Source organism: Silene latifolia, chromosome 4, assembly GCF_048544455.1.
Source record: "Silene latifolia isolate original U9 population chromosome 4, ASM4854445v1, whole genome shotgun sequence".
Lineage (NCBI taxonomy): Eukaryota > Viridiplantae > Streptophyta > Magnoliopsida > Caryophyllales > Caryophyllaceae > Silene > Silene latifolia.
Window position 1 is genome coordinate 37677710 of NC_133529.1, and position 72089 is coordinate 37749798.

Consider the following 72089-nt stretch of genomic DNA (forward strand, 5'->3'; position numbering starts at 1 on the left):
AAATGTTAATGTAATATTATCGACCAAGAGTTCTAAAAGTAGAATCGATTAAAACGTTAATCCACCGAGTTATATTAATGAGGGTTTCATCGGCCACACCGTTCCCAAATTGATATGAATTTGGGTCTTGGAATCATTTATCTAGTTGGGTAGAGGTCACTAGAAAAATGCATAAAACTTGTTTAAATCTTACATTTTTACGAGTATTATTAAAAACGACAATTGTTTTACTCCTTATATTTTGTTTTGTAGACCACTTCTTTTTCATAACAAATGGCAACATCAACACCAACTCCTAATGCTACACCACTTGCTACTTCATCATGGCTCCGATCCTTTATGGATCGATGTAAACTTGAAAATAATGGGTCAAATTTCTCCGATTGGGATGCCCAACTCAAATTAGCCGCCGAAGGTGACGACAAGCTTCGTTACCTTACCGAGGCCTCTCCACCCGAACCCTCCACTAGGTCCACCGCGGCCACTAGGGAAGCATATGAGGCTTACCAAAAGGAGTCCGCCGCAATGAAAAATGTCTTGATATTTGCGATGGAGGCGGACCTCCAAAGGAGAGCCTTTAAAATGGGCAATGCTAATGAGATTTACTCCAAACTTGTGACCATGTTTTCACAAACTCCGCGGATCGTCCAATATGAGGCGGCCGCGGCATTCTTTGATCTCGACTTCAAAGAGGGCCAAAAGGTTAGCCCTCATGTGCTCAAACTCATGGAGCTTGTCGAGACCTTGAAAATTCAAAAGGTTGAAATCCCCAAAGAACTCATCGTAGATAGGATTCTACACTCCTTGTCCAAAGTCAAGGCATATGTGCAATTCCGGGTGAATTTCAACATGCAAGACAAGGATGTGTCTCTTGAAGAATTGCACAAGTTACTTGTGCAAGCCGAGAGGGACATGGGGTTAAATGTGAACCCTCCCAAAGATGTGCTTAACATAAGCACAAAGAGTAAGGGGAAATTCAAGAAGAGTGGAAAGAAGGGTAAAAAGCAAGCTCCCACATTCACCAAAGCTAAGTCTTGTGAAGCTAGCACATCCAAAGTCAAGAAGGGTCCTCTTGATAAATGCCATTATTGTAATGGCATGGGACATTGGAAAAGAAATTGTTCCAAATACCTTGGTGATATCAAAGCTGGAAAGATCACTCCAGTAGGTAAATGACTAACCTTCTTTTATGTTTCTAATTCAACTATGGTATTATGATGTAAAGTTGTGATAATGTATCTCCCTTTTTATTGTAAATAGGGCCTCCACCAAGCAAAGACAAGGGAAAAGAAAAACAAGCATGAGAAACCATGGAGAAGCTAAGGATAGCTTTTGTGGAGCTTTGTTTTTCATTGTCTTATTTTAAGTTATGTTTTGAATTTTTAGAACTTTAAGTTTCCGTGTTCGACATGGAAAAGTATTTTGGATAATGGTTTGTATTTTGGATGATGGTGACTTGGTTTGCAACCCAAGTCACCCGTTTTTATCATTTATCCTTTATGTTCTAAAATTTCATCTTTAAATGCTTGCGTTTTGAAACATAAGATTATTCACTTAAAGGTGATCTAATAGACAATTATAATGACGGGTTTCATTATATGTCCACACGCTTAAGGCTTGTGTATGATCATTTATAAAGTGATTCTGAGTCTATGAACTCTCTTAAAGGTATGTCAATCACCAAGTACACATATGAATTCAATAACAATTAGTCTACCTATGAGATAGTTCTCCTTATAATTCAACATCATTAATTTGTGTCTCATATGCTATCTTTGAATGTTTAGTGTATTTATTCTAAAGATAGAGTGGGAGAAAAATGAGGACACAACACACGAGACAAAGATCAAATTGTGTTTTTGTGTATATAAAGATCTACGCAAGAGAGAATGATTTGAATAAAGGTATATCTATTTACATAGTATGCCGAATAGATGAGATCTATGGTCTCAAGTTAGTTCTATATGACTAAAGAGACCAAGTGTAATAATCATAAGAGTATATTCTCAAGATAACTACACGAGGAGACCAAAAGAAGTTTTGGAATAAAATGACTAATGTAAAGTCTTAACAAGTTTTTGACTAAGTTTATGAAACATTTGACCAATAGTTTCAACCATGAGATTTACTTAAGAGCCTAAATGAATCAAAGTAACATACTAGTTATGATCGAGTTGCAAAATTGATATACCGATATCTTCAATGACCAAAATTTTAACCACGCAAATGTCATTGCTTAACCTCACTATGAAATGGTTAAACCTCCTTCCAAAAGGGTATTTGCGAACGACGTATTCTAGATATTGTTTATATTTGAATAATGACATTACTACACATCATTATGACATGAGTGTGTTGGGGATTTAAAATCCCTTTCCGTAAGGTTGAGATGAGACCACTTCAAAATAGGTATTTTGAAAGGATATGATGGGAACATATATGGTTTTATCCTAGTAACTTGGCAAAGCAATTTATATTTAAATTCTTGAATGAAAATTTCAATTGAGAAGTCAATTTCGAAATGTGTTGAATTGAGTGGGAGTTAGGAAAATCTCATGTGAAGACATGGAATTTAGTGGGAGCTGTCATCCTTGAATGTTTAAAACTCATCACTCATTAAAGAATGACGAGCAAATACCTTCTTTCATAAAGAAGCTTTTGAGTTTTCAATTCTGGATGAAAATGGACAATGATGAATCCAATTACATCAAGGGATGTCGGATTAGTATTAAGAGATACACATCGTATCAACATTCACATAGGTTGTTCATGTGGATGAAAATATAATTGCCATTAGCAGTCATGGTTGTTCATTGAACCTATGAACGGTTGATCTCATGATTATTAGTAACTAATGTTTCCGCCATTAGAATAATCATGTACATGTCCAATTATGAATCATATGCATAAGAGCATGATGATTGAATTGGTGAGCCATAATGGAAACGTCATGAATTCTCAAGAAGAATCCGATGAGCGATTTCGGTGTTTAATGGAATACTCCATTATGTGATAAGAGGTTGCACATATTGTAGAAAATCCGAGCACATATGAGGATTTATGAGAATCCCAATTCTTTCAAGCCTTGAAAGAGAAATGAGAAGTTTTGAAAGATGCTTGGTTGAATAAGAGGTTATTCAAAAATAATCTTTCCTAGTTAAGCTAGGACTTGTGAGAAGTGCTAAGCTAAATAATCTTGTCAATTGTTACAAGATTCTACAAAACATATACCTAGTGCATTGTGTGTGGATGGAGTACTTGATCAGTACAAGTTATATCATTCATCACAAATTCGTTCGTTATGAGATAATCGATAAGAAAGTTCTTTCAAGTTAAAGAACCGAAACCAAGGTCGGGAACCTTGATGTGTACTTGGTAAGATTCATGTTATGAGAGAGAACATGAATGTAAAGGAAATTGCAAGTGTAAGAAGTTTGAACAAATGGACACATGGGATGTTAAACTTCTATTGCAATCAATAAGTGTTTACACTGACGATATACATCACAAGGTTGTAATATGATATTGACTACCCGAGTGTGATGTCGACATTTGTCGTTTGAGTTATTATTAACTCACCTTGTACATTGTTATATCCAAACGGGTTGTAGAGACAATTGAACCCCGTTAAAGTGAACATGGATTAACATTGTTTTTGCCCATAGTTACTTATATGAGGTGACGTCTCGAAGTGACTAGAGTGTGATGCGATTGATGGCAAGTTCAAGTGCCATAGAGTCATGAGAGATGACTAGTCGATCACATAGGCAGACTGTTAGGAACATTTTGTCGGGCCTAATGACCGCTTATAGAGTTCTGGCAAATTTATATAGCCTGGTCGTGGCGAGAGCTGCTATAGTATTCAAATGAGTCGATTCTTTTGACTAAAGACTATTCACCTAAGATGGCACAGTTTCAGATTAACTTTGATTTGTGTTACTACGACCTTCGTAAATAGGGTCAAATGGGCATATTTTGGGTTATGATGGCTGTGGCTAGTCGAAGGGAATGAGTGCGATAGGAATTGTCCACCCCTAGTCAGGGTTATAACAATATCTCAGGGCCACTCGAGGAGAAATGAACTAGAAATGCGTGGGCACGCTCGGAAAGTATCTATGATAGATAAGTCCGGTCAATCAGTTATTCTCCAGATCGAGGAAACCACTCTCGATATGATCACTTGCAAGTACGACCTGAAAGACACCTTGCATTGAGTGGGAGATAGTAATAGGACAAGAGAATTGGTGACGCACACTTGTCGAGGACAAGTGGGAGATTGTTGGAATATGTGTCCTCCGACAATAATGCGATCACGACTGTTGATCATGATGATCACATGTTTAAGTCTCATTAAAATGAATACAATTGGGAAGTAATATATTATTCTTGTCAACTAGTCAACATATATCGGTAATGATTGGTGACTAGAGTTTGACATTCTTGTCGTGTGTGACGGTGGTGATCAGTTGACCCCCTTGGTCATACCTATAGGGCAACACTCTTAATTGTTTATTTAATTAATCGTATAATGTTGCGAGTTAATTAAATTACTTGAAAATTGACGGACGATTTTGGAAGTAAAATTTACGTATCATATTGAAATGTGATTAAATAAGATACGGTCTGAGTAATTGAATTGTATCATTACTCGGATGAAATAATTGTTTAATGTAACAATTAAATTGAATGAATTGTTATAAATACAATCAGTTGTAATTTATAAATGGTAAAATTTTTTTGGCACAAGTAATTATAAAATTACTAAGTCGATTTTTGTATGTGACGTATTTTTATTAATACGTTGATTTTTAATATGTTAAAAAAATACATAACAAATTTATATCACATATGACATGTGACATATTGTCAATTGACAAAAATAATATGGAATCCATATTATTAAGTGGTCCGAAAAATTAGAGGGTTGTGAGCTAATTATATGTTGATTGTAATTAGTGGAAGGCATGATGATTGCACTAGTCACTAGCCATGCAAGCCTATTGTTCATTGTGAAGAACAATTTTTCCATGCATTGGCTCCCCTAAAGCTCTCCTCTTACACGGTTTTGGGGAAGAAAAACCATCATTGTTTTTCTATAATTTTTACCTAATAATATACTAAGTGTAGTGTATTATTCATTCATTCCATCCATCATCCAAAATACAATTTTAGAGAGAATAAAAATCCTCCTCTCTTTCTCTCTAAAACCGAAATATTAAAAGTGTTAAAAATATTTTGGTTCAATTTTCTTCTAGATTAATATTATACTAGTATTTGTAATATTAATTAAAATTAAGAGAAAGCCCTGGGTATAAAGCTTAGGGAGAGATCTTATACTTAGATCTTGTTCATCCATAAGGGAAAGCTCAAGATCAAAAGAGAAAGGTGATCTCTTTTGTGCCCTAATGACCGAAAATCACCAATGTAAGGACATGATTTCTCCTCTATTTTATTATTGTTTGCATGCATAAAATCCGTTTTAATTTTATGACAAATTAATTTAGACATATATGAGTATGTTAGTATGTATATGAATCTACATTTCCTTCAAGAGGTCATGTCAATTTATTATCTATCACGTTTTAAGTGAACTAAAGCGGTGAACTACGATAATTCTAATTGACACGGTCGATAAACTCGATTAAAATGACAATGCATGTTTTAGTTATGGCGATTTAGCGATGCATGCAACATATAAATAAAATGCAAAGCATAAATTAAATCCTAGTATGGCCTTCCTAAAATAGAAAATCTAATTAACTATTACATATTCGGAAACCAACTCCATTGGTCCCTTGAACTTCGATTTTGGCACGCATCTCGAGGTAACACCGTCTTTATGTATCGTCTTCCTGAGCGACACCGTCTTCAAGGAACTCCTAAATAAATAAATTACATAACAAATTACATAATTTCCTATTATACATTTGTAATTAAAATAAAATAAATCTATTAAATTACAAAACGGTGATACGAGATCACAATAAATTACAACCGAATCGATATTCCCATACATTTCGGGTAATACCAATTAAAAAACTAAGGCCATACTAAGTAAAATTACATAATTCAAAAATTACATAAAATAAAATTATGACAATCATAAATAAAATGCAGCATTATAATATGTATGAACATGCCCAATTTTATGCTAAATCGCCTTTAAGGAGCCAATATCGTATATTAATCGGTTTTTACGGATTTGCGTGATTCAACCTTTTAAAATCACAATAAATTACATAAAATCATATTTATGCACAAGTTAATTACCCTAACCAACTTAGGACTCAAAATTAGTCTCCACTAACATATTGACAATAATTAACTTTTATTTCTTAAAATTTGTTCATTAATGGACCCAAAATTACAATAAAATGCCATAAACTCTAAATAAATCATAAAATTTCAAATAAATTCAAAATTTGAAATTTAAACTCATGAACATTCTGAAAAAATACCATGACACTCATAATGTTCAAAAAACTTAGGTTAAAATTTCAAAAATTTATGGGGAAAAACATTGTTGCGGTTTATCGGATTTATCAAATATAATCATAAAAACATGAGAAAAATTATATTTATCAACTTTTCAATTTTAGATCTGAAATAGGTAACAAAATGCAACATGTGACGTTTTTCTTTAGTCATGAAGTATATTTTAGCAATTATTCACTAATTAAGTCACTATTTATGTTATTTTTCATCAAAAATTCATAAATCATGCATAAAGACTTCATTATAGCCAATTATTTTACACACATCTTGTAAAATTTCATTTGACAACATACTAAATTTCTATGACCAGATTCGAAATTTATCTCATATTAACCCATTTTTCATTTAAATTCGATTCTTATCATGAAAAATCCATATTTCGAGCATAAGAACTTCAAAAATTATGAACATTTACAGGTCATCTAAAAATAATATATGTAAAAACATATCCAAAAACCACTGGAAAATTCGAAGTTTAGCTAATTTTAGTCCGAAAATGACATTTTTATCATAAAATCACATTTTAATGCCATTATAAAATAAAATGAACAATAAAAATCCATAAATTATCCAAAATATCCTAAATACATTTTAGGATCATAAACTTGAACATGCATAATTGATTTCATGATATATCATAATAAACACAAATTTATAAGTTTTATTTGTTAATCGTATAACTCGGAAAAACTATAACCGATTTGCATGCAAACAACCTAAGGCTCTTGATACCACTTGTTATAAATCTATATCTCATTATAACGACATATTCATATATGTTTCAAAATTAACTTAGTCATAAAATTAATTAGATCTTATGCATGCAAACATAAGTAAATATTAAGGAGAAATCATCATTCTTACATTGATATTTCGGTTTATTGGGCACAAGTAAGATCTCCTTCTTACTTGTTCTTGAGCACTCCTTAAATGTAAGAACAAAGGATTCAAGTATAGAATCCCTCCCAAGGAATAATACCCAAGGTAATCTCTTAATAAAATTAATATTATTGATACTAGAACAATATTAATTTGAACAATATTAATTTGAATAAAATTGACCCAAAAATAATTATTTAGGTCTCTTAATTTCGGTTAAGAGAAGGAGAAGGAAGAAGAATTTTTATCTCTCTAAAAACTCTATTTTGATGTGTGTATGAATAATTATTACACTAGTATTCAAGTAGTGTATATGGTAAAAATTATAGAGAAAAACCCATGGTTTTCTCTTGATAAAACCGGGTATGGGGAGGGGTGGTGATGGCCAATGCATGAGCAAGGTGTTCTTCACAAGAGCAAGTAGGTTTGCATGGCTAGGTTTAGGTAAAAATGATTATGTTTTCCACTTAATTAATCAACATAATATTTTCCTAATACTCCCACTAATTCGGTCCATTTTAAGATAAAATGGACTCCATTTTATCTTTGTCAATTTGTCACATGTCACATGTCATGTAAAATTGTTATGCATTTTTAACATATTAAAAATCAATGCATTAATAAAAATACGTCATATACAAAATCGACTTAGTAATTCATAATTACTTGTACCAAAATAATTTACCAATTATAAATCACAACATCTTGTATTTATAATGAATTATTCATTCAGTTCAATTGTTTTCGTAAACAATAATTTCATCTAAGCAATAAAGCAATTCGATTACTTAGACCGTATCTTATTTAGTCAAATTACAATGAGACACGTAAATATTACTTCCAAAATCGTCCGTCAATTTTAAGTAATTTAATTAACCCGTATTGTCATACGATTAATTAAATATTCAATTAAGAGTGTTACCCTTTAGGTATGACCTAAGGGAATCAACTGATCACCACCGTCGCACGACAGTAATGTCAAACTCTAGTCAGCCAATCATTACCGATATGTGTGGACCAATTTGACAAGAAATATTACTTCCCAAATGTATTCTTTAAAATGAGATTTAAACATGTGATCATCATGATCGACAGTTGTGATCGCATTATTGTCGGAGGACACATATTCCAACATTAAGTCCTTAAGAAAAGTTGAGGAAATGCTCCTCTCGAAGAAAGATGCGAGTCTCCGTTTTGCTAGTCTTCCGAAAATATGCGCATCCCGAGTAGAACAAGAAGAAGCCGGGCTGCACTGGAGAACAAACCGAGCGTCCAAAAGGTCGGGACGAGCGGATTGTGCAGGCGGTGGATGAGCGGCTTGGTAGGTGGGACGCTCGGATTGTGGCTCTTGGACGAGCGTCCCGATGCTGGGACGAGCGGATTCCAGTCCAGTGAGCTTTTTCTTCTTTCCTTCTTTTCTTCTTCCAACAATCCTCCAGGATCTTGTCGGAGATGCAAGGATCTTCTTCATCATTGCCCATCTACTTCATTATTTACAAAGGCCTTCTAGTCTTGTCTTCACTTTGATGCTTGGTCATTAGATTCGATCAATTTAGCTCTATTTTGCCATGAAAATGCTAGGTTTGCACTCCTCTCCTACCAAGAAAACAAAACTGATGCGTGTCCTAAATATGATGTTTTACACCCCATTTTACACGCATTTCAGAGCTCATTTGTGTAGTTTATGCTACTATTTGCCCCATTTCGTCTACTTTCGTATTTTTATGTAATATTGCAGATTTATGCGGAAATGAGTAGATATCGAGCTAAATCCGTCCCCGAGTACCTTGCATTGCATTTGACATGGAGTAGAGACTCGAGAAATGAACTTGGTGCGCGTTTCGAAGCCTAAAAGACGACTTTATGAAGAATTAGAAGCGGACTACCAGCTATGGTGGTCGATCGACTGCCCCATATGGTCGATCGACCAATGCACGAGTTCCAGAGGGTACTGTACACTGAAGTCCAGTCGGTCGACCGGTCACAGTGGTCGATCGACCATGCCGCTAATCTGCGTGAATTAATAGAACGAGGAATAGAAAGCCCATTGTGTTTTAGGTTTTGAGAATAAAGTTACGATATATTCCTATATAACATAACCTGTCATTCATCTAGTTTTCATCAAGCTTTAGTCCAGTTTTATCATTAGTAATTTAGGGTTCTAAAGATTGTTCTGTATTCAATACAATTTACTTTTGCATTCGGTTTTTGGATCTTCGTTTTGCGATTCCTCTACACGGTATTCATCTGTTTTCATATTCAGTTTGATTGCTTTCATTCGTAGCATATAATTGCTAGATTAGTTTCCCGAAGCCGAAATTATTGTTTTATGTTAATTGTTTGTTTAATTATTTCAAGCATGAATTCAGTAGTTTTATTAGTCAATTTTATTGTTGTTGATATTTCCAGTATGAGTAGCTAAACCCCTTGTGCTAGGATGTAGGGAATCTGTAGGAGTAGGCGGCATTAGAATAGTAGACCTAGATCACGCCATGGTCGATCGACTGGGCTCCCTGGTCGATCGACTGGCCACGCTGAGATTACCTTCGTTTTAATTAATTAAATTGTTATGTTTGACGAATCGAGTGCACGCGACCAGTTGAATGTTTAGGAATTGACCGGCCCAATAAAGATCGAAAGATAGGGAAGGGAGATAGCCTACCTAATTAAGACGACTAGATGAATGAGATCGAAAGATAAGTTAATTTAGACCTTTTAGTCACTTTTCAGGACGAAAGTTAGTATTAGTGATATTAGGGACTTGTAGCGAGATCGAAAGATGATACCTGTGAGAGTGGACCGAGAGGACCTCTTATTTTCCCGTCTCACATGATTGTTTTAGATCTACCTAGTATGCTGCCGCCGAAACTATAGTGAACCGACCATCTTAGCACCTTTTTAATATCTGTTTTCATCAATTAGCTTAGTCTACTTTTCATTTATTGTCATTAGTATAGAACAAATCAAATCAAATCCCCCTCACACTTGTTACCTTAGACTAGAATTAGACAACTAATAATTGCATGCCTCTCTGTGGTTCGACCCTGACTGCCACTATCTATAGTTGTAGTTTGGACTTATAAATATTATCTTTGGTGCACAACGAAAGGCATCAAATTTTGGCGCCGTTGCCTGGGAGGCAATTGTTTAAAATTATTAGTTGTTTTATTTTTAGTCTTTCTCTTAGTTTAAGGGACTTCTGTTCCTTAAACTATTCTCATATTCTACTTGTAGTTTCTTCTTATGCGCAGGTCACAGGGTGGTGAATTACTACCGTACAATCCTGAGATTGAGAAGACTTTGCGCGAGTTGAGGCGATCATCTAGAGTATTGCCGACAGAGGAAGAGCTAAGTACTCTGTCTAGTTACTACGAGAACGCTTTATTTGAGGAGGATCCACCTTCATCACCTATTTCTACTTCATCAGCTGAGACCGTCACATCTCCAGACATGGCTGAAGAAGCAAGTATAGCCAGTCACTCTGAGCCGACGGCTGAGAATCTCTACAAGGGATTTGCACTACCAGGGACGGATAGAAAATTCGAGCCGAAACCGTCTTATATCAATTTGGTTGAGAGGAACCAATTCGGGGGAGCTGCAAATGAAGATGCAGCCAAGCATATGGAGACATTCATTGATTATTGTTGTTCCATACCCCCACCAAACGATGTGACCCAGGACCAGGTGAAGGAAACTATGTTCATATTCTCTCTTCGTGATGCTGCAAGGGAATGGTACAGAGATCTGGATCGAGTGGCTAACGAGATCACTGATTGGAAGTCGTTGGCCCTGGCATTTTACAAGAAATATTTCTCTGCCTCGAAGACCAATGCCATTAGAGCTCAGATCACGAGCTTTAAACAGGGTCCTGATGAGAACTTTCATGAGGCATGGGTCCGTTTCAAGAAGCTGGTACGAACCATTCCGCACCATGGGTTTGAGAAGTGGAGCCTATGCAATCAGTTTTATAATGGGCTCTATGACGATCAGAGAGCTATCCTGGACGCGGCAGCTAATGGAAGATTCCAGGAGAATGTTGGAGAGACTAAGGAGTGGAAGATCATTGATGATTTGGCCACCCATAAAGCTGAGTATGGAAACTCTAGGGGAAATCAAAGGAGAAGTGATGAATCTCCTTCTGTAGCTACATTAGAGGCTCTTACGGCGAGATTTGATAAGTACGAGTTTGGAGGAGCTTCAAAAGGAGGGATCTATCATGTGAATGCTGTTTTAGACGGTCCTTTCGTCTGCAAGAGATGTGGAGGAGAAGGACATGTTTCAGACAACTGTCCTAATCCCTTTGAGTCCTGTGCTGCCTTTCAACATTATAGGTAGACAAACACTTATTATGAGCCGAATGTCCATCCGAACTTGAGGTGGAGTAGCCAAAATGTCTTAAATCCGACTCCACCTCCACAACAGCAGCAACAGCAGAATTATGTGCCTTCTCATAAGCAGCAGCAGCCATATCAAAAGCCTCCGTATGTTCCTCAGCAGCAGCAACAATCCCAAAGTTCTGATTTCAATGAGTTGAAAAACTTGTTGCTGAAAGATTCTCAAGCTAGAGAGGCCGGGATGAAGATGTTGGAGCGCCAAATTGCTCAATTGGCAAGTAAGAATACAACTCGAGCTCCGGGACATTTACCGACGCAGACGGAGCAAAAAGAGACCCTTAATGCTATCACCTTGAGGAGTGGGTCTACCCTTGATGGGCCCGCTATGGTTGAGGATGTTACTGAAAAAGATGAGGCGGAACCAAGCAAGAAGAAGGCAGTGACGAACAATAACAAGAAAAAGACGATCGTAGGGTATGTCGATCGATCGATCGACGACATACCGATCGATCGACGATCCGCGACAAACAAAGTAGCTTCTCGGTCTCAGAAGAAGTCGATCGATCGACCAACCTGGTCGATCGATCGACAAAGATCATTGGCGATAATGAATCCTTTCGTCCTCCAATGCCTAATAACTTGAGGGATCACTTGTTTCGGGGTACGACAACTCCGAAAACACTGAGGCAAGACCCAAATGCTGATGGGTCAGTTCCGGTGCCGAAATATGACCCGATGACGATTAATGGCTCATTTTTGAGACGGTCTGAAGAGGGTTCGAGCTTCAACAAGGAAAAGGTTGTGGATTTTCAGCCTAAATCCACCGATGCCGGCATGAGAGATTTAGAAGAGAGGGCTAAGTTACTCCTTTCAGCCCCTTATCCAGAAAGACTAGTGCCGATGAAGGAACAGGTATCATTTAATAAATTTGAGAATGTTATCCGTAGCTTAAATGTACAAGTTTTTTTTCTTGAGTTAGTTAATCAAGTGCCTGCTTACATGAAATTTATGAAGCAACTTTTGTCTAAGAAGAAGTCACTTGAAACTGTGCATTCTGTCGCACTAACTGAGGAGTCATGTTCTTATCTGACCCATACTGCACCCCATAAGCTAGAAGACCCAGGTAGCTTTTCCGTTCCCTGTAATATTGGTACCTTCTCAATTGAGAAGGCATTATGTGACCTAGGAGCTAGCATTAACGTCATGCCTTTGAGTCTTGCTAGGAAGTTGAAACTGACTAGGTTTGCAGTCACGAACATGACAGTACAGATGGCTGATCGTTCTGCGGTCCAGCCTATAGGAGTCTTATAGGACATTCCTGTGCAGATAGGAAAGTTTTTCTTCCCTGTCGACTTCGTTGTGTTGGATATGCCCGAGGATGCTCATATTCCTATTATTTTGGGTAGACCATTTCTGCACACTGCTGGTGCAGTTATAGATGTTGGCTCAGGTACCTTGACCTTCAAATTAGGGAAGCATTCCATTGTCTTTGCCCAGACAACTAAGAAGAAAGACCTCATGTGGCCAGTGACTTGTAATACGGTTTCTGAAAAGAAATCTTATTTTATACTTCCTGATATGCCTATCTCTGTTCCTATTCCTGTTGTAACACCTCCGCCCCAGATTGGGAGCAAATTGGAGGAAGATTCTTCTGTTTTGGATATTGAAGGAGCTGGTTTGGGGAAGGAAGAGCCGCGTGTTGCTCCAGCTGTGGAGGAGCCAATCGTTCAAAGAGGCGGTCTAGGATGTCTTAGCTATGGCACAGATGAGGAGCCCGATGATGAGCCAAACAAAGTGACGGAGTCCGATTTGGATTCTGACGAGCTAGAGGAGGTCATTGAGTGGGAAGATGTCCGACATGTTGATCCGTTGAGTTCTGCGGATGATGGAGCTAAGAAGAGTGCAGCTGAGAAGATGGGCACTGTGGAGGCTACCTCTTGCAGCCAGGAGCCAAGCAAGTGGGCCATTCCGTGGCCATTCTTGATCAACTATTAGTTGATTAAGACTTTTTCAAAAACATTCCTTTTATTGCTTTTGAACCTTTTTAGTGCTTTTGTGTGTGCGAGACTTCGCATTTTAATAATTTTGCTTATGATTTTATACACTTTAGTCGGTTACTTTAGGTTTTGCGCAATTTTGGGCGCGTTATTATGTATGTTTGCAGGTCTATAGACCATATTAGCTCAAGTTATCGAGCTAATTCGAAGAAATCAGAAAGTTACAGCAGGTTTTCTAGTCGATCGACTGGCCAGTATGGTCGATCGACTGAGCTGCGATTTCCAGGAGCTTCTGTTCCTGTTCACCCTGGTCGATCGACTGGGTAACTTGGTCGATCGACCAAGTTCGCTGCTGTACCTGTTTTCGATCATTCCTCTGCTGTGTTTGGTCGTTTTGCGGAATTGAGGGAGTCTTCTTTCCTCTTTATTTTCCGATATATTTCTGTTTTCTTCCGTTTTAAACTTTTGCACATAATTACCGCCTCAAAAATTGTTTTCTCGGTTTTACGCGCGGTACTTGTTTGTCTTTTTAGGTACTTCTTGGTAGCACTGCTGGCTACTGAAACCTCCTAGCTCACGCTGGTTTGGGGAGGTTTCCTTTTGCTGCGCTTAAAGTCTTGTGAGTTTCCATGTCCTTACTTCATGTCTTATTTACTTATTTTCTCGCAAATTCCCGTTTCCTTTTATTTCATTATATGATTTTGCACAATGGGGACATTGTGTGATTTGATTTGGGGAAGGGTTTTGCGTTGCATTCATTTGCTTGCATTCACGTTTACATTTTTGTCTTGCATTGTTGTTTATTTTTCTCTTATATATTCAGAAAATTCCAAAAAAAAATTGAAAAATTTCAAAATTCAAAAATTGCACGTTTATTTTAGCATATAGGTTGAGTCGGAACGGTAGTATTTCAATGATGACATTGCATTTGCATCTGTTTACGCCTAAGCCTTGCTAACTGACATGTTATTAGTAAGAATCATATATGCATGTCTACGAGTTTTCGTTAATTTACTTGCTGAACCTGGAGACTTGACTTAGATTTTTGGCAAGCTACTTTATATTCTGAGGTTTAGAGCCTATAACTGGTGTCATTCATGACCAGTTTATCTAGGATGTGAGTAGTTACCCCTTATAAGACATGTTATATAAATATGCATAAATATGAACTTAATCTGCTTAATACCTGTATGCATTCGGTTTGTGGTTAGTTGACACATGTGGTAGAGGTTTTCCTTTATTCATTTTGCCCATAAGCTCCACACTGCCAAAAATAGCCTTTTTGTCCCGTTAACTACATCCTACATATAGCCTACCCTTGTCAAGGTAGTAGTCTATGTGTTCGGGATTGTTACTTCGTTTTTGGTGGCATATGCTCATTTTGAGATGATGTTGGGAAGATGAAAAAGGAAGGAAAGAAAGAAACAAGAAAGAAAGAAAAATGATTCGAAAAAGAGAAAAGAGAAACGCATGTGTACTGTAGAATCCGGTCGATCGACTGCCCATCTTGGTCGATCGACTGTAGCCCGAGAAGAAAGAAAATTAATCAATTCGCATAATTCAAGTCTTTATTAAATGGCGATTTTTGCTCCCATGTTGCATTTGTATCTTATGGGGAGTTGATTGATTATTATGGAGATTGCGAGATTTGTGCTTGTTATTAGCACCGGGTTTATTGTTGATTTTGAGCAAGAAATGGATGTTGTCATATGGTTTTGTTTAGGTACTAGCTTGATCACCTATACCTCCTCATGCCCATAATTGTTTTGCCTCTTCTTACCCATTACCTCACATATCCATATTTACCTCGGCATGTGTCATGGTCATTTGTTTGGTTGGAATGCATATGTATGGTTGTAGAGATTACTTTTATATTAGACTGCAGGCATGTTCTTATAGGTCGTAGTTAGGTGAGTGTCACTACAAAATGAATTCTTTCTATCTTTCATATTTTCACCTTGTGCTTATATGAGTGATTTGAGCGACCCGTGAGAGTCCATAATGATAAGTCTCTACAGTTGATGGTTCAGCAATTTTTAATGACTTCATAACTCGTTTGCATGATTCGCATTGCTAATTGATTTTTAGTTGTTGCATTAATCTGTTTTAGGCTATTCGGTTTGCATTTCGCCCTGAGATTGAACTCGTTCCATTAGGTTTTAGGATCGAGTCTAGTTCTTTCTTGGGGACAAGCAAGGGTTTGGTTTGGGGAAGTTTGATGCGTGTCCTAAATATGATGTTTTACACCCCATTTTACACGCATTTCAGAGCTCATTTGTGTAATTTATGCTACTATTTGCCCCATTTCGTCTACTTTCGTATTTTTATGTAATATTGCAGATTTATGTGGAAATGAGTAGATATCGAGCTAAATCCGTCCCCGAGTACCTTGCATTGCATTTGACATGGAGTAGAGACTCGAGAAATGAACTTGGTGCGCGTTTCAAAGCCTAAAAGACGACTTTATGAAGAATTAGAAGCGGACTACCAGCTATGGTGGTCGATCGACTGCCCCATATGGTCGATCGACCAATGCACGAGTTCCAGAGGGTACTGTACACTGCAGTCCAGTCGGTCGACCGGTCACAGTGGTCGATCGACTATGCCGCTAATCTGCGTGAATTAATAGAACGAGGAATAGGAAGCCCATTGTGTTTTAGGTTTTGAGAATAAAGTTACGATATATTCCTATATAACGTAACCTGTCATTCATCTAGTTTTCATCAAGCTTTAGTCCAGTTTTATCATTAGTAATTTAGGGTTCTAAAGATTATTATGTATTCAATACAATTTACTTTTGCATTCGGTTTTTGGATCTTCGTTCTGCGATTCCTCTACACGGTATTCATCTGTTTTCATATTCAGTTTGATTGCTTTCATTCGTAGCATAGAATTGCTAGATTAGTTTCCCGAAACCGAAATTATTGTTTTATGTTAATTGTTTGTTTAATTATTTCAAGCATGAATTCAGTAGTTTTATTAGTCAATTTTATTGTTGTTGATATTTCCAGTATGAGTAGCTTGGACTTTTCATTTATTGTCATTAGTATAGAACAAATCAAATCAAATCCCCCTCACACTTGTTACCTTAGACTAGAATTAGACAACTAATAATTGCATGCCTCTCTGTAGTTCGACCCTGACTGCCACTATCTATAGTTGTAGTTTGGACTTATAAAAGTTATCTTTGGTGCAAAACGAAAGGCATCAAAAACCTTAAAGAATATACAAAACAAAGGACTAAAGATAGTAAATGACCCAAATATGCACTAAAAAGCATAGGAACGAGGCTAATTCGGGGACTAAATATGCTCAAATATTGGTCACATCAATCTCCTAATTTTCTTGGCCGGGTAAGAAAGGGGTGTTATAATTTATTTATTTCCTAATCTACTGATAGAATATGTTAGGAGAGCAGCATATTGTAAAATAGTATATTTATGCTGTTTACAAAACACTCAAAACAACATATTGATTTGTCAAATCTGCTAAAAATCCTGAATATGCTGAAATTTATACAATCTGGCGTGTGCCAAACACCTCCTAAAACAATTCCATACCTATTGATATAATTGCTTATAGGAAATATCTAATAATATAATCTTATATCGCTAAAATAATCTAATATAAATATGGTGTGTAACACCGCCATTTATCTAAGAGCCTTTAGCAAGATATTCCTAGATAAATATGTGGACAGCGGGCCGCCCACGGAGGCGCTTGGTGAAAACGAGACAAGCGTTTGCATTTTTGTATGGAGTCGCCACCATTTTTTATGGGAAATTGGAACCGTTCGAATACCTCGCATCATGTCAAGACACAAAGTAGTGACATGAACACTAAGCAATCGTTACCCTTAGCATTCTATGTCTAGAATGACTCTCGTGGATGCCAATGAACACGGGTGTTCACAGATATCTGGAGTAAGGGGTGAGGGTACGTATTAGGAAGCTCTTTTGATCGAACACCTAATCCCGCCCGCCTCGATAGCGGCCTCTACTAATGATTAGGGAAGTTATTCGTACCTGATATATCGTCGGCTATAATGCATGCAATGCAACATCCAAGTTTTAATCCTAACATGTGAGAATTTAACTAAGTCGGTTGACAATTAGTTAGCAAACAATTGGGTCGAAGTAGGATTTAATGCTCATTTACATGTGAGAACATACAAACAATAAAAGAAATACAATAATTATGAATTACAATAATGAAAATTACAATAATTACAATGGAATAGGCGATTTATGTCGAAAATACCTTTAAAACGGATAATTTGAGAAAAAGGGATAAAGGAATGAAATAAATAAATGAACAGAAATTAGCGTGATATTATGGATAATAGTTAATTAATACGTAAACTAATTAAACTATGTCAAGACGAGAAAGGCGTAAACGGAGTTCGTGAGAATTCGGCCGAACAGTGCAGCGTTAATGTTAATTGGTGATTTTAATGATCGATTTGATGATATTTCCTTTGAAAGGAATAGGTTATTTACATATGATTGATGGTCATGAAAGCAATAAACATGGATGAGACGGAATTATGATGGATCAAGATTGAATGATTAATTAGTGACATCGTTGTGAAAGCGTAATTGAATTAATGCCGTTAATGTTAATTGGTGATTTTAATGATCGATTTGATGATATTTACTCGGATGAAAGTGATTAATAGGTTATTTACATATGATTGATGGTCATGAAAGCAATAAACATGGATGAGACGGAATTATGATGGATTAATTACAAGATTGAATGATTAATTAGTGACATCGGTGAATGAAACAAACTAAACATGATGAATTAATGACAAATTAATGACGAACATGTGAATGAACAGATGAAAACTATATCAAAGACGAATTACAGAAACTCAATATGAACAAATTGAATCTCTACAACCCGGATTGAACTTAATGACAAACAAAAACAAAAACCGCAAATATTGGATTATTAGGGATTTAAGTCGGATTTATGACAAATTAAACATAAGAATGATGGTGATTATAACACATGTGAATTATTATGATATTAAGACGAAGAATTAACGTGACTCCAAGAAACGAAGCAAGCAAAAGAAAGAATTTGAACACGAATTACGCCGCAACAGAGAGGACAAACGAAGAAGAAAGGAAGCGAGGCTCCGGCGTGGTGACCCCTCGGTGATTATGTCCTAGACACCGCCTCACGAAGAGGCGCAAGAAGAATCACGCGCTCCGAAGAGGCGCGCGATTGCTTGCGTCCTTTCTCAACGGTTATCTACTGGAAATCCGTAAAAAGATTTTTTAAAACATGGTTTTAGAAATCGGTTTTAATGGTATTTTCGACATAAACCTTACAAGTGATGATACAATAAATAAATACAATAAATAAAAGAGAGAATATACACCCTCAGACTTACATGTTGACAAAACGAGAAGGACTAAGATATCGATTAGTGATGCTCGACGCGAATGCAAAGAAAGTGCCCTCGTAAGAGGAAAACGATTAATTAATTAAGTTGATTATTGTGTAGTTGGTCAAATTGGTCGGTCATGCAACGGAGAGGCTGGTACCCGGAAAGATCCGAGCTTACGTGGTCGAAAGTTCAAGCACGTAGGCGCAAATATTATGTACGGGGAATAAGTAAGAACAAAGTCTAGAATGCAAAGGGAGAAGAGAAGGGCGGACACTCGCGTGAGAAATATGAGGAGCGAAGGCTCCTATTTATACTAAACACGTGAAGGAATTAGGGTTTCGGAGCCTCTTTGGAAGTGAATCTCGGAAAGATATGAAAAAGATACGAGAAACACGAGAAAAGGGCAGGGGAGAGAGCGCGCGATCGGTGTCGACCACTGCGTCTCTTGGAAGAGCGCGCGAGACTGCTGCGTCTATTCCCGAGAAAGATGACGGAGGTTTCCTCCTGGTTGAAGAAAGATCTCCGCGTTTGAGTTATGGTAGGACGGAAATAATTCGATCTTCCTTAATATTTTATATGAATATTACGGGATTTTATTTGCCAAAAGATAAAATTTGTGAAATATGGAATAGAAATATCTGGAACATTCCAGAACATTCCGACTCGGGATTCAACGGTTATCAGAAAATGGAGACGGTTTTAGGCGGACTCGAATGTACTCTAATTCGCCAAAACGACCGTATCGGGACGTAGATGACAACCATGAGGTAGACATTAATATTTGAGCAATCACTTGACGATAATCTTACGTACAAACCAACTGTCACAAATCATTCCGCGTATTAAACATGCGGCCCAATCATCACCGGGTGGTTTGCGGGAGGTGAGAAATGAGGTATCTCTGAGCCTCCACTTTGACCGAGGCTTGGACAAGGCGAAAGTCAAAGTATAACCATCAGGTCAATCGAAGATTACAACTTGGAAAGGGTAAAAACCGACATAGACGACTATGGCGACGCGAGGCGCTCAAGAGGTCGAACCAAGGACATCGGCATGGTAGGGGGTCGTCGGGAACATTTTAGAGTCTCGCCGACTATCGGGAGGGTCGTTTAAAGTCCATTAGACTACGTAAGGAGGCTCGCCAGCCATAAGAAGAGACCATACCTGGGACTTCTTCCTCGAGATGCTTCGTTGGGGATGGAGTTGCGTAGGAGCTAAGGTTGAGCATGGGAGCTAAAGGTAAGACCTAAAGGATATATAAGGATTGTGCTAGGGTATGGGGCCCTAAAGGAAAGCATTGACGGGAAGGAGGTCAAATAGTAAGTTCGACTAAGGATAGCTAAGGTTTGGATACTTCCATTTAGGAGAACGACATCTTCGTCGAACTCCGCGAAAATGAGGAAGGCCTTCCGGGGAAACACGAAATATTGCGAGTAGAGAAGGACACAAGAGGGACTTAAAAGTAGGAGATCTAGTCCTAAGAAAGTCAACCGCCACCAACAAAGGGAACCTGGAGGGAAAACTGTTTGGATAATCTTGGGAAAATATTGCAAGTAGCAGGACACGGATCTTAAATGAAGGAACCAAGTGCTGGAGGGAAAGATCTGCTTGGGTAGATGTTAATCCTCACGTCTTGAGAGAGACAATACGTCCGCTTACTCTCATTTGGAGACATCATGGGGAATTATTTTTCTTGTCATGAGAGGGAAAGTATATCCGCTTACTCTCGCTTGAGACATAATGAATGTGTGTCGAATTCTTGTGAATAAGTAAATGCTCGTTGCGACAAGCGGTACGCAGAAAAAAAAACGGGTCTTGGAAGGAATAAAGAAGAATCTACCGAGCCTGCTTTGGCTTGGAAATGCGAGCCGGAACGAAAGAAACTCGTCGAACGGACCAAAAGAGTAAAATAGCATCGGGGAAGAGGCGCACCAAAGATGGGCCCACAAATAACGAACTTATAACGAATTTTTGAAAATCCGTATGGAGGGAACTAAAGCAAGAGGCGCAGCAAGAGCTGCGTCTCTTGGAAGAGGCGCAGCGCTTGCTGCGTCTATTCCCCAATTTGGCTTTCCTGTGTAAAAACGCGAAAATCAGAGGGATTGTATTCATTTGCATTCGAAACACAAATCACTCATTTCTCTCTCAAATCTTCACCATTTCCGCCAAGGTTTGATTCAAAAGCTTGCTTTAAACATGACTAATCGAGGTATGTATCTCAATCTTGCATTAATCCTCTACATTTGTTGAATTTTGAGCCGCCAAATCTAGGGTTTTCGACCCTTTTGATCGAAAATTTGGGGCTTTTTCCCCAAACACATTTGCCTTGTCAAATTGACATTAGAAATGGATTGTAGGTAGCATTAGGAACATAACCATGTATTTGTTTCGAATTTTTGTCGAGTTTTGAGCCTTTGAGTGAAATTTTGAGACGGTTTTTCAACTAAACCGTAAATTGCTTCGAAAATAGCCTTAGGATTGCCCATTTGCGATGAAATTTGATATTTGGGATCCCTGAGTGATGGGCAAACTTTCTACCATCTCGGAATTTTGGTTTGTGATAACTTTTTCAGGACACCTTTCCAGGGCATAATCGTCGTTATAGCGAAATCTTTCATCCGCTTCTCATCCGAAATTTCGACTTGAACCCGGAACTAGGCTTCGAATTGGACTTGACTTGACCCAATTTATCACATGAGTGATCGGGTTGATGGGAATATGGCCAAGGATGGCAAGGAAAGGGCGATTTCAGGGCTTTGAAGGCTCGAAAACTCCTTAACAAAGGCTCGTCGTCATATGACGCGGCCTGAATTTTCTTTAACGTTGCAGGTGATGAGGCTTCTACTTGACCCGGGGGGAGAGCTCCCATGGAGATAGACGCCGCTCACGAAGGTTGAGGAGGCTTTAGAGCGGGGCCTTCACCGCCGCGGTGATGGTCCACCGCCGAGTTTCACGAGGAGGAGGCCGTCGAGGAGGAGGAGATCCCGAGACGGGCCAACGTCGGACGAGGAGGTCGTCACCGAGGGGAGCTCTGCGAATTTGGGCTGAAGAGACGGGAGAGTAGGCACCTCGTGTGGGGAATTTTTGAAAATTTGAGGAAAGAGGGTCACCCGTCCTAAGAAGACGGTGAAGAGTTTGGTAAATAGGAATTCACTACTCACTACTCATCCCCTATTCATCCTTTTGTCCAAATTTCTTTCAAATTTCATTCAAAACTAAAGATAGCTTTTTTTTCAAATCATAATAGGAGGCCGGGAACATCAGGTCGTTCTTGGGTTACACGACAGCGATGGAGCACTACGAGCGGCTCTCGGCGGAGGAGAGGGCCATGATCGAGCGTGGAGCGTTCGGTCCTTTGGTGCAGGTCCGGAGGGATATCGCGAAGAGGAAGTTGCGGGCTAATCTTAGCCATTGAGGAAAGGTCCGTGCTTTCTTGGACCGATTACAATACACGGGATACGACTTCCACGTTTCACCCGCCTTTTGGTGAGGTGGGAGTCACCTTGGAGGATTATGGCATGATTTACATGTGAATTATTATGTCCCGTGCGGGGACCGATTACAGAGGGAGGAGGTGGTGTGGCGGAGATTACCATGAGAGTGGACTCGGCCGAGGCGAGGAGATTGATCGTTTTAATGGAACTTGTCGCAATAAATAAAAGAGAAGGCTGTTGCGATCTGCGGGTTTGGTACCCGTTCTTACGTTCGAGACTACTAGGGTTTCCGGAGCCTCTTTAAAGAAGTGAATCTTCGGAAAGATATGAAAGCAAACACGTGGGGGAAGACCCCGAAGGCTAAACACGTGAAGGAATTAGGGTGACGATTGACGGGAGGGAGACGGCTCCTCCTCCTCCCAAGAAAGATCTCGCGTTTGAGGGGTAGGGAGGGCTTCTTAATATTTTATATGAATATTACGAGATTTTATTTGCCCGTGGCTTTGGTGGTTTCGTCTTCGATTTACCTCGGAGACAAGGGCGAGAGGTCATTAATATTTGAGCAATCGACGAAGCTTCTTCCCTTTCTTTCGACCGAGTTCCCTAGGGTAAATGGGACCGGGTCACTTTCGAGGCTTGGACAAGGCTTTGGTTTTGTGGTCCTCATCCGCTTCATGAGGGCCATGGTTCGTCCGGAGTTGATGGAGAAGGGGCCTTCTCCGAGTTGCGTAGGAGTCTTGGGAGCTCGGAAGACTGGACTCTTGTTGGAGGTATGAACCTTCCTTTAGACCAAAGTAAATTCCCTTCTTTATCAAATCACGAAAGATCGTTATTGATTATTCTCGCTTTACAGGCGTGGGTGTACTCCTACTTCCCGGGCCTCGCGCCCAAGAGGATGGAGCGCCGGAGAGGGCCTATCTGTGGTGAGGGATTGGGTGATGTGTCGAACTTATAACGAATTTTTGACGAAGAGCAAGCGTTCTTCTCACAACGTCTACCGGTGGGACGTGAACGCTCTTGAGGGATTGATTCATTTGAAACACAAATGAGTATCCCATTTGTATTCATTTATACTTCTTATACTTTGCCTTTAATTGATCATAGGAATGATCTTTGCCTTATCTTGTCATAGTGGGTGCCCATGTATTTGACTTGGGCGGAGTACTTTGAGTGAAATTTTGGAGCGCCTCCTTTCGTGGCCGAGGTCCTTCGATGAAAGGAGCCCGAGTCGACCATCTCGGAATTTTGGTTTGTGTGACACCTTTGAGGACGTCGATGGGTCTGTGTGGTACTTGAATATGGCGAGCGTTTGGCTCGTCGGTGCTCTCGGGACGCGTTGACGGTTCCCGTCGATCCTCCCGGGACGATGTTTAGGAGCCTTCGAGGCCGAGAAGGAGGCGGACTTGGCCGGTGCCGGTGGCGACGCCCTCCTCTCGCTTGGCGAGGACTACTCAAAGATTCCTCTACGGGAGGTTGGCGTACTTGCTCGGTAGTGGTGAGTATTTTTTACTTTTTCTTGATTTGATTTTGAGAATTACGACGAAAGATCATCGATTAATGAGAGCTATTTGTCTTTGCGGGGAGGTCGAGGCGGCGGGCATCGAGCCCCGGTGTACCCCGAGACCCTCGAGTACACGGACGGTGTGGACCATGAGGGAGGACGACGATCTCCGAGTGCGTGACTTTGACGTAGCCGTGACGGATCTTTGGCCTAGACGATCGTGGCTTTGGTGGTTTAGCATCTCGATTCGGAGGGTGAGTCTCTAACTTGTATAACTTTCGTGTAGGAACACGTTTGATTGAGCTTGTTCAATTTCGAGAAATTCCTTTGAAAATGCAGTCACGCCGTCCCGGTTCGTGGCATTATGGAGGGTGGCCAAGAGGGCTGAGAGGGAGCTCGCCGTCGAGGCACTCGTCGGTGGTCGAGGTCGTCGGTATGAACCTTACACCTATTTCTCTTTTTGATTTTTGATTTTTCTATTTTCAATTTTGCTTGAATCGATTGACATGAGCCAATTTTCATTTGTTTACAGGGTGACTGCGAGTGGGCGAGGGAGGTGGCGAGCGAGAGTTGACTTTTTCTTGATTTGATCTCGGGAGGAGACGATTAATGAGAGCTCGCTTGTTGAGGGAGCTCGAGGTTCGGGACGCCGAGATCGCCGTTCTTGTGGCGAGAGTTGCGGAGTTGGAGGGCGCCCTTTCGTGTAGGAACACGTTTGATTGCAGTAGTTTCGTGTAGTTTTGTAGACTTGTACATTTGGACATTTGATTTTGAACATTTTTGGACTTTGTTTGGGGCGCAAGCCCCGACAACTTGTTTGTACATTTGCTTTGTTTGGCGTATATACGACGGCCCGAGTGCCTTTGCTTTGGGTTGTGTTGCTTGTATCTACATTTGAGTTAGTTCGAACAGGTTTTGGTAGATAATAGATAACGGTTTAAGCCGTCATGCTGCCGAAATTTACATAGAAATCACGCAAAACATACATTTTTTTATGTACATATGGCCTTAATTAGCGCAAAATGAGACTCAAAAGAACACAAAAAAAGCAAAATTTTGCCGGAAATGACCGGACGGTAGGGAGGGTTACCCCCTAAAAAAAAAAAAAAATAAATCTATAAGTTAGAGAATGTAGAAATGAAATTAAGAAACTGATGTGAATAAAAATGCTGAAATTTGTTAATAATGGAAACAAATGAAAATTGTTTCCCAAAAAAGAAAATGAATTAAAATGAAAATTACTTCCTAAAAGAGAAAATAAATTAAGATGAAAGTTATTTCCTAAAAAAAGAAAATGAATTAAGTGTGATGAAATGGCGAAGGTGTCGACGTCGCCTCGAAATGCGTGCCCGCGAATTTAGGAAACCTGAAACATGGTAATCTTCCCGTATTTACTAAAATAAAACCCCGTAGGAATAGGAAATCATTCGTTATAGAATTAGGAAAGATCCAACGCGGAAATCACGAAGTGAGATGGGGAAGAGGCGCAGCATGAGCCGCGTCCCTTTGAAGAGGCGCAAAGCAGGCTTGCGCCTTTGTTCCAAGCTGGTCCGTTCTGACGGATTTTTGGAAACAGAGAATAGTATAAATAGAAGCGTCGATGGAGCTTTAATTCACATAAATCTTCCGTCTCTTCTTCGTCTATTCACATAAAACTCTCAAAATAAATCTTCAAAAGAAAATTGTCATTATGAATACTTTGGAGATCCGCATGAAGGAATGGACCAACGAATTTTCGAATATGGAGAAGCATGACATGGGTGCTTATAACCTTGGGTCTTTGTTGAGTTTGAAACTCATCAAGGTTGTAAAACCGTTCTTGGATGCTTGCCTTGACTATTGGGACCCGAATTATCATGTTTTCGCGTTCCCAGGAGGTGACATTTGCCCATTTCCTGAAGAAATTGCTGCTATTGGTGGGTGGGACCCCGAACATTTACCTGCCATTCCTTCCACCTCGCAAGGGTATAAGAGCAAATTTAGAGACTTGCTTGGACTGACCAGACTTGAGGTGGATCGTCTAGTTACCCCGAAAGGCGTGAGAATGTTGGATTTTGTAGACCGATTCATCAACAGGGCCGACCCTACTGTTTCTCATGTTGCTAGGAGGAGGGCATTTGGCTTTTGTTTGTTGCATGTGTATGTCTTCCAAGGACACGTTGATGAAGACTTGAGAAGTGATCCCCGTCTTTTGGGCCTTATTGAGCAAATGGAGCTGCGCAGGAGCCCAGCTTGCTTATGCTTAGGAGAGATTATTTTGGGTTTGGATAATAGGAAATCCAACCGCGATCTGCCGTTCTTGTGGAGTCCCGTCATTTTGCAGGTAAAAGACACTTTTTTGTTTTTTGTTTTTTTTTTTTTTTTTTTTTTTTTTTCGTCTTTTTTTTTTTTTTTTTTTTTTTTTTGATGTCTAATACCTGCTTTTGGTAGGTTTGGCTTATGGAACGGCTCCGATTGATCGAGCCCCCAGTTCATGCACTTTCCTATCATGCTCGTTCGATCGCGTTGAGGACGCGGTTGTACATGGTGGACTTTACTCGGGTCTGCGATTATTGGAAGAACAAGCTAAAGAATGATGATGGTCCGTTGATTAGGTGGGTTGTACCGTGGTGGCACCTCAAGTCCACATCCGGAGTGTCTTCTTTGGATCCCACTAGGTCCGTGCGCATTCTGGGATTGGAGTTTATGGTATGCATCTTTCCGGAAAGATTGATGAGGCAAGTTGGGCTGCGGCAGACGATCCCGAGGCTTGACACCGTCCCCCAGATCGCTATGGCGCTTACTACCGAGAGCCGAAGGGAGTGGGCTATTAAATGGGCCCAAAGAAACATGTGGTTCTTGAACTTCTCCACCAATGCTTTGTGGGTGTCGATTCTTATCCGAGGTGGAGAAAGGCTACTACCGGAAGAGCGCGAGAGAGCGAGGAAACGCGAGCCTGTTGATTACAAGGTGCGAGGGAGAGAAAGAGAAGGAGAAGCATCTGACAGAGGGAGAAGAAGAAGCCGGGTTTCAAGTTGTTCATCCTTCAAAGAAATCAAAGACTACTCCTGTCGCAGAAATGGTGGTTGGCAAGAATGGAAGAGCCAGGCCTCGAGAAAGACCGTTGGTGATTAGGTCTAAAGTGGTGCAAGAGCGTCCGGCTCGAGGCCGTGACAAGAAATATGACAAGAATGACAAGGGCAAGGGGAAGATGGAGGAATAGCCCGAGTCTTTATTTATTATTTGATTATTATTATTATTGTTGTTGTAATAAAAGGGAGGGATTTTTAGAATCCTAGCATATTCTATTTTTATTATGTAACGTGCTATTATTATTTAGGAAATGAATGAAATAAAAAGGTTAGATGGTTATGAAACCGTTGAGATTTTCTACTTATTATTCTTGTCGAATTTCAAATGCAATGCAAATGTCCTTCTATTTACATTTTAGATATAATGGGTTGAATCCTGTGAAGGATTGCCTACGTATTCACTTGAAAAGCGAAATCAAACCCTTGCGCGTAATTCGAGTAAATGTAAAAGAATAATTGTTCGAAGCAAGAGCTTGTGATGAACATAGAAAATAAGCATGAGCTTTTGCTTACTCTGGAGGTGCGAATTTAGTTTATTTGATGATATGAGGATGACAAATTTGTCAAAATGCAAGAGCACAGTGACACTAGCTTATTTCAGTTTGGCCAGGGGCCGTTTATTTAGTGCCACAAGAGCGACACGTGGGTTTACGCGAGGCGCGTCTTTTGTTCCTATTCTAGGCATCGTACCGTTTCAGTTGGTCAAGGTTCGTGGGGTTTGAAAACTCATTCCCGTCTAGTTCTGTGATTCTAACCGCACTCCCTGGGAGTATGGATTTGACTAGAAATGGTCCGGCCCAATTAGGTTTGAATTTTCCCCTTGGGTCGACAGGTAAAAGAGCTCTAACCGATTTGAGTACTAAGTCTCCTTCTTTGATGTTTCTTGGCCTAACCCTTTTGTTGAAAGCTCGTTTGATACGTGCTTGATATGTTTGGACATTATGTAAGGCGCGTAGCCTACGTTCATCCAGGAAGATGAGTTCTTCATATCTATCCTTTTTCCAATCGGCTTCCGGGATTTGACTTTCTAGTAGAATACGCAGGGATGGTATTTCTAGCTCGACTGGTTGTACGGCTTCCATGCCGTAGGTCAAATAGAAAGGAGTAGCCCCGGTGGGCCCCGACAGGATGTACGATACCCCCATAAGGCAAAGGGTATCTTGCTTGGCCAATCTCTATAGTTGTCGATCATTTTCTTGAGAATCGTGACAACATTCTTGTTTGCCGCCTCTACCGCGCCGTTAGTCTGTGGTCTATAGGGCGAAGAGTGGTGATGCTTAATCTTGTATTTGGCTAGCAATTGCTCGGTTTCAGCTTGGAAGTGTGACCCGTTATCGCTAATGATCTCATGTGGGCAACCATATCGACAGATGATGTTGTTTTGTATGAATTTTGCCACATTTTTAGTCGTAAGACCAGTGTAGGAAGCCGCTTCTACCCATTTGGTAAAATAGTCGATTGCCACTAGAATGAAACAGTGACCTCCTGTTCCGGCTGGGGTTATCTTCCCGATTATGTCAATTTCCCATGCAGAAAATGGCCAAGGGGATGTCATTGTATAGAGCAATGAAGGAGGGACATGTTGCACGTTCCCGAAAATTTGGCAATTGTGGCAATGTCTTACGTATTTGATGCAATCGGATTCCATTGTGGTCCAATAATATACCAAACGTGTGATCTTCTTTGCCATCATGGGCCCACTCATGTGAGGACCGCATTCTCCGTCGTGGACTTCTTCCATCACCTTTCGTGCCTGTGAATGATCAAGGCAACGTAGGACTACACCAAGAGGTGTTCTTTTGTATAATTCTCCTTGCATGAGAACGTATTGGGAAGCTAATAGGCGTATAACACGTTGTCCCCTCTTGTCCATATTCGGTGGATAGGTGCCGTTAAGCTTGAAATTCAGGATCGCTTGGAACCAGGGTTCCTGCGCGATTTCCTCTTCATCGGTGATTTGGTGGACATAAGCCGGCTCTAACCGTCGTTCGATGCACAAAGGCATTTCCATCATGTAATCTGGCATATTTATCAAAGATGCAAGTTTCGCAAGAGCGTCTGCAAATTGGTTTTCTTCCCGAGGTAGGTGTAGGTAGGTTACGTGATCGAAGAATTGAGCGACTTGGTCTATCCTAGCCTGATAAAGTGCGAGGCTTTCGCTTCGGATTTTCCAAGATCCTGTAACTTGGTTAATTATCAGTGATGAATCCCCATGTACTCGGAGGTTTTTGATGCCTAAGCTTACTGCCGCTTGTAGCCCAATGAGACAGGCTTCATATTCTGCAGCATTGTTTGTCACCTCGAAGTCGAGTTTGACAGCAATTGGTGTATGCTCACCTTCAGGAGAAATGAGCAACACTCCTATTCTGAATCCTCTTAAGTTTGATGCTCCATCAAAGTATAGGTCCCAGGAGTCTACATCAGTTTGAAGTATATCCTCGTCGGGAAATGACCAAGTATCTATTGTTTGTGCGTCATTGATAGGATTTTCTGCGAAGAATTCGGCGACGGCGCGACCTTTTATAACTTTCAGTGGCACGTATTTGAGGTCGAATTCTGAGAGCATCAGAGTCCATCTTGCCAGACGTCCGTTGAGGACGGGTTTCTCGAAGAGGTATTTGACTGGATCCATTTTGGAGTATATCTTGACGGAGTAGCTAAGCATGTAATGGCGTAGCTTCTTCGTTGCCCACACAAGAGCGAGGCATGTCTTTTCGAGTTGTGAGTATTTGCACTCATACTCCAAGAACTTCTTACTAAGGTAGTAGATAGCTCTTTCTTCACTTCCTACGGTTTGAGCTAGCATGGCACCCATGGCGGTTCCAGTTACTGTGAGATATAAACCAAGAGGTTAATCCTGTTGTGGTGGCATGAGCACTGGTGGTTTAGCCAATATTTCTTTGATTCGGTCAAATGCCTTTTGACAATCATCATCCCACATGGTGTGGTCTATTTTCTTGAGTTTCTTGAAGATAGGCTCACAAATCATCGTAAGTTTCGATATGAATCGACTTATGTACTGTACCTTTCCCAGAATCCTCCTCGACTTCTTTTTTCTGTTTGAGGTTGTGGCATTTCAATCAGGGCTTTGATTTTGGAAGGATCTATTTCTATACCCCGTTAGCTAACAACGTATCCTAGGAGTTTGCCAGATGTTACCCCAAATGTGCATTTCTGAGGATTGAGTCTCATGTTGTACTTTCGTAGCCTTGCGAAGAATTTGCGAAGGTTCGCAATATGTCCCTCTCTTTCCTTGGATTTGACGATCATGTCATCTACGTATACCTCAACTTATTTGTGCATCATGTCATGCAAGAGTGTAGTTGCGGTGCGTTGATACGTGGCTCCGGCGTTGATTAATCCGAACGGCATTACTGTATAGTAATAGGTTCCCCATTGGGTGACAAATGCGGTCTTATGCATATCTTCCATGGCCATCTTGATCTGGTTATAACCCGCATATCCATCCATGAAGGATAGTAATGCATGGTCGGCAGTATTGTCCACTAATATGTCAATGTGAGGTAGAGGAAAGTCATCTTCTGGACTTGCTTTGTTCAAGTCCCTAAAGTCGACGCAAACACGGATTCTCCCATCCTTTTTAGGTACGGGTACTATGTTAGCTACCTAGTCAGAATACTCGGAAACTTTGATGAACCCGGCTTTAAATTGCTTGTCCACTTCTTCCTTGATCTTTAGAGCCCATTCTGTTCTCATTCGTCGAAGCTTCTGTTTCACAGGTTTGAAACCTGGCTTAATCGGAATCCTATGTTCGGCAATATCCCTGTCGATCCCTGGCATGTCTTTGTAGGACCAAGCGAAAACGTCTTTGAATTCATTTAGGAGGTCTATGAAATCGGCCCTTTCGGTAGAGCTCAAGGTAGTCCCTATCCTAAGTTCTTTGGGTTCTAGTTCGGTTCCTACATTGATGGGTTCGGTGTCCTCTATTACTGGTCCCCCTTCCCCTTCCTGTAGTATTTCTTTGGCTACGTAGGGAGGTATTTCGATTGAGTCTGGGTCTTGGTCATCCTCGTATCATCGTAAATGTAATTGCACTCAAGATAACACAAAGAGTAAGCGAGTAACCCGATTTATTCATATTAAGATTTGAGTAAAGTTGAAACAAAGAAGCCAACCGATCCATGGTCGGTGGCGGTCAAGGGACAAAGTGGTTGGGGCATTTCCCGAACTATCGTGACTACTCGAGACTAAGCTAGGAGTAACGAAGGGAGTGGGGATGACGACAGGAGTGGACTCTCTAATGACTTCTCTAGACTCCGACTCTGACTCGAACTCATCGTCTTCTGGTTCTCCTTTAAACATCTCTCCTTCTCCAGTGGTGAGCTTGAAGAGTCTTCCTTGATTGTTGGTCCATTTGATCGATTTTCTCCATCCTTTCTGCTGCTTCGCGTCGGTTTCTGTGATCAACGCGGTGGGGTTGAAGCGATCGTCTTGAAGTATCATAGTAATGATCTCATCCTGGGCGGCCCTTACGAATCGATCTTCTCCAAACAATAGGCTAACAGCTTATTCGTCTAAGCAAGGTGCTTGACGGGTTTTGGCGGTAGGAACCGTTTCTGGAGGGATGAAGTAGCAATCGTGAAAGATCTCGATTCCGGCTAACTTTCTCTCAAGATAATGCCAAGGTTCGGGAAATCCATGAAAGAGCTCTGCACTTCCTTCTTGAACAAAGTACCCATTTAAAGTAGGGAAATATGGCCTCATTTGGATTCCTACGTGCTTGCGGTTTTGGACTTGGGCAAGCATTTCGAGAACTTCCTCTTTTGTAGGTTTGTATCCTAGTCCAAGTGGTATCCTCGTTGAGTTGCCTTCCTTGTAGGGCGAGAAGGTATTCTTCCGAATAGGGTTCAAAGGCATTCCAGGGAAGTATCCCTGGGATTTGAGTATGTGGTTGACCACCAAGTTGGAGTAGGGATTATAGTATAAGGGTGCCAAGTCACTTTCTATAACGCTTACACTTTGGAAGCCCCCAAGTTCGTATACGGGATCCGCAAGGACTTGATTGTTCGACTGTTTTTCGATTATTGCCTTGATGGGTGACGAAGTGATCGTCACTACTTTGCCGTTTAGTGGTATCTTGATCTTTTGATGAAGGGTGGATGTTACCGCTTTGGAAGCGTGAATCCAAGGCCTTCCCAGAAGTATGTTGAATGAAGCTTCAATGTCCACTATTTGGAAGTTAACCTTTCGTTCAATTGGCCCGTGGCGATGGTTAAGTTAGCAAGTCCTACCACTTTTCGTCGTGTACCGTCATATGCACGCACACCTTGATTGGTAGGGGTCCAATCCGACTCTTTCATGCCTAGTTTGTATGCCGTTTTGAGGGGTATGACGTTGACCGCGGAGCCATCATCTACCAAGGTCATTGGCACATTCTTCTTTAGACAAATGACAGTGATGTATAGAGCAAGGTTGTGACTAGCGCCGAAAGGTGGCAAGTCTTCGTCCGAGAAAGTAATAGGATTACTTAGCTTAGGTGATTCTTGGAAGACCAAGTTGACTACATCTTCAGGAGTGGAGTTTTGTGCTACGTTTAGCTTGGCCAAAGCTTGCAGTAAAGCTTGGCGATGTGGGAATGAGCTTGCTACTAGTTGCGGATGAAAGATCAGCCTTTGTTTTTTCGTAATTGCTTGAGCGAATGATCAGTGGGGTCATCTTCGTTTTCATTTGGTGTGATGACGTTGGTTGGACCGTTTTGAGTAGTGCTTTGATATGGGCGACCCGAACGAGTTAGGTGATCCACATCTTGGTCTTCACCATTTTGGACTATTTCCTTGACTAAAGAGTTTTCAATGAGATATTCGTCCTCATCATCATCGGCCCAAACCCCATTGACTGTAGCTAGTTCCCTCATTCTCATGATATCACCTTCTAGTCGTATGATTTGATCGACTAGTTTATCAACCACGGTGATTATTTCTTGCATAGTGGCATTTTGAGAGAAGATCAATGGTACACGTTCTTTGGGTATTGCGTTGGGATTGCGTAAGGTTGTTACCATGTTTTCTAGTTCCCAAACTTGTCTATCTACACTCCTTGCCCATGTGATGAAGTTGGAAATGGTAGGGGAGATAGTAGAGTAGAGCCCTTCATTCTCAATCGCGTGAATTTCATTTTCGATGGGAGAAATGAGGTGTGAGCAATCTAAGGTAGATTCATCACTTGTGATCACTAGAACTCCAAGAGGATTCTGAGTGTTGTTGGGCTTACCTCCCGGCGGTATTGGGAGTCGACCGTCTTCAATCATGTCTTGGAGCACGTTTTTCAACTTGTAGCATTTTTCTGTGTCGTGCCCCTTGCCCCTATGGTATTCACAGTAGGAATTTTCATCCCAAAACTTGGACTTCCTCTCGGGTTCGGGAGTAGGTCCAATGGGTTGGAGTTTACCTTGCTTCATTAACCTTTTTAGAGCGTTGGAGTAAGTGTCCCCAAGGTTTGTGAATTTCCTTGGTGGGGTAGTTTTCTTGGATGGCTCGAGAAGGTTAACTTCATCGGTCTTGCTAGTAGAGCCGTATGAACGGCTTGTGGACCCTTGATATCCTTGACCTACCGTTTTGGACAAGAGTCCTTTACGGATGTCGTCTTCGATCCTTGTTCCTAGTACGGTCAAGTCTTTGAAGGTTTTGATGTTTTGGTATCTCAAATGATTGGCATATATGGGCTTGAGATTATCCACAAACTTCTCCACAAGAGTAGCCTCATCCGGGCGTTCAACTAGTTGAGTGCTAGTCTTCCTCCACCTACTTAGGAAGTCGGTGAATCCTTCTTTGTCATTTTGGGTAAGAACCTCTAGAGTACGCATGTTGACTTGGATCTCGGCATTATCCGCATATTGTTTAGAGAACTCGATTGCGGCATCTTTCCAAGTGGCGACCTTCTTGTGATCTAAAGTGTAGAACCATTGCTTCGGGATGGTGTCAAGAGATGAAGGAAAGATCCTTAATAACATCTCGGGTTTGATGCCTTTGATAGACATGTAATCCTTGAAGGCACGGATGTGGTTTAACGGGTTCTCGTGTCCCTTGATCTTAGGGATATCCGTCATGTTAAAGTTAGTTGGCAATTTGGAATTGACGGCTTCATACTTGCGATTGTTCTCCCTATAAATGTCATCCCCCTTAAGGTACATCAATTGCTCCTCTAGGTATTGGAGTCTTTTCTCAGCTGCAGTCGTCCCCATGAGAGGATTCTCATCCCTAGATTCATCATCGGAGTTACGTAGTACTTCACTCTCAAGAGGAGGCAACCTTCCCTCTACGGCATAGATACGGCCTTCGATGAGCTCAAGGCGGTCATAGGTTTGTTCTTGAGTAGATTGCATTTGGGCTAGCGCGGCTAGGATTCGATCATTACTATTCTGGAGTTGGTTGAAGTTTGCTTCATCACTTGATCCGGGCATCTTGGAAACTGGATAAGAGATCGGCGACGAATCAAAACACGATCGACCATTCTATCACACTTGCTAAAAGAGGAAAAGTTTTGACTCGTGAAGTGGGTGTGTGCCACTTGTGTTGAGTGAGTTTTGAAGAAAGACAAGTTTTTTAAAAATGTGTGTCCTAGTCAACTGTAGTGTAGTTGTAGGAGTGGACTCGAAGTGAGGTTTTGAAATGGGCTTGTGGCCCGAATTTTGACGCGACAAACGGACAGAGTTTTGACCGGGTTTTGCGCTAATTAAGAGCCTATTTCGAAATTTTGTTTGAAAAAAGGGTTTTGATTTTTGAAAATTCGTCATGGTTTTGTTTAGAAATGTTGATCACGTAAGGTTTACACATTTATACAAGCATTATAACGGGATGCTGAGTGCATTTAGAAGGGTTTTGGTTTAAAGGGTGGGTTGCCATACCGAACCATCAAACCCGAAGTCTGTGGAGAGGCTCGTGCCAAACAAGAGTAAGGCCGATTCCTAGTCCATTTCCTCAAGTAGTGAAGGCCCTTGATACAAACAAGAGTAAGCATCATGGTATGGATGACGTCAATCGCTATCCATCCTTAGGCCCAAATAAGAATTAGGACCGTTTAGACGGGACGATTGGTCGAATGAGTTGGGTTGGGCCTAGGAAGGCCGAATTAAACGGTCTAGGAAGACCGAGTTATGAAAACCGACAATTGTCTTGTACAAACTATTCCCTAACCTTGTTCAAGTTTCACCCTTGGCTATACGTAAGTGTATTATCCCCAGCGGAGTCGCCAAACTGTGGACAGCGGGCCGCCCACGGGGGCGCTTGGTGAAAACGAGACAAGCGTTTGCATTTTTGTATGGAGTCGCCACCAATTTTTATGGGAAATTGGAACCATTCGAATACCTCGCGTCATGTCAAGACACAAAGTAGTGACATGAACACTAAGCAATCGTTACCCTTAGCATTCTATGTCTAGAATGACTCTCGTGGATGCCAATGAACACGGGTGTTCACAGATATCTGGAGTAAGGGGTGAGGGTACGTATTAGGAAGCTCTTTTGATCGAACACCTAATCCCGCCCGCCTCGATAGCGGCCTCTACTAATGATTAGGGAAGTTATTCGTACCTGATATATCGTCGGCTATAATGCATGCAATGCAACATCCAAGTTTTAATCCTAACATGTGAGAATTTAACTAAGTCGGTTGACAATTAGTTAGCAAACAATTGGGTCGAAGTAGGATTTAATGCTCATTTACATGTGAGAACATACAAACAATAAAAGAAATACAATAATTATGAATTACAATAATGAAAATTACAATAATTACAATGGAATAGGCGATTTATGTCGAAAATACCTTTAAAACGGATAATTTGAGAAAAAGGGATAAAGGAATGAAATAAATAAACGAACAGAAATTAGCGTGATATTACGGATAATAGTTAATTAATACGTAAACTAATTAAACTATGTCAAGGCAGAAACGGAGTTCAGGGACAGAACTCAGCCAGGAACAGGCGCAGCAGAGCTGCGTCTTTTGGAATAGGCGCAGCAGACGCTGCGTCTGTTCCTTGGCTCAGCTCTGGCTGTGAAGCCGTAATTGCAAGTCGTTAATGTTAATTGGTGATTTTAATGATCGATTTGATGATATTTACTCGGATGAAAGTGATTAATAGGTTATTTACATATGATTGATGGTCATGAAAGCAATAAACATGGATGAGACGGAATTATGATGGATTAATTACAAGATTGAATGATTAATTAGTGACATCGGTGAATGAAACAAACTAAACATGATGAATTAATGACAAATTAATGACGAACATGTGAATGAACAGATGAAAACTATATCAAAGACGAATTCCAGAAACTCAATATGAACAAATTGAATCTCTACAACCCGGATTGAACTTAATGACGAAAACCCGCAAATATTGGATTATTAGGGATTTAAGTCGGATTTATGACAAATTAAACATGAGAATGATGGTGATTATAACACATGTGAATTATTATGATATTAAGACGAAGAATTAACAGACGAAGCAAGCAAAAGAAAGAATTTGAACACGAATTACAGAGGACAAACGAAGAAGAAAGGAAGCAGGAACTGCGGCAGCCTCACGAAGAGGCGCGGCGAGCTGCGCTCCTTCAAGAGGCGCGGCGATTCTGCGTCCTTTCTCGACGGTTATCTACTGGAAATCCGTAAAAAGAGTTTTTAAAACATGGTTTTAGAAATCGGTTTTAATGGTATTTTCGACATAAACCTTACAAGTGATGATACAATAAATAAATACAATAAATAAAAGAGAGATTATACACCCTCAGACTTACATGTTGACGAAACGAGAAGGACTAAGATATCGATTAGTGATGCTCGACGCGAATGCAAAGAAAGTGCCCTCGTAAGAGGAAAACGATTAATTAATTAAGTTGATTATTGTGTAGTTGGTCAAATTGGTCGGTCATGCAACGGAGAGGCTGGTACCCGGAAAGATCCGAGCTTACGTGGTCGAAAGTTCAAGCACGTAGGCGCCAATAAGTAAGAACAAAGTCTAGAATGCAAAGGGAGAAGAGAAGGGCGGACACTCGCGTGAGAAATATGAGGAGCGAAGGCTCCTATTTATACTAAACACGTGAAGGAATTAGGGTTTCGGAGACTCTTTGGAAGTGAATCTCGGAAAGATATGAAAAAGATACGAGAAACACGCAGAAAAGGGCCTGGGAAGAGGCACAGGAGCCACTGCGTCTCTTGGAAGAGGCGCAGCACCTGCTGCGTCTATTCCCAGGAGGTTTCCTCCTGCTGAAGAAAGATCTCCGCGTTTGAGTTATGGTAGGACGGAAATAATTCGATCTTCCTTAATATTTTATATGAATATTACGGGATTTTATTTGCCAAAAGATAAAATTTGTGAAATATGGAATAGAAATATCTGGAACATTCCAGAACATTCCGACTCGGGATTCAACGGTTATCAGAAAATGGAGACGGTTTTAGGCCCGGACTCCGAATGTACTCTAATTACTGCCAAAACAACCGTATCGGGACGTAGATGACAACCATGAGGTAGACATTAATATTTGAGCAATCACTTGACGATAATCTTACGAACTGTCACAAATCATTCCGCGTATTAAACATGCGGCCCAATCATCACCGGGTGGTTTGCGGGAGGTGCAGAAATGAGGTATCTACAAAATAGGACCGTTACCATCTTGGTTTCCCGAGGTAGTGAATAACAAAGTACAACAAACCAAAGTAATTTAATTAAAACTTTAACGATTACATGTTTATTACAATTTAACCAACTAAAACTTAATATAAAATAAGATACAACTCGCAGCGGAAATAAATAAAGTGATTAAATAATCTATGTCGTCTAGACTTCTAAGTAGATTGGCCAAATCCTCACGCATTCCCATAAGCTCCCGAGTCAGCTAATCTTTAGTACCTGTCAAATATGCTCCCCATTATGGTTCATCACAGGTGTTCACGAATACACGGTCAACCACGTGGTTGAGTAGGAATAAACTTAAAACCAATATTAATCCAACAAAAATCGACATCCTTCAAATTCTCATCATTTCATCCATAGAACTCGCTTACGTCACTGGCAGTAGCACAACTCCCTTAACAACGTGCTATGATCAACTCAACTGGCAGTGGTATTCGCATACCATGCTCAACTGGCAATAGTACCCTCCGTACTATGCACAACTGGCAGTAGTAATCACTTACTATGCACAACTATCTCTGGCAGTAGTAATTACTTACTATGCGCAACTGGCAGCAACAATCACTTGTTATGCACAACTGGCAGTAACATCCTCCGTGTTATGCTCAACTGAATAATCAACTCTTTATAGCAATATAACCAACAACAAATACTCAATAACAATCCCGTCATACACCTCAGCCAACATCTTAGCAAACACAAATATTCTATCTCCAATAATAAATCACAATATTAACATTAATCTCATCAACCGTCACAATTAAATATACGTTTATTTAAAAATAAAACCCGAGTTGAGTAGGAAATTACTACCTTAGCAAATACTCCAGACAATGAAATCCAAGTAGTAATGCAATTAATAATAATCTTCAACAAGTCGTCACCTTTTAACGCTAATTGGTTCTTGCGTCTCTTAAATCCTTCTTCTTTCTTTGTGAATTACCTTTTCAGATTTATTATGTATTTATAATCTAGGTTTAGGGAGTATATGAGGCCAATTAGGAAACTATTGCCTTATTCCGATTATTATTAGGAATACCATATTATTATTATACTTACTATATTATTATTAAATTCCGCCCCAAATCGCGATTACTACTCAGACTAGGCCTAATATAATCAACCCATTAATCCATATCACACAGCCCAAGGCTTAATTGACTCTAAGTCCAATTCCCGACTTGCTTACTTGCTTTATTATTTAATTAACGTCTTATTTGAAATTATTATTAGAAATGTCATTAATTAATTATTTAAATTACATAAATTATTATCAAAATATGGGGTATTACAGTCTTCCCCCCTTAAAATGAACTTCGTCCCGAAGTTCGCCCATAACTACTACCACAACACCTATAAACATCCATACAACTGAGCACTATCCATCTTATGATAACACAATTATCCATTTACGATTATCAATCACGCCAATCTTATCACAAGATGTCACAATAATAACTCAAAACATTTGTAGTATTACATTCTTTCCCCCTAAAAATAAACTTCGTCCTCGAAATTCGAGATATCAAACTACAGGAATAAACAAACCATTTATTCTAACATCACAAAACATGTAATACACATTGTAACATAAGACAACTATTATTTTTAACATAATATCGATTGATGATGAAATAAAAGTTACTAAACGGAAATTAAATAACTACAACCTTTGAATTAATTTAGATTTATTACTTGCGCGTTTATTTCTTACTAATGGCATCTAACTTAAACATGGATGCAATATATATATAGGCTTAGGGCAACACATTCCACATATCACTAGACATGGTAATCTACTTCACATACTTTACACATTCAAACATCAATGTGCAAGAGATAAGAAACAAAACTTATATTTTTTTTAAGAACAAGAAAACATGTTACAAATTCCAAAAATCATTAATAAATAATAACATAATTAATTCTTGAGAACTTATACTTTTTAGAAAATACAGAGAGTTAGTAAATCATGAGAGAAAGAACCAAGGCCAAATCTTATAAAGTCAATTAATAATACATTTTACAAATTATTTGGTCGAAATAGAAATTTTACAGCAACCTGTCAGAAACTTAGGTCAACTTGTAAAAATCACTATAAAATGTCAATATATTATCTTGTAACATGGCTTATCAATTTAGAAACATATACAAATATTTTATACAGTGGAGTTAGAATCATACCTAAACAATAAGTAAGTTTTAAATAGCAAATTTTACAAAATCATAGAACGAAAACTTCACTATACAGGAATATTCTGACCACTGTCCACTAAAATATTTATTATTCCTAAACCGTGTATTATTTAGGCATGAGACCATGCTCATATGAAATCTAACTCATAAATCTATCACACATAAACATTTCGTGCAAGAATATTAAACAGGCAGTAAATGGCAGCGAAAGCAATCAAGGGTAAAATTTTCGAGAAATCAACCAAGTCACATTCTTCATAATTCCAAGCAATTTCCGTAATACTTCACATGTTAATCATAATTACACCTCCCACATACATGCCCACATACTTTTCTCCTATCCACATGTTATAACAATGCTTAAAAAAAATCATATCACATCCCTTCACCGTAAAAGTAAGGTTACGTCCTCGTAACCGCAGTCATGAAAACAATATTCAAACAAGGCAAACAAAACTCCCAAGACAAATAAACGATATTCATTTTAAATTACCCCACACTGTAATATCTCTCAAGGTACCCGGTTCAAAACTGGAAGGGCCAAGGTACGAATTAAGGCGCGCTTCTTAACCGCATGAATAGGGGCACCTAACAGTTTCTACCTGGGGTTCATTTTATTTAGACACATCCTAAATTCATTATTATTCATTGGTTAGGCCTGAGGATCGTTTTTCTCTGATACCACTTTGTAACACCCCCATTTATCTAAGAGCCTTTAGCAAGATATTCCTAGATAAATAGGACCGTTACCATCTCGGTTTCCCGAGGTAGTGAATAACAAAGTACAACAAACCAAAGTACTTTAATTAAAACTTTAACGATTACATGTTTATTACAATTTAACCAACTAAAACTTAATATAAAATAAGATACAACTCGCGGCGGAAATAAATAAAGTGATTAAATAATCTATGTGGTCTAGACTTCTAAGTAGATTGGCCAAATCCTCACGCATTCCCATAAGCTCCCAAGTCAGCTAATCTTTAGTACCTGTCAAATATGCTTTCCATTATGGTTCATCACAGGTGTTCACGAATACACGGTCAACCACGAGGTTGAGTAGGAATAAACTAAACAACAATATTAATCCAACAAAAATCGACATCCTTCAAATTCTCATCACTTCATCCGTAGAACTCACTTACGTCACTGGCAGTAGCACAACTCCTTTAACACCGTGCTATGCTCAACTCAACCGGCAGTGGTATTCTCATACCATGCTCAACTGGCAGTAGTAATCACTTACTATGCACAACTATCTCTGGCAGTAGTAATTACTTACTATGCGCAACTGGCAGTAACAATCACTTGTTATGCACAACTGGCAGTAACACCCTCCGTGTTATGCTCAACTGAATAATCAACTCTTTATAGCAATATAACCAACAACAAATACTCAATAACAATCCCGTCATACAGCTCAGCTAATATCTTAGCAAACACAAATATTCTATCTCCAATAATAAATCACAATATTAACATTAATCTCATCAACCGTCACAGTTAAATATACGTTCACTTAAAAATAAAACCCGAGTTGAGTAGGAAATTCCTACCTTAGCAAATACTCCAGACAATGAAATCCAAGTAGTAATGCAATTAATAATAATCTTCAACAAGCCGTCACCTTTTAACGCTAATTGCTTCTTGCGTCTCTTAAATCCTTCTTCTTTCTTTGTGAATTACCTTTTTAGATTTATTATGTATTTATAGTCTAGGTTTAGAGAGTATATGAGGCCAATTAGGAAACTATTGCCTTATTCCGATTATTATTAAGAATTACCATATTATTATTATACTTATTATATTATTATTAAATTCCGCTCCAAATCCCGATTACTACTCATACTAGGCCTAATATAATCAGCCCATTAATCCATATCACACGGCCCAAGGCTTAATTGACTCTAAGTCCAATTCCCGACTTGCTTACTTACTTTATTATTTAATTAACGTCTTATTTGCAATTATTATTAGAAATGTCATTAATTAATTATTTAAATTACAGAAATTATTCTCATAAATTATTATCAAAATACCGGGTATTACATGGTGGTACCAAACTCGGTACTGATGAATGGTGCAGTCTCATTTTCTTTCAAATATCCGGTCTTGCAAAAACAAGTAAATTACGAGTACTAAGGCTCAATAAATAAGGATTTAAATACATAAAATTATGTTTTTTAGTGCAAATATCCTTGTAAAAGTATTTTGTTAGTAACGGTCATATTTTGTGGTATATATGTATGAGCAAGAATGAATAACTTTAGTAAATTATACTTCCTCCATTCCATTCAATTCTATATGTTTGCTTTTCGGGGACTATTTATAAATGGGGAGAATTTTTGATACAAATTCTAATATATAGCATAAAAAATAGTCATGTGGAATCTTGTTTAAATTGTCTTACCGAGTACATTGTGAATATCAAATTTTTATAATTTTTTTTGGATGGAATTATGAGTTGCATTAAAATCAGACCTCATGAATAGAGGTGTCACCCAATACAAACGACCATTTTGTAAGCTCCCTAACAAAGAGGACCTACATACATCGTCAACTTAGCTATTACAAATCTATTTGAACTACATAAACCAACAACATCTACAACACGCCTAAATTAGTACACCAAAGCTTATCAATATGCTTAAGAGGACCTAAAGTAAGCCCTTGAAGTCTCATCTTGCAATCAGCTTTCACTTCTTGAATCATTCGTTCAGGTTTCATCACATAACCATCATGCCTACAAACATTCCTGATATTCCAGATTCTGTACTGAATTATAGAAATCAGAGAGCTAATCAGCAATCTGCCAAATCCAATGAGTTGCCTCATTCTCAGAAATTTACTGGCATTCACCAGTCCAGATACCTGCAACTGAACCCAATCAAACAGTAGAGCATAATATTTTTTGGTATATTCACAGTCTTGAAAAAGGTGACTGTGAGATTCATCAGCCACTCCACAAATGTAACAAACATGTTCATCTGTAATTCCCATTCTATGAAGTCTATCAAGAGTCAACAGCCTGCCTTGTTTAATCAACCAAAGAATAAAATTATGCTTTGGTATGTTGAGCATGTTCCACACCTCAGTGTACCAAGGAACCATGCAAGGGTCTTTTGGTCTCAGCCAATTATAACAACTGCCTATAGTATATTCAGCATCACCTCCCTTCCATTTATCATTGACATAACCAGCTTTTATCTTATCTTTAACTTCACAAATCTTACTCCAAGACCAAGAAATATAACTTGTGGGTGTATAATTCATCAAAGATCTCCCTTTCAGATAAATATTGTCAATCCATTTAATCCACAACAGATCTTTCTTAGACAGAATCCACCATACTAACTTTCCAATAGCAGCAGTGTTCCAGATTTGACTATCCACCAATCCAACTCCACCAGATTTCTTACTTTTGCATAAAACATTCTAAGCAACCAGTGGAGCTTTTGAATAAGAGTCAGTCCCTTCCTATAAGAAGTTCCTATATAAGGCTCTTACTCTATCCATAGCCCCAACAGGCAAAATGAACAATTGGGACCAATAATTATGAATTGTGGATAAAACAGATCTAACCAAAACAAGCCTTCCAGTATAACAAATTTTCCTACAATTCCAACCCCTGATCCTTGCTACCATTTTGTCTACAATGTTATTGCAGTCAAGTTTAGACAATCTCTTGTGTGAAATTTTAACACCCAAATATTTGAAAGGTAGAGAACCTTTTGTGAAGCCAGTATACTCAAGAATGTCAACAGCAAGGGAAGGTTCAATGCCATTAAAAATAATATCAGATTTCTTAGAGCTAATCTGAAGCCTAGAAGCAGCTGAAAAACATTTGAAAACCTCCATAATAGAAACTACCGACCTCAGGTCCCCTTTGCAAAAAATTAGGAGATCATCATTAAAAATTAGGTGGACTAATTTTAGACCCTTGCAAAGAGGGTGAAATTTAAATCCAGGGAGACTACAAACCTCATCAAGCACTCTACTTAGGTATTCCATACAGAGAGTAAAAAGCAAGGGGGAGATAGGGTCCCCTTGCCTTAGCCCTCTTTGCCCTTTAAAATACCCATGAGGTTGACCATTGAGGACAATGGAATAAGAAGGAGTAGTGATACACTGCACAATCAAACCAATTAATTTAGGAGGAAAGTTAAGGCTCATCAACATTTATTCAACAAAATTCCACTCAATGGAATCATAGGCTTTCTTGAGGTCAATCTTCATCATACACCTTGGAGACACACTTTTCCTAGTATACAACCTCACAAGATCCTAACTGATGAGGATGTTCCCCAGGATACTCCTACCTTGAATGAAAGCAGACTGGGCAGGATTGATGATATTTGTAAGGCACTCAGAAATTCTGGAGCATAAAACCTTAGAGATAATTTTATAGACCAGGTTACAGCAAGAAATTGGCCTGAATTGGGTTATATTTACAGGGTTATCAATTTTAGGGATCAAGACCAAGTTAGTAGCATTGATCTACTTCAGAAGCTGGCCATTCTGGAAGAAGTCTTTCACAACTATAACTAGATCACCCTTGACAATCTCCCAGCCCTTCTTAAAAAAACAACTTGTATATCCATCAGGCCCAGGACTCTTTTCATCAGGGATAACAAAAAGAATATGTTTGATTTCATCTTCAGAGGGAATGAGGAACATATTATCCCATTCATCAACAGAGATCTGCTTTCCTTTAGTCACAATGTTCTTATAAAATCCATAGGTAGAGCTATTAGTCCCCTACAGAGAGACATAATATTCCACAAAAGTATTAAGAATATCCTCAGGATCCTTACAAACCTTCCCATGAATATTTTCAATTAAACACTTTATTCTGATATTGTCTTTACTTAATGGCCTGGTGAAACATAGCAGTATTAGCATCACCATCCTTCACCCAAGCACATTTAGCTTTCTACTTTTTTTTTTGGTGAAATGTGAGCTTTTTCATTAATAATATAAACCAGTTACAACACTTTCAACTTACTTGAAGTTTCTCAAAAACTGAGCTAAGTACAAAAATGACAACGAATATTAAGCATACTTAGCCAACTACAATCAGTAGGCATAGAGTTATTACATAATTGCTTCACTAAACGTCCATGCACTTGATGTTGAATCATTGAAGTCAGTATACCAGGCCGCCTGATAGTATAGTCCAGCCTACCAGAATTTCTTTCCATCCAAATAGCATACCAAGTAGCCATTTTGACTACTCTGCACACTCTCCTTTACATCTTAGAATAGGAAGAAGAGTTCCCATTGAGCTTCAGCTGCAGCCAATTCTCCATTCCCAGAATTATCCTGGAGGAATAAGCACAATCCCAAAACAGATGGTCATGTGTTTCCTCCCCCATCTCACAAAGAACACATCTATCAGTAGCACTCAGTCCAAGCTTAAATAATTTAGATCTAGTATTCAGAGCCTGTCTATGAATAAGCCAACCAACAAAAGCATGTTTAGGAAGAATCCATGAGTCCCAGATATCATGATACCAGTGAACAAGTGGGTGTCCTCCCTGTAACCACTGATATCCAGCCCTAATAGAATAGTCACCAGCAGAGGCAATCCAGGAATTACCCTGAAAACCACTAGCCAAGCACTCCTTGACCCTGCATATATTCCTCCAGTTCCAATTTGAATCAGGAGGAGGATGATAAGTAGCCCAATCAGCACCCTTCATATAAATGTGATCAACCCAAAGTACCCAAAGTCTATCTGCTTTTGTATAAATCCAGTTAACTAACTTTCCCACACTAGCTATGTTCCACACCCCAGCATCTTTTATACCCAGTCCACCTTCTTTTTTACTACAACAGACATCATGCCAAGCAACCAAAGGTGCCCTGTTATATTCAGTTCCCCCACACCATAAATAATTCCTACAAATGCCTTCAATTCTTTTAATAACACCCTTAGGAATTAAGAAGATGGAAGCCCAATAATTGTGTAAAGTATTAAAGACAGAGTTGATTAGGACTAACCTACCAGCATAACTCAGCTTCTTAGCCCCTATTCCTCTAACTTTGGACACAATCTTCTCCAAAAGAATATTGCAATCAGCTTTGGTTAATCTGCTAGGTTGAATAGGTATACCAAGATATTTAAATGGCAGCTTACCCTCCTGGAACCCTGAGACCTGAGCGATATCATGTTTCAGATCATCAGACACCCCATTGAAGACAACCTCTGACTTAGAGCATTTACTTTGAGGCCAGAGGAAGCAGAGAATGTAGCAAGAACTCTAAGGATGAGCATGATGGATTGCACATCCCCTTTGCTGAACATAAGGAGGTCATCAGCAAAAAGTAAATGAGTCAATCTTAGGCTCTTACATAAAGGGTGAAATATGAAATACCACTTCCTAGTAGCAAACTCCATTAGCCTAGAAAGATATTCCATGCAAATACAGAATATAAGGGGAGAGATAGGGTCTCCCTGTCTAAGGCCTCTCCTACCCCTGAAGTATCCAAAATGAGCACCATTCAGATTAAGAGTATAGGTAGGAGTAGAAATACATAGCATTATCATCCTCCTAAACTTATTAGGAAACTGAAGAGCCTCCAACATCTGATCTACAAACGCCCATTCAATGGAATCATAAGCTTTCTAAAGGTCAAGCTTAAAAAGGCAACAAGGAGAAGCTTTGCCTCTATGATACTGCCTGATAAGATCCTGGCAAATCAAGATATTTTCTAGGATGCTCCTCCCTTTAACAAATGCTCCTTGTGTCTTGCAGATAAGATCAGGTAGTACAGGAGCCAGTCTAGTGCAAATAATCTTGGATATAACTTTGTAAATAACATTGCAACAAGAGATAGGTCTATAATGCTTCACACTAACAGGCCTATCTACCTTTGGGATTAAGGTAATAACAGTAGCATTAATTTGTGTCAACAACTTGCCAGTTTCAAAAAAGTTAAGAACAACCCCACATATATCAGCACCCACAATGTCCCAAGCATCCCTGTAAAACTGACTAGTGTAACCATCAGGGCCAGGGGATTTACTAGGAGGAATACTAAAGAGACATTTCTTTACTTCATCAGCAGTGATATGGGTATTAAGGAGAAGACAGCGTGCCTCAGAGCAGCAAACCCCTTTCTTAACCACATTAAAATTAACAATATCAGTAGTCTTCTGAGTACCCAGTAACTCCTGATAGTATGCCAAAAAAGCATTCTGAATTGTTTCCCCTTCAGTACAAATACTACCATCTTTGTCTTCAATTTGAAAAACCTTATTCAACATCACTTTTTTCTTAATAGAGTGATGAAAGTAAGAAGTGTTAAGATCCCCCTCCAGAAACCATTGTACTTTAGCCTTCTGAATCAGGAAACTATCTCTGGCAGCAATAAGGTCCTTAAGATCATGAGCTAAATCCAATTCTTGTTGCAGTAGCTCAGCATCACCTAGATTATCAATGAGAGCCTTCTGAATGCTCTCCAGAGCAAGACTAGCAATGTTGGTGTTGTTCTCAATATCTGAAAAGCATTCCTTGTTAAGAGCTTTAAGGATAGGTTTCAAAGCTTTAAGCTTCTTTATAACTCCAAACATTTTAGTCCCCTGATAGTGTTGTGACCAAATCCCAGAAACAACAGTCTTAAAAGTTGGGGCAGTTCCCCACATGTTAAAATATTTGAAGCTTTTCCTTCCAACAATCTCAGCATTCCTGTCCATAATAGTGCATGGGCAGTGATCAAAAAGTCCCTCAGGATGGAAATGAGCAACACTGTCACCAAATTGGTCAAACCATTCCTTATTACCCATAGCACGATCAAGCCTACTATACACCCTATCCTGGGGGGCCTGCTTATTAGACCATGTAAAAAGAGCACTAGTAGCAGGCATATCCTCCATACAACAGATAGACACACAGTCTTGGAAGTGTTCCATCTCAGCATCAGAGGTGTTCCCACCCAATCTCTCAACAGGACTGAGGACAATATTAAAATAGTACAATCCTCAGAAAACTTCTTCAAAAAATCCCACAGCTCTAATCTTTCATGTAAACCATTATGAGCATAAATAATAGTAAGATAAAACCTCTTATTATCAGTTTGGGATTGAACCAGCATATGAATATGCTGTGCACTATAGGACAGAAATTGGATATCAAACATACTAGGCTTCCACATAACCCAAATTCTACCACCTTTATGCCAGCTGCAGTTAGTGGATACACTCCAACCATCACAAATAAAGGAATGTTTCCTTAGGAGACTCCCAGGTTTCAATTTAGTTTCAAGCAAACCAAATAAACCCACCACATTATTGTGCATAAACCACTTCACCACACGCTGCTTATTCAGGTCATTTAGACCCCTAACATTCCAAAAGCCTAAGCTATGCATTAGTATGAGGGTCAGGGGGATCCTTTCCACTCTCTACTACTTCCCCTTGAGTAGCATTGTTACTCTTTAAGGCATCCATAAAAGTATAAGGACTGAATCTACCAGATAACCTCACACCAACTATCCCATCCTGTCTATCACTACTACAAAAATGATCAAAGAGAACGGTTGGTAACCGTTCTTATACGTAGTTTGGACCGTCCTGTGGCCAAGCGTTCTCTTTGATCTAAGAGAACGGTTGAAATTAAGTCAACCCGGTCTCTTTGTAACAACAATAAGAACGGTTGCTTTTTAGAACCGTTCTCTTTGATATATCAAAGAGAAACATTTTGCGTATAAGAACGATCTCTTTGATAAGCGATTCTCTTTGTTAGAGTTTTAGATTTTTTGGCGCCTTAGTTCTACCTTTTCAAAGAGAACAGTTGTGATGGTACTAACCGTTCTCTTTGATCCTGTTATTTTTTAAAAAAAAAAAAATATTTCTATTTTTATCGTAACCCTACACGATTGAATCGTATAGTTCATAAGAATTAAACCTGTTACAATTCAGTAACTCCAGCAATTTTTACACAAGGAAAACCTTCTGATTAAATTTGAACCATTAGGAAAAATACTATTGAAACACAATACAAAATCGTATCATGTTGTTAAGAACCTACAAATATCGAAGATACGCTACCATGTGGAAAACATAAATAAAAATCCTTCAATCCGCATCACTTTGTCGCATCATAGCGCAAATAAATCGAACTTCAAAAATTAAAATCATCATCTGCAGAAAAATGAAGCTTGCATCAGTTTCTATAGCAGGACTCTCGTGAATATTGGATACCGGGTACATAATTAAAAGACTTAGTAGTGTGGAAAATGTTACCTGAGACAAAATAGGGATAGATGAATGGATGATGATGATGATGATTCAAGGATGAAGATAGAGTAGACGATGATTATTCAGAAGTGAGAAAAAGTAACAAAGGGACAATTGAAAAGAAGAGACGAATATACCACAACATAAGGACATCAGCTACACATGCAGGCCATCTCCTTGGAATCTATTTACTCAATAATTTTCATTAATTCTATAAGTTTCTCTTCCAATATGCAAATCTTATCCTAATCTCTTAGGGACAAAACTAATTCTCAATACGCATTACATTTACAACAATACACGCAATGAGTGATAGATACACAACAAATGGTTTTACAACATCTCGAGAGTAGTATTTCGTTGGAAAGCAACCGACTCAACTCTGTCCAAGCCACAACAAATGGCTATCCACTGCCTAAAATCATTCTAAACGTACTTGTAAAAATGACAAAATTACTCTCAAATTAAATTTTAGAAGGTAAAAAAAAAAGGATGACATACCATCTTCATTGAGCTTCCTTAGCAACTGTGCTTAGTAGGTAGAGCATACATCCCAGCAGCAACAGCTTTTCTGATTGCCCAACCCTGATATGGAGCAAATACTTTAGAATAAGCATTAGAAGCTGCATCTTTCACAGAGTCCCCCCCTGGAAACACCACAGTGTTTTCAGCAACAAATAGATACAAAATGGGGGGTAGGTATTGTCCTAAATGCATGCTAAGGATATTTATTATTAGCAATCAAATATTTTTAGAAACAAATGAACGTTGAAGGTATGGACATAAACAGCAATGACAATACCTCAAACGTTGAAGGTATCTAATATACTTTAACGACAACAAAAATGCCCCAAACGTCTATGGTCAGTTAGCCTCGGCCATGTATGTTTTAGAAGAGACTGTTTTATATACATTTTGGACCGCATTTTAAAAGATATTGACATACTGCAAGTCTGCCATTGTGTCAATTAATGTTGTATGCGTACAAAACAAAGACAAAGATAGATTTAAAAAGAGGATAAAGAGAGAGAAGATACTCAGTAAGAATGATGTGCTCAAAGAGTACTTTGACCATGTCGAGTCCACGCTTATCTCTCAAAAGGTTTCTGGTGTGGCTACCAGGTTTTTGTACAGTTTTTGCCTGGATGTCTTGCTCTAACACTGCTTATAACGTAGAAATAGAGCTTGAGGCGTCACAAAGGTCCTTAACCTGTTTAAAATTCATACAAATATGAAGTTGGGAGTCTTGGGTTTGCCTTTAAGAAGGAGTGTCTTGGTTTATTAAATATAAGGAGGCAAGGTTACCTTAGCAACATAGTCCCTCTCAGCAAACTTAAAGGCAATTGCTTCAGTATCCTCCTCCCCTGTCAGAGCATTAAACAAAAAATCATATTAAAAAAGGTTACATGTCGATCTCAACCAACAGAAGCTTGACAAAGATTCGCACCATTCTCCTTGAGTGCTCGAATGACCAGCTCTTCATTAAATCCCATTGCAACAAAATGGTTAAGAATAGCTGGATTCTGACTTGTCGATGAAGATGATACAGCATCCTACAAGCATTTAACATGATTATCCTTCTGCTTCTCCCCCTGCTTCCTAACCTGGTAACATTAGAGCTGTCACATAACTACTTGACAATCGACACAAAATGCGTCACAGAAAACTCATCTTTGCCCCTTTTGGGTTATCTGGGTTTGGCTTCGGGTAACTTGGATGCCATGCCCAAATTCATAGAAAATCAACCATACTAATGGAACATCGATCTTTCAAACAATCAGATACAAGGAAGTATTCCTAGATGGGTTTTGAAAGATAATTCAAGAAAGTTGAGATATTTAACTTCAAATAACAATACCAAGCATCACACAACAATCTAATTTGTCTAATTCGATTAAAAAATGGACTACCCAGAAACCCTAATTAATTAAATTGAAATTATTCAAGTGGAATATTATACCATGTAAAAGAGACAGAAGGATGTCAACGGAGGAGATGAGTCGCCGACAAACGCTCGTCGTGTGTTGTGGTTGTCGCATCCATTGTCGTCGTGGCTATCGTGCGTCGTGGCTGCGTTGGATATGGACTGTCGCATCCAAAATGCTGCGTTGGATATGGACCGTTGGATATGGACAGTCGCATCCAAAATGCTAGTGGCAGAACTAGGAAAGTCATGATATCCAATTTTTGAGCAAAATCAAAGCCTATCGATGCGACGTCCCAAATCTGAAGAAATTCAACAAATATCTGAGTTGAATGTCTAAATCAAAAACTAGGAAAGATAGATTCAAAAATTAACATCAGGGACTCGGGTTGAGAAGTGACGTCACAAAAATACATCAACAAGTCACTTTTGGATATTAGCACTCGAATTTTAATCGGAATCTATTGACATATACAGAGTATCGAAGAAACCATATTGGGATGGATCAAAAATGAATTATCTGCATCATAACATAAACAACATTATCCTCTCATTAAACAAAATAAATAAATAAATAAGGTCAGCAAATTTAACCTTTCCAAGTCTACTTTTGCTTAACAAAATCAACATAAATCCAGCACAAAACAATTAAATATACTGTCAACCTTACTACTTAAAAGCAGGAAATAAAATCAAAGTCGGCTCTCTTGTATAGAAACAAAATCGATATCGCTAAAGCTAAATCAACAAGCTCAAAGTCTGATTAATGGGAAGGAGTACCTCATAAAACAACTCCGACCTCCGCTTCGGCATCAATCAACCTGGAAGCCTTAGAGGAAACAAGATACAGAGGCCATTCAGATACTACTTAGCTAAGCAAGACTAAAACTTTGAATCACAAAAAATGCGAATGAGTAACGACCATTCAAATAACATAGAACTGAGTAAGTAATCATAGCCCTAATCGATACAAAAGAGAAGATATTTGCAATAATTCTCGGAATTTTGAACCAATTGCTCATTCAATCTCTTGGCTCTACTTATTTTTTTCACCCAAACACAATCTCTTCCAAAACTAATTACGAAAACACAAACAGTTTCAAAATTGCAGGTTTAAAACCCTCGAAAATGTAGACTAAAAATAAAAACACTATATAAACAACTAATTTCACCTGATGGAGCCTCCGAAACGCCTCTTCTCTTATCAATGCAAATGAAATAAACAATCAACTTAAATTGGGAACACAGGAAAATTAAACAATAATTTAATGAGATAATAACAACGAATATGATAATACAATAAGAGATGTCTATAATGCTTTTTGTAGTAGTGATAGTGGAGGAGGTGGTGGTGACAATACCCAGAAAACTTAGTAAAAATATATGAATACGAAATTAGGGTTTGCGTAATTTTGCAATTAAAGTTTAAAAAACAATACAATCATCCAGTAAAGCATACAAATAGGTAGATATAATCAAATATTCCGTAATAATTAGTCAAATATACATTATATAACTCACTAATCGGACTCTATTAACCAAAAATTGAGATTTGAGATTTGGGGGAACACTCTTACATTCTATAATCAAATGCTTACGGAGCAATAAGGATGATGTTTGCAGTGGAGCGGGCTCATGTCGTCGGCATTGCCGCCTGTGGTTGGCCGGAGAGCAGGTTGCAGTGACTAGGAAATGATGAATGTATGAGGATATGAGTTGGGATGATTTTAATATATTGTTCTGTTTGAAAGAACTAGACTATCGTAAAGAAGTGTAAACGGCGCTCTTTAGGGATTTAACAGAGAACGGCCAACGATAGGGACCGTGCTATTTGTTTTATCAAGGAGAACGGTTCTGGATATATAACCGGTCTCTTTTATATTTTAAGACGGTTGGTCAAACTTGACCGTTCTCTTTGTTAATGTACGAGAACGGTTCCAATAAACAACCGTTCTCTATTGAAATACTATATGCCCGCCCAAATTAAAAATAAAAAAGAGACCGGTTCCGTTTTCAACCGTTCTTAAAGGGGCGTTCTTGTAGCCTTAAATTGTAGTAGTGTATTCATACGCATAATCTGCTTTGCTGGGGTAAACTTGATTGCAGGGATAGATCTAACACTAGCCAAAGGAGGGAAGTTAGCTGGTAACAATGAGGGAGGGGTTACAACATCAACAGGGTCCTTCTGAGTTTTCTGCAAGGGTCTCCAAACTTTCTGCTGCTTTGGAGGAGCCTTACCAGAAGGAGCCTTAGATTTAGCCTTCCCCCTGTCAGGCTTCCTGCATTGGGTAGAATTATGCCCAATTCCATTGCAACTCGTGCAGGAGATAGGTCTCCACTCATACTCAACTTTAACAGACACCAAATGACCAGACTCATCCAAGAATTTAATCTGTTCAGTCAACTCCTGATCCATAGGCAATTCAACCATAACCCTAGCATAACTCAACCTAACTTTGTCATGAGTTTCAACATCTAATTTCACATAATTACCAACAAGACCAGCAATTTTATGGAGGCAGTTTCCCCAAAATTTCAATGGAACACCATATAACTTGATCGAAACAGGGACTACTGCAACTTTTTCCTTAACTAACTCCATATCCAAGGTCCAGGGCTTAATAATGAAGGGTTTGTTATCAAACATATAATAGCCAGACCTAAGTAACGCTTCTTTACCTGATTTTTTAGTAAGCCTTACTATGAAGACACCATTGTCAAGGAAAGAAACCCTATCAATTCCAAATTGATCCCAAGCATTATAGACGTAATTTTCAACAATATCCCAAGGTGGGTTAGCACCTAGAATGTAACAGATAACAGACTGAATCCAGAATTCTACCTCATGTTTAACATCCTCTGGTGTAAACTGAAGCAGCTCAGAAGTGTCCTCCTCTTCTAAAATCGTCTCCATAACTGGGACATCCTTACCACCCTGCCTAAGATACCAATTATCCGTCACAACCACTTCCCCTTCATTCAAATTCAAAACTGGCACTCCCTGAATATCATTGATAGCTCTAGTTTTACCAGTATCCAAAGACGAAGGACGAGGAAAGCTGCAACCTTTAGAACCGCCATTAGTTGGGGATTGAATAATCGAAGCTTTAACAGAATTTAAGGACTTTTTAGTAGCTGAATTTAATGGACTGAATTGATTTTGTGAAAATTTTAGCGCCGTCATGATTATTGCAGATGAAGAAGATATTTAGGTCATGAATTTCAGAGCTTTTTTCTCTCTAACTTTCTCTCTCATGATTTCAGAATTTCAGAGCTTGGTTTAGCTTTCTACTTTAGAAAATCCTCCTTAGCTCTTTTAAGCATCATATAACTATCTCTGGTTTGAGCCTCAACATCCATTAGAGCATGATTAGTAGGATCTCTTTGAAGTTTTAATTGACAATCCAACAACAGATATAAGCAAAATCAAAGTTCTTCTCAACATCAACAAATAAACTCTTATTCAAATTCTTCAGGGCAGGTTTAAATTTTTTTTAATTTCTTAGCTACTATAAACATAGGGGTTCCATCAACATTATTTTGCCATCTACTAGAAACAATCTTCATAAAATCCTCAACTATACTCCACATGTTAAAAAATTTAAAAGGCTTATTCTTTTTGGTCTGAAGGTTCCCACATTCAACAATGAAGGGACAATGATCAAAATCACCTTCAGGCAAGTAATGGGCATAATAATCAGATCTCAAATTAAGCCAACCATCATTAATAAGCACTCTATCTATTCTGCTAAAGACCCTGGTACTAGCAGGTTGATTATTAGTACAAGTAAAATAGGCCCAGAGGCTTTGATATCTTGTAAATCACTCATTTCAACAGTTTGTTGAAAGGGTCACATCTCAACATCTCTAACTCTGCTATTAATTCTCTCATTAGAAAATATAACACAATTAAAATCCCCTAATACTACCCAGAGGTAAGTCATACTTAGCCTGAGAATAGCATTCTAGATAGGAACTCTTTGTTCCAGTTTATTAAAACCACACACATAAGTCAAATAAAACACCTTACCATTATGCAACTCAGTGACTTTCAGATGAATAAATTGAGCATCCATCTTAATCACATCAACATTTAATCTATGAGCCTTCCAAAGGACCCAAATTCTACCACCAGAATGACAACTCAGATTTGTAACAAAAGACCAGCCATAACAAAGATTAGTAGCCACTTTATTTAGAGACACATGTTTGACCCGTGTCTCAACGAGCCCAAATAGGTCCACATCATGTTGATGCAGAAACCATTTAATATCTTTTTGTTTAGGAATACTATTCAGGCCCCTAACATTCCACATACCCAACTTACTCATGAGGAGGCAGAGGTTTCTCTCCCCCTCCTTTATCAACCAATTCTGCACATCCAGCCATTTCAACATTAAAGTCAACTACAAAGTCACCAGCAGAGGCACCAGATATTCTAGATTCATGTCTAGTCATTCTAGTAATAATCGTAGCTGGAGTGAAACTATCATTGTGATTGACAGGAATGAGTATGTATATTAGTAGGGGTAAATAATCTAGTAATATGAGTTTCACCTTTGTCCTCTCTGCTTATACTAGTCCTGACAACCTTAGTGGCATGTAATTCAGGGAATTCCTTGGGGTCCAGATCAATCACAATAGTTGATTTTGGTCTCCAGACTTGCTGCACAAGATTTATAACTTTCTTAGGCTGAGCAATTGGAGGTCTTCTCACTCATCTCCTGCAAACCTTTGCACTATGTCCCATATCCTTACATTTTCCACAAGTGATTGGCAACCAATCATATTCAATAAGCACAGTGATCTCCTTCCCCAATTCATCCAAAAAACTAATGTTATCAGGGAATTTCTAATCTATCTCCACTTCAACTATGATTCTAGCAAACCCTAATAGTGTACGATTGACAGTAAGCTGATTAGTCCATACAAATTTACCCACCAAGGCTGCTAGCTTTTCTAAATATTTAGCACCTTAAAATTTTAGGTTAAGTCCCACTATTTTAATCCAAATGGGTACAGATTTAGCAACCACCTTTGATATTTTAACCTCCGGATCCCAAGGTCGAAGAATAACATGTTTGTTATCAAACAACACCATACCTCTAGCAAGAACAAGTTCCCGATGTTCTATGGTATCAAATCTGACCACAAAGAAGCCATTGGGTAAAAAGGATACCTTAGAGATCTTGTAATCTATCCATACACGCTTTAAGAATCCCTCCAGAACCTCCCAAGGAGGGCTTGCTCCTATTACATATCCATACATAGCAGATTTCCAATAAGCAAGTTCCTCCTGAAAATCCTCTACTGTAAGTTGTAGAAGTGACGATGTACCTTGGTTATTAAACTTCATTGATAGGGGGCAATTTCTCATCACTAGATTTGGGAACTTCTTTCCTTCGTTTCTGGGTTGAAACATCCAACCATTCTTCAAGATCCGAGCAACAACCTCTCTCATAAGCATCTGCATCATATCCAGCTTCACGAAGAGAGGCCGCTACTTCGCGTTGAATATGGACAATTTCTTTCACTCTCGTGCTCTGAATCGAACTTGAAGATGATGGTTTATTGATATTAATTGATGTATTATTATTATTATTATTATTATTATTGTTGTTGTTGTTGTTGTTGTTGTTGTTGTTGTTGTTGTTGTTGTTGTTGTTGTTGTTGTTGTTGTTGTTGTTGTTGTGTTTTTTGTATTACTAATTATACTATTACTAAAACGAACTGGAGAACGTGAATTTGTTGCCATGGCAATCAAATCTTAGAACCCTAAAAAATTAGAGAGGTTTTTCTCTCTCTAACTTCTCTCTCCATTGTTATAATTTTTATTAATATGTAACTAAAGATATGAACAAAAGAAACGAGCATTGATACACATGTATAAAACAAATGTATGAAATTGAATGGAATGGAGGAAATATCATATTTGGTTATGTTCTTTTCGGTTAAAAAGAGTTGAACAGAACTTAATGAAACTTATCTGAATTGAACTGAATTAAAAAAGAGTTAATTTGTAAAAAGATAAGCTGAACTTAATCGAATTGAACTAAATGAAGCTGAACCTAACTGAACTGAATTAAACTGAATCGAGCTTAACTGAACTAAAATGAGCCGAAATTAAGTAAAAAAGAACAGGGTCATAGTTTCCATTTCGGTTAGATTTTAGAGTAGTTAGGCCTTGTTCTTTTCGGTTGAAGAGAACTGAACTGAACTGAATTAAGAGTTAATTTGTGAAAAGATCAGATGAGCTGAATTGAAATGAACTGGACTGAATTAAGAGTTAATTTGTGAAAAGATGAGCTGAACTGAATTGAATAAAACTGAATAGAGCTGAACTGATTTGGACTGAAATGGCCTGAAATTAAGTTAAAAAGATCAGGGTCATAATTTCCATTTTGGTTAGAATTTAGAGGAGTTAGGCCTTGTTCTTTTCAGTTGAAAAGAACTGAACTGAACTGAATTAAGAGTTAATTTGTGAAAAGATGAGATGAACTGGACTGAAATTAACTGAATAGAGCTGAACTGAACTGAAATGAGCTGAAATTAAGTTAAAAAGAACAGGGTCATAGTTTCCATTTAGGTTAGACTTTAGAGTAGTTAGGCCTTATTTTTTTCGACTGAAAAGAAGTGAATTGAACTGAACTGATCAATCTATAAAATATAATTAAAAGGCTACCCTAAAATGACTAATAAACGCCACGTAGACAAAGCCACGTAGGATACAAAAATGCCACGTAAATGTGAGCATTAAAACTCATTGCCACGTAATTGTCTTATTTTATAGATTTAATTCAGTTTTCTATTAATTAATTTAATTTATGTAACTCTTACAAATTTACATCAAAATTTCATAATTTATAATCAATATTGACATTTTAATTGAACTTTTGTGATAAAAACATGTTAATAAATGTCATAATTTATAATTAAAATTGACATTTTAATTGAAATTTTGGTAATAAAACATGTTAATAAATTAAAACTTTTCATATTACTTAACATGCACCCACCATTTTTATTAACACTTTTTCCTATTTAATTCATTTTTTAATTAAACATTATAATAAATTGATTAAAACTCTTCATAATACTTAACACCCATCAAATTAATTAAAATTTCTTCCAATCTAATTAATTTTTGTAAGAAAATATGTTAATAAATTGATTAGATTTCTTTATACTACTTAATGCCCATAATTTTCATTAATATTTTTTCTTATTTAATTCACCTCTTGAGTTACTCAGTAATCAATTATCTAATTTAATAATACCACAAATTAAATTAAAAATAAAATTAAAATATGGGAGTCTATGGTTGCGTGATGGCTATAAAACCTATAATACCTATTCACAATATTTATTTAAAATCTATTGCTCATTTGCCCATGAGTTTGTAAGTTGTGGATTATATTTAATGGTTTAATTTATTTATTTGATTATAGAGAGTATATTGAGTATTATTATTGAGTATTGTTGTTGTTATGTCCAATAAAGTATATTTTAATTTATTATGTTATTGATTTTATAAATCCTTTGATTTATATTTAAATTCATGTTTTCTATTTGGTTTAATTTCAATGATTTATATGTGACAATGTTGATTCGTTTGTGAAGTTTTTGCCATCTTGATGTTTTACCTTTTGGTCAATATATTTTTTATATGAATTTTAAAGCATCGTGAAATTTATGTGAATGCAGATAAGACAAAGCATCACGTGGGTAATCTGAAGAGGGAAGAAATACAAAAGACACGAAACTGAGGTAAAATCTATCTATACAATATAATTAAAAGGCTACTTAAAACATTTAATTTTAATTCACATGACATTTTTATAGAGGTTAACACTAATTCATTTATATTAATTACTTAATTATTTATTTTTATACAATATTATAAAAAGGCAAAACTATGTATTAAAAAGTTAATTATCTCCAAAATTGTCACATGCTTATAAGTACCAAAAAAAATTTAAAAAAAAATAGTAGTTGCAATAACTAAAAAACAAATATAAACTCTTTATTTCCCCCTCATAAATTTGGTTATTAATCTACCTATTTATTTAACTTTAATTCCATAAGATAATTAAAAAGCAAGCGATACTATCTACCATTATTATTCTGCATGTCATATTTTAATTTCGGAAGATAATTTCTAAACCATTCTCAAGCAAAGTAGATTGTGTATAATAATAATAATAATAATAATAATAATAATAATAATAATAATAATAATAATAATAATAATAATAATAATAATAATAATAATAATAATAATAATAATAATAATAATAATAATAATAATAATAATAATAATAATAATAATAATAATAATAATAATAATAATAATAATAATAATAATAATAATAATAATAATAATAATAATAATAATAATAATAATAATAATAATAATAATAATAATAATAATAATAATAATAATAATAATAATAATAATAATAATAATAATAATAATAATAATAATAATAACAATAACAATAATAACTCTTGGTACTCGAACAACGTGCTAAAAATGAAAGACCCTCTTTTGCACACTGCTTGCTCTTCTGATCAGGCACTTCAGCTATTGGATTCTTGTACTTCCCATCAGAGATACTGTACGGGCTCCATGTATGATTATATTCGAACTAGAAGGGACTCAGTCCCCTGGGCTAAGCAGGTACATGGGGATGGCTGGCATCCCAAGCACTCTTTCACTGCTGTGATGGTTCTGCATAATGGACTTCCTACGGTGGATAAGCTGACTTCTCGAAGGCTGTTCATGGTTAATAGATGTGCACTATGTGAGCATAGCTGTGAGGATATTCACCACTTGTTCTTTGATTGTGATTTTTCCAGGCAGGTTCTTACAACCATTGCTCACTGGGTTTCCTTGCCCCTGACCACATATTCCCTGGCCTTCATACTGCAGGATGGTGTCTGTTCTATGAAGCAACGAGCAAGCTTGATGGCCACTGTCTACTATTTGTGGAAGGAGCGTAATACTAGAATCTTTAATGGTGTCAAGTATTCGGCTGAGTCCATTAGTATTGTTATTAAGAATGTAGTGACTTTACGTTTGTATGGGTCATTACAGTTGTAGGTTTTTATCCTTGGTCTGTATTTTCTTTTATCTTAGGGGACTTTTCTGGTCTCCTTTGTAGGAAAGAGTGGCAAGGATTTTGTACTTTATGTTTTTCATGAAATAAAAAGATCCAAAAGCTTTTCTGCAAAAAAAAAACAATAACAATAATAACAATAACAACAAGAATAATAATAATAATAATAATAATAATAATAATAATAATAATAATAATAATAATAATAATAATAATAATAAGGGTTAAAAAGCTCATCTCTGATACTCCGAATATATGGGTTAAATGGGCCAAGGCTTACTTGCTAAAAGGGGCAGATTTCTGGGAATTTCGTATAACAGCTGCTCATTCATGGTTTTGGAGTAACGTTATAGCCATGAGGGATTGTTTGCTTCAGGTCACGGGTGGGAAAGCTCAAGCAATATCCTTGCTGCAAAAGCCAGATTATAAACAGAGGGTGTACCAGCTGCTACGGAAGAAAGGCTTGCCATTTTCTATGCACAAAACACTAGGTGACTCGTTTACATATCCTAAGCATGCAGTAATTGGAGTCTTGGCAATTCAAAACAAGCTTCCTACTATTGATAACATTTGCAGTAGAGGCCTGATGCTTGTTAACAGATGCGTTTTGTGTGAGCAACAGGCTGAGACGGCAGCTCACCTGTTCTTTGAGTGCTCTTATTCGAAAGAGGTTTGGTTAGGGGTGGCAACCTGGCTTAGGTGTACTTCCTCTATTGCTCTGCGTTTTATCTGCTCCTGGTTCAAACGCCATAACCGGGGTCGTAGTTGGCTCAAGAAGCAAAGGAGGTGTGCCTTGCTTAGTTCCATCTATCTCATTTGGGCTGAACGCAACAAACGGATCTTTCAGAATCTGGCTCGTCCTCCCTCTTCTCTGATCTGGAAGGTCAAGTACTTGGTTTTTGTGAGATCTCAATGTAATGACAACGCTTATGATAGTCTAGTTTCTTAGTCTTCGCTCTTTTATGGGTTTCTTGTATGGTTAGAGGTGGCCTTCCTGGCCTTCCTTGTAGAATTTATAGGATCTGTACCTCTTAACTTTATATTTTAATATAATGATCCTAATCTTTCTGCAAAAAAAAAAAAATAAAAAAAAAAAAAAAATAAAAATAATAATAATAAAGCAAACCTTTCACATTCCATTTCTCCTTACACCATATTTATGTCTATATTAGACTTCATAATACTGAGAAAAATCTATAACTCTATAATCTAAATAAAAAATCTATAATCTATAAATCTAATTAAAAGGCAAGCCAAACTATCTACCATAATCTATGTCATATTTAATTACATACGATAATATCTTAAACCACTCTTGTATAAAGTAGATTTTGTAATTATTTAATTATTAGTAATCAAGCAAACCTTATACATTCCATTTCTCCTTACTCCTTATTTATGTTTATATTAAATTTCATAATAATGAAAAAAATGATGCTCAAAACTCAAAAGTCATGAACCTTGATTCATATTTATCCTTATATTAAATTTGATAATAATGAAAAAATGATGCTCAAAAGTCATAAACGCATCCTCAATTGTTTATATATTTTTGTTGGAAGACAAAATTTATAAACCAAAATTTTTCTCATCCCTATTGTTAGTAGAACTAAATGTGTCACTGATCTTCCTATGATTCTATTCCAATTAAGGTAAACGTATTAAGGTTTTAGATTATTAACTAATTTATTTCCTTTTTAGTGCAAGTTCCATTGGTATGAAGTTTTGATCACATTTTTCAACTTCATCATATGTATTTGTTTTGTTCTCATTTAGGGTCTACCAAGATTTATGGTGTTGACCTATTCAAAGGTTAACCTACTTACATCTCTAAGACTTCATTCTTATTCCCTCTTTCTTTCTCTATTTAAGAGGAAGTTTAAGTTAATAACGATAATATTGTATAAAACAAACTCCACTGTTTTGTTGGTTAATTCGCACTAATTATCGAGTTACTTTTTTATAGGGACGATTCAAAGAACTATATATAAAAACTAAGTGTAAGATTGACGACATCAATGTGAATGAGTAATAGTTTTTTAGTTTTTTTTTTTTCAACTGTATTTGTTATTTTGGTATTTGTTGATTTTTTTTCATCAGTTTACCTTTGAAAAAATAGCACTCTTTAATTTATTGACTTTGATCTTTATGTTAACATGTCAATGCCCGTATTTTTAGTACAAGATCTATCATGAATTATTCATGAGGTAATCTTACTATGTGATTTGATATTTTTATAAAGTCTCAATTACTAGAAACACTAAAAACACCACACTAGAAACAAAATATCTCGTGAAATTCACGGGCCACGAAACTAGTTAAGAGTTAATTTGTGAAAAGATGAACTGAACTGGACTGAATAGAGCTGAACTAAATTGAAATGAGCTGAATTAAATCCAAAAGAACAGGTCCTTAGTTTCCTGTAACATAGTTATATTTGTCTTAAGTGCAAAACGGGTCAAACACAACCTACTATGAATAGATGCCACATAAGTTTGTCATTTCATATGCATCATGCTTTTTCTTTCATCCATTTACTTGATTTGTTTTATTGTTTAAGATGAATATATCTATCTTAATTAAAAATTGGGCATAGAGTTTGTCAGTTAAGCTCAAAACATCGGAGATAATTATAAGCATAAAGTCCTAAAATCAAGTAGTCCATAGTCCGTACTTGTAATAATTTACAAAAATTCTACAATGAGGACTTTAAAGTTGAGGAATCACGTAAGTTAATTTCACACCGTAATACTATATAGGATGTGAACTCATGCATGATTTGTTAGAAAGCTTTCTTATGAATCCACTAATGGACTCGTGGTCCGTGACCATAAATGAGGTGCCACGCTTGAAAGATAATGACTATTCCAAGTCCAACCCCTAAAAGATTACGTGTTGATTCTTGAAATGTGTTCCGTCATTTAGAATTATTATTATTAATATTATACTCCATAAGTAAGTAGTAAATAGTTTAAAATCCTAACAAAACCCTAATCATTTATCATAATTAATACAAGGAAAATGATAAATACATTCCTAAAGAACCAAAAATGAAAATAAATTTCTAATAACACATATTAATTACATTGATAAATGTGTAATTTAATCATTAATTTCTAAATTAATACCAAATTTGAAAGGTATTAAATGCTCAAATACAACTATTAAGAGCATCTCCAATGATAAGCTAATTGCTACTAGCTTACTTTTGTCATCTCATTTTTTAAGCTACAACAATTTTAAGTTACAATATACTCCAATGGTTTAGGCAACTTGCTAGTAGCTTGATTAGACCCACTTAACACATTTCTCTAATTATTTATTCAACTTCCAAATTTTCAATTAAAATTAAATATTTATTAATGGAATCATTATTTTCATATTGATCATATTTCTCTTGTGGGTCCATTTAAGCATGTAACTCCATAAAGCTACTAGCTTAAAATTATTTGAGCAAAGTTAATCCAGAAGGACAACTCAATAGTTGAGCAACTAGCTTGCAATTTCTTAAAATTGCAAATAAATTCCCAAACTAAACCATTGGAGATGCTCTTTTATAGCGTTGCGATAAACATGATGTTTTCATTCTTTTTAAATGAAAGAGACTACATTATATTGAACGTTTGGTTGTGCTTGGACATGTGTTTTCATTATTATTGCACCTATTTAATCTATTTATTTTTATAGCTTTGAAGAGAAAAACTACACTAAACCTTTTAAAGATGTATGTTTTATTATTATTATGGACTTGCTTGGGATGGAAGTAATTATTAAGGGAGTAATAAGAGCTAAAATAAGAAGAAATGGGAGGAGATTGGTGCTTTGTGGTGGTTGTGGATGGTGGAAAGAGAAGGTGAGGGAGGAATTATTACCTCTATATGGAGATAATTATTACTTGGAAGAGGAGGTGGGTAACAATTACTCTCTTAATGGAGGGAATATTACACTATATTTCCCAATTTATATCCATTTCTATCTCCAACCCCTATCCCTTCCCTCCATTTTTTAGTTCATTTTATCTCTATTACTCCCTTAATTATTACTCCCATCTCAAGCAAGCCCTATGGAGTAATTGTTTTTTTTTTTTTTTTTTTTTGGTGAAGGGTAAGTATATTAATAAAGAATAAGCTCCAACAATTACATATGCGTCCTATAAGATATAAACAACTTAGTACAAAAAAAGCTCAATCTCTCTAATCTCCTACACTATCTATCCAAACTTGATCACTCTGTTTCAAGATATGATGATTCCTCTTGCTCCATCGTTGCTTGATGCTAGTTACAATTTTAGGAATAAGAAACTCAGGCCTGACAATCTGACCATGAATTCTTGCTATATTTCTAGCATGCCAAATCTCATAAGTGAGGCTAACAAAGCAAGCACACACAAACTTACGTTGCAATTTACTCCTTCCTCTACCAGATGCATACCAATGATCAAAGGACTGAGAAGGAAAGCTGATTCTCAGTCTCTGTTGTAACACTCTGATGCACTTGGAACTGAAGTCACAATTATAGAATAGATGCATATGAGTTTCAGGGGCAGCTGCACACAGAAAGCACGTATCATCCTGTCCAAAACCCATTCTGACGATCCTATCACGAGTTAAGAGCCTCTGAAGTTGCTTGCCCAATAGATAAAGGAAGTTCTAGGCAGATTCAGACTATTCCAACACGCATATCTCCACTGAACTTTAGGACTTGGTGGCATTAACCATTTATAGCCTCCAACAACAGTATAAGGTTGGGTACTGTTAAGCCAAAGATTATCAGTGTAAGCATTTTTGAAAGTATCATTAATTTGACTAATCTTCTTCCAAGACCAGCTGCAGTCCTGAGGTGAAACATAGTCTTGCCAGCTCTGGTCTTTCATATAAACATGATTAACCCAACGCACCCATAAGTGATCTTTTTTTGTAGCAAGCCACCAAGTGTAGTTCCCTAACAATGCTTTATTCCACAATTTAGAGTTCTTAATCCCAAGCCCCCCCCCCCCTTCTCTTCTTTGGGTTTACAACAAGTATCCCAATGCACATTTGGAGCCCTAGAGTAAGAGTCTTTTCCCTCCCAAAGAAAATTCCTACAGAGAGAGTCAATCCTTTTCATTACTCCATTAGGGATAAGGAAGATTGTTGCCCAATATGAGTGCAAGGAGGTGAGGACAGCATTCACAAGGACCAATCTCCCAGCATAAGAGAGATGTCTGGTCCCCCAAGCTCGGATTTTTGCCATGATTTTATCAGTAAGCTTGGCACAATCATTTTTTGTCAACTTTTTAGAAGAAATAGGAATACCAAGGTATTTGAATGGTAGAGTACCTCTTTTGAAACCAGATATCTGAATGATATTGTTAATGACATGCCCAGTCACTCCATTAAAGTAAATATCAGTCTTCTCATTGTTGAGGCAATGTCCAGAGGAAGCTGAGAAAGTGGCAAAACCCCTCAACATCCACATAATTGCAGCTTCAGTTCCTTTACAAAAAAGAAGTAGGTCGTCTGCAAAGAGCAAGTTATTGAGCCTGATATGTCCACACATAGGATGATATCTAAAGTCATCTTGATTAGCAACCACAAAAAAAATTCTTGAGAGATACTCCATACATAGGGTAAAGATTAGGGGGGATAGGGGATCCCCTTGTCTTAACCCTCTTTTGCCTTTAAAGAATCCAAAAGAACTCCCATTAATAGCAAGGGAGTAGGGGGGGTGTAATTATGCAAACCATCACAAGTTTAATAAAGTTCTGGGGAAATTTCATTGCAGTGAGCATTTGTTCCACAAAACCCCATTCTACAGTGTCATATGCTTTCCTGAGGTCTATCTTAATAAGGCATCTGGGAGAGGCTGCCTTCCTATTATATAACCTCACCAGATCTTGGCAAATGAGCACATTATCCACTATATTTCTTCCTTTAATGAAGGCTCCTTGACTACTACTAATAATGTCAGGTAGCACTTCACTTAACCTATTGCATAGAATTTTGGCAATGCTTTTGTAGAGGATGTTACAACAGGCAATGGGTCGATATTCAAGCACAGAGACAAGATGTTTGACCTTAGGAATGAGTGTAATAGTAGTGGTATTAATTTGTTTAAGAAGTTTACCAGTAGAGAAGAAATCCATTACTGCACTGATAATATCCTCACCCACCACCTCCCAAGAATCCTTGTAGAATTGGCTTGAAAATCCATCAGGCCCAGGGGATTTAGTGGTTGGGATGGAGAAGATGCTGCTTTTAATTTCCTCCCTCGACACAGGCTTAAGTAAGATCTGATGCTGCTGTGCATTAATAATGGTACCAGTTCTGACAGTAGGAAAGTGCACAGGAGCTGTATTCTTACAAGTACCCAACAGTGTCTCATAATAATCCAGGAAAGCTTGCTCAACATCCTTGAAATTGGAATGAAGAAGGCCATCTTTGTCCTTAATTTGAAGTACTTTGTTTTGCATCTGTTTGGTATTGATTTGGGAGTGAAAGAACTGGGTATTTTCATCACCTTCCTGCAGCCAATTAATTTTAGCTTTTTGACTCAAGAAGCTATGATAAGCTTTGCTAAGATGCTTATAATCAGCAGATGCTTCCTGCTCTTCAGCAAGTATGATCAGGTTAGTAGGATCAAGGTTCATCCTCTCTTGTAAATTATCAAGTCTGAGTTTAGCTATTCCAACAGCTTTGCCTATATCAGAATATCCATGTCTATTTAACTCTCTCAATGGCTTCTTAAGAGCTTGCAGTTTTTTAACAACCTTGAACATTGCAGTACCAGCAATGGGAACCTATGGAATAATTATTACTATATGTAGTAATAGATAAGTGTATTTTCACTTTTTATTTTTATATGGAGTATTGTTTAATAGTTATTGTTTTTCTATTTACAAATTTATACCGTATTCGTCAACGGTAAATTTGTTCACTCTGGTATTAGTTTGTACATTCAGAATAAAATCCAATCAATAAACCATGTAATAAGCATACATTTATTCACCGATTTAACCAAGACAATGTACAAATGTAATAATTATACAACAATTACACGAATATTAAAGATTTTCAATAAATTCTGAAACTTTTCCTTTCGATCTAACTCACATTTGAGAATTAGGAGGTCAATTGACCTTTCAATTAAATTATGTTATTAACTTCTTTTCATAAGGCATGGCTAGGACAAAGGTGAAAATAAGTTGAGCGAGCATGAGATTGGGTTTACTCGAGTATTGCTTATAAAGCTAAGATTTGAAAAAAAATTGACCTCAATACTAAGCTTGCGAGCTTAAACATCCAAGCTCGAGTTAAAGTTGACCTCAACTTGGATCTATATGTAACTATTAAATTTATGTTTTTTTCCCAATCAATATTGTCAATAACAGAATTCAAATGGTATATATAAAATTATTAGGCAAGTTAATGAGATGATTTGGTCTGGTGATTCAAGGATATAATTATCATGATAAAATATCTTTTATAAAATACGGAGTAAAAGCAAGATATTATCTAATCACACAAATGTTTTGGACCGTGGGGGGGAGGGGGGCTAGCAGAGGCGGTCGCCCCCCCTGGCGAATGAAATTTTCGAAGTTTTTAGTTAAATTTTTCGAAATTTTTTCGCGGGTGCCTTATGAAATTAGTCGTTCGCCCCCCTAAGTTCAAATCCTGGCTCTGCCACTATTTTGGACCAAGCCAACGATAGCTCAATTTGACTCGTTAAATTTTCGAATCGAGCCCTAACTCGAGTTAGCTAAGCTTTAACTGACTTAAGCTCGATCTTGTCTCATCTCATTATCAGCCTTAGGCATAAGAGTGAGATTGTTTAACCTAAATGATTGTAATGTGCAAAGTTTTAATTCACAAATTAATTAGCCGCAAAGTAGAATTAAGAATACATATCTGAATTAATTATGTACACAAGGTTGTTAGCATAATATTTGACCGTTGTTAATTAATAATTGGAGGGGTCCATTGTCTCCTACCACGATGATAATATGGCCGGAGATATGACCCACAGATGTACATTTTGTTTGTTTACATAGGGATTAGGAAGCATATTAAATGTGTAGCACAAGTTAATCAATACAGTATCTGAGTATGTGACTATCAGATAATGTGTGTTTTTGCTTTTGCTTGCACGACTGATACTTATTTGACTTTATTCTTGTCTCGTATGTTGATCCTATTTACATTTGCTTTAGAAATTTTAACCCTCCGTCCAACTTTATCTATTACCAATAGAAAAAAAAAAACAGAAAAAATTTTGATTGTTAGAATTTGCTTAATTATACACATGATTTGTATTGGGGTAAAGTTGTTTAAGTACAGTTAAGATGCAATAGTATGAATTAGAGGTGACAATCATCGACACGACCCGAAAACACGACAGGAACCGATACGAAATTAGCGGGCTTAGGGTTAAGATGTCGTGACCCATTTAAATAATTGGGTTGACACAAACACGACATGAAACTTAAATGGATCGAGTTAGGGTTGAGCTCTTTTGACACGAACCCGACACGAATAGCCCATTTATTTAAAAGTGTCATAATATATTTGGATTTAATCAATAATCCAAACAAACAACTTAAAAATAAGCATTTTTATTCATCATTTTTGGGATAATAGGGCTATAACGCTTAGCTTATTTTATTAGTTTATTGGGTTAAACTGGTTAAATGGGTTAAAAATGACCTGCTAAAAGATAAGTAGGTTAAAAAGTCGGGTTGGGTTATAGAAAAATTAAATGGGTTGGGTTAGGGTTGAGACAAATGACTCGTTTATGTAATTAGGTCGGGTTAGGGTTTGGGTAGTGGTGACCCGTTTAAAGTTGACACGGAAACGAATATGAACACGACACGACCTGATCTGTTTGCCAGGCCAGGTCTAGTATGAATAATAATAGGTCGCAAGTTAGAATAAGAGTTAACTCAAGTGGTAAGAGTTCTCTTATCCTAACCATTAAGTTGGGGGTTCGATTCTCATTCGCGACATAGTTCGTTCATTTGAACCAAAAAATTAATAGGTTGCAAGTTTGAATTCACAATAAGAAGTGAAATTATATTTAGAACCCGCGAATATATTATGTTGTTTTCTTTGCCTATATCATAAAATTATTACAACCGCGGTGTTTATCATAAGATACGGAGTACAAATTATTTTATAAGATGTGTCTTGAGTAGTAATTGTTTTTTTGTCTCGTCAGTTGTTTTAAAGGCCGTATGTAGTAATCGTAGGGGTTTAAGAGAGATTATTGAGTTCAAGCATTGATGGACTCAAGATCAGCTCAGAATTTCGAGTTCGATCTAGCTTCGGCTCGAAGTTCGTGAAAGCTTAAAAAATTATGGTCTGAGCTTGACTCTCTAGCTCAGTTTGTCGTTATGATCTTTTCATTTTATTTTGCTTTTTAATTATAAATAAAAGTATTTTTCAGAATTACATGTACTCCAAAATTATAAAGACGTACTAAAATATACTCCCTCCGTTTCGGTCATTTGTTATCTATTCATTTCAGCACAAAGACCAAGAAAATGAGAAAAAGAAGAGAAAAATAATGATAAATAAAGAAGCTATCTCACATGTCCACTTGCCCATATCACATATCCCACTCGTCCACTTGCCTAAATTTACCAAAAGTAGAAATAGATAACAAATGAGTGATACAGCACAAAAAGGAAATAGATAACAACTAGTTTTAAAGTCGTGAAATTCACGGGTCTGCTTTCAAAATTTTCAATTAATACGGGTAATCATGATTAAGATTTAATCTTTTAATTTATTTCGTTAATATATAAAGAGTTGTACATAGACTATATCAGATATATAAAGTCCATTAACTTGATTTCAACTTAATAAGGAGTAGTTATTATGGGCATGTTTGGCCTCGCTTAAGGAAAACTGTTTTTCCTTTTAGAAATGAGTTTTTTTAATAAGCTACTTCTTGATAAAACTGCTGGTGTTTGGCCTAATATTTTACCAAAAACGACTTCTCAACAAAACTTTTTACGTAAATGGATGAAAAATGAAATTTTTTGTTGAAAAATATATCAAAATGGGTCTCGATTTGTAGAGAATGAAAAAAATATGAATTAATAAGTATAATTTTTTTGACATGTTTACAACATAAAAGTAGTCATCTATAAATATTATTAAAAGGGTAAACCTTAAAAGCCACGTAGACAATGTCACCTCGCATTACTTAATGCCACCTTACATTACAAAAATTCCGCTTCACCAATCTTCCATGTAGTATGACCTGTTTAATTAAGAGGGTAATTCATGTTCATATAATGATCCATTTAAAATGATACACAAATTAAAAAATATTTAAATAAAAAATAAATTAGCATAACAAACATTAAATTTTGGCCTTTTTAATTTCTAGATAAATTAAAAAACAATTAAAAATAAAAATTCATACTAAATTTTAAATTTCTATGTTTATTCTTAGAATATTTTAATTAACGAATAAATATCACATAATTCTAATTTACGCCGTTTATGAAATAATAAAGAATTTGTAAATATTAAGGGCAAATAATAACATACTTAACATTAAAATCTGACATTTTAATTTTTAAAATTACAATTGGTTAAATGAAAAATAAAAATTTACATCACTCTAATTTTAAATTATTTTGTTCCGGGTGTAATTCCAGAGCAGTTATTTGGTACCACCCGTGCTTGTAGAATGACGTCCTTGGTTGAATCCTCCTTTCGGTCTCCTGAAACAATGAACAAACTGAGGGCTCGGCTTTGGACCGAGCGAACTCACTCCGACGCTCAAGTCAGTAAACTTAGAGAGATAAGTTGTTGTTACTTGGCGAAGAGTATTTTGTAGAGAGATAAGGAAGATATTACCAGATGAATAGTGATTCTTAGGTTAAATCGTGGATCCTTTCCTCAATGAGGGTTGAGGAGTATTTATAGACTTTCACCTTTTGTCACGTAGTGGCCAAGTGGCCAAGTGGCTAGCAGGTGGAAAGACTGATCTACCCTCGGCCGAGGGACCCGTGTCAGGCCGGCGGGCCCTGTTGACTCGCCGCCGAGGGGTCTTGGATATGAGTTCGCGGATGTGTGCCTCGGTGGCGATTGTCAGCCGAGACCCAAGGGACAGCCGACAGTCGCGTCGGTTAAATTTGTCTAAGTCGTTGACTTCTTTGTGGATATCTTTGACCTTGCTCAATATGTTGACTTGGTCAGCGGGTGCAGAATATGCCCCATCAATTTGCCCCCAGCGTAGTCTATGCCGTGGTATGGGCTCCGATGTATGTTGAGCGTATATTCTGCGCAAGTAAAAATTTTTCTGCCCCGGCTTCTTCTTCCTCGGCTTGGTTCTGCTTAGGCCGTATCATATCCCTCCTCCACATGGATGTGTAATGGACATCAGATGTGGAAAAGAAAGTGGTGCTGGCCGAGACCGAGGTTGTGAGTGCCGCGTGCTTTCGATTGCCCCCAGCCGGTGCTGACAAGCTTGGTTGATCATGTGGCCGGCGGAGAACAGATACTTAGGAGTTTGTTGAGGAAGATGAATAGGCAAAGAGATATGAAGGGGCGTGTTGAAGACGCTTGGTCACTGTTGCGTTGATTGACGTTCAACTGTTGCAACGATTGACATTCCGTGGTTGCATGTCTGACACGTGTCGTTCGCCGATTGGTGACGTTTCATGGGCGTGTGCCCTGATTGGTCCTTCTTCATGGGCTTTCCCCTATAAATAGGGCAGTTAGTCCCTGAAATTGGCCACCAATTTCATTTTCTCAAAAATTTTCTTCTTTCTAGCCCTCTTTGACGAAACTTCTCTCTAGCTTTCAGAATCGTTATTCCGGCGTAGCACTTTTCTTCAAG

The 72089-nt window shown here is 37.7% G+C and overlaps 3 protein-coding genes, 1 long non-coding RNA gene and 1 other non-coding gene across 5 annotated transcripts; 2 read left to right on the top strand and 3 right to left on the bottom strand.

Moving 5' to 3' along the window:
- Positions 1 to 11205: 11205 nt before the first annotated feature.
- On the bottom strand, positions 11206 to 11312 carry LOC141654033 (small nucleolar RNA R71). The gene has a single exon (XR_012547615.1). It is a non-coding gene; the product is annotated as a small nucleolar RNA R71 (small nucleolar RNA).
- Positions 11313 to 42577: 31265 nt separating this feature from the next.
- LOC141651402 (uncharacterized) lies at positions 42578 to 45198 on the bottom strand. The gene is made up of 5 exons (XM_074459117.1): positions 45100 to 45198; positions 44475 to 44731; positions 44293 to 44362; positions 43556 to 44101; positions 42578 to 43408 (listed from the first exon to the last, which is right to left on the bottom strand). Exons 1-5 carry the CDS (start codon positions 45196 to 45198, stop codon positions 42578 to 42580), a joined length of 1803 nt encoding a protein of 600 aa, XP_074315218.1.
- A 4187-nt stretch (positions 45199 to 49385) lies between these two features.
- Positions 49386 to 51925, bottom strand: LOC141652211 (uncharacterized). The gene is made up of 3 exons (XR_012547038.1): positions 51175 to 51925; positions 50252 to 50424; positions 49386 to 49861 (listed from the first exon to the last, which is right to left on the bottom strand). It is a non-coding gene; the product is annotated as an uncharacterized LOC141652211 (long non-coding RNA).
- Positions 51926 to 59671: 7746 nt separating this feature from the next.
- LOC141651403 (uncharacterized) lies at positions 59672 to 60241 on the top strand. Its single transcript, XM_074459118.1, has one exon. It carries the CDS (start codon positions 59672 to 59674, stop codon positions 60239 to 60241), a length of 570 nt encoding a protein of 189 aa, XP_074315219.1.
- Positions 60242 to 60612: 371 nt separating this feature from the next.
- LOC141651404 (uncharacterized) lies at positions 60613 to 61206 on the top strand. Its single transcript, XM_074459119.1, has one exon. It carries the CDS (start codon positions 60613 to 60615, stop codon positions 61204 to 61206), a length of 594 nt encoding a protein of 197 aa, XP_074315220.1.
- The last annotated feature ends 10883 nt before the right edge of the window (positions 61207 to 72089 follow it).

Coding starts and splice junctions, on each gene's coding strand:
- LOC141651402 (XM_074459117.1), bottom strand. CDS start 45,198: ATGGCTACTTGGTATGCTATTTGGATGGAAAGAAATTCTGGTAGGCTG. Junction 44,363..44,474: donor CAGAATGGCCAGCTTCTGAA/GTAGATCAATGC, acceptor ATTATCTCTAAG/GTTTTATGCTCCAGAATTTC. Junction 44,102..44,292: donor CCAGTCTGCTTTCATTCAAG/GTAGGAGTATCC, acceptor TTGATTGTGCAG/TGTATCACTACTCCTTCTTA.
- LOC141651403 (XM_074459118.1), top strand. CDS start 59,672: ATGAAAGACCCTCTTTTGCACACTGCTTGCTCTTCTGATCAGGCACTT.
- LOC141651404 (XM_074459119.1), top strand. CDS start 60,613: ATGAGGGATTGTTTGCTTCAGGTCACGGGTGGGAAAGCTCAAGCAATA.